The sequence below is a fragment of the Coregonus lavaretus genome, assembly GCF_964263955.1.
Source record: "Coregonus lavaretus genome assembly, chromosome: 4".
NCBI classification, from domain to species: domain Eukaryota; kingdom Metazoa; phylum Chordata; class Actinopteri; order Salmoniformes; family Salmonidae; genus Coregonus; species Coregonus lavaretus.
This window is the reverse complement of record NC_139991.1, coordinates 79,615,307-79,687,395: the sequence shown is the minus strand read 5'-3', so window position 1 is coordinate 79,687,395 and position 72,089 is coordinate 79,615,307.

The window sequence follows — 72,089 nt, the reverse complement described above, 5'->3', positions numbered from 1 at the left end:
ACTTTATATTTGACAAATTAGCCTCCTTGGCTAATCTTAAGAAACATAAGAGCAAACCAAAAATAATAGATCATGAAAAATGGTTTGATAATGATTGCAAAAATCTAAGAAAGTCATTGAGAAATATATCTAATCATAAACACAGAGACCCAGACAACAAAAATATACGTCTTCAATATGGGGAAACACTGAAGCAATACAAACACACCCTAAGAACAAAAAAGGAACAGCACATTAGAAATCAGCTAGATGTGATTGAGGAATCCATAGAATCAAACCACTTCTGGGAGAATTGGAATAAATTAAACAAATCTCATAATGAGGAATTGGCTATCCAAAATGGGGATATGTGGAGAAATCACTTTGCAAACCTCTACAGCAATATAACAAAGAGCCCAGAACAACAAGATATACAGGAAAAATTACAAATCCTTGAATCAGCAGTCAAAGACTATCAGAATCCTGTGGATACCCCAATTACAGAACAAGAATTATTGGAAAAACTTTGCACTCTCCAACCCAAAAAGGCCTGTGGTGCTGATGGTATTTTAAATGAAATGATCAAATATACAGACCACAAATTCAAATTGGCTATACTCAAACTCTTCAACATTATCCTAACTGCAGGTATTTTCCCCGATATTTGGAACCAAGGATTGATCACACCAATTTATAAAAATGGAGACAAATTTGACCCAAATAATTACAGAGGAATTTGCGTTAACAGCAACTTGGGGAAAATTCTCTGCAGTATCATAAACAGCAGACTACATCATTTCCTTGATGAACACAATGTCCTAAGCAGAAGCCAGATTGGATTTGTAAAAAATTATCATACAACAGACCACATTTACACCCTCCAGACTCTAATTGACAAACAAGTAAATCAAAACAAAGGCAAAATCTACTCGTGTTTTGTAGACTTCAAGAAAGCATTTGATTCAATTTGGCATGAAGGTCTTTTTTACAAACTAATAGAAAGTGGTATTGGAGGGAAAACATATGATGTTATTAAATCAATGTACACTAAAAACAAATGTGCGATTAAAATCGGCAACAAGCAAACAGACTTCTTCTCTCAGGGACGTGGAGTGAAACAGGGCTGCCCAATAAGTCCAACACTATTTAACATCTACATTAACGAATTGGCAAAAACATTAGAAGAATCGTCAGCACCTGGTCTCACCCTACACAACACTGAAATCAAGTGTCTGCTGTACGCAGATGACCTGGTGCTACTGTCTCCCACTAAGGAGGGGTTACAGCAGCATCTAGATAATCTGCACAGATTCTGTCAGACCTGGGCCCTGACTGTTAATCTAAAAAAACGAATATAATGATATTCCAAAAAAGGTCAGGAAATCAGGCTGACAAATATAAATTCTATTTGGACACAGTTCTATTAGAACACACCAAAAATTACACGTATCTAGGACTAAATATCAGCAACACAGGTAGTTTTCACATGGCTGTGAATGAGCTGAGAGACAAAGCAAGAAGAGCATTCTATGCCATTAAAAGGAATATTAAAATCGAAATTCCAATTAGAATCTGGCTCAAAATTTTCCAATCAGTTATAGAACCAATTGCTCTATATGGCAGCGAAGTATGGGGCCCGCTCTCTAATACTGAATTTACCAAATGGGACAAACATCCAATCGAAATACTGCATGCAGAGTTTTGCAAGACTGTATTGCAAGTGCAAAGAAAAACTCCAAATAACGCATGTAGAGCAGAATTGGGCCAATACCCCCTCCTTATTCGAATAGAAAAAAGAGCCATCAAATTTTACAACCATCTAAAAACAAGTGACCCCAAAACATTCCATCACACAGCTCTACTATGTCAAGAGATGAAACAAGAGAAGAGTCCCCTCAGCCAGCTGGTTCTGAGGCTCAGTTCACTAACCAAAACCAACCTCATAGAGCCTCAGGATAGCACTCAGAAAATCTGGCCCAACCAAATCATCACAAAGCAAAAAGAAAAATATATCACCTATTGGAAAGACACCACAAAAAATCAAAGTAAACTTCAATGCTATTTGGCTCTAAACAGACAGTACATGGTGGCAGACTATCTGACCACTGTGACTGATAGAAAACTGAGAAAAACACTGACTAGGTACAGACTCAGTGAGCACAGTCTGGCTATAGAGACCGGTCGTCACAGGCAAACCTGGCTGCCCAGAGAGGACAGGCTGTGCTCACTCTGCCCCCGGGGAGAGGTAGAGACAGAGCTGCATTTCCTATTACACTGTGACAAATACTCAGACCTAAGAGAATCTTTCTTTCCCAAAATTATCATTCAGTACAACGAATTTGAAACTATAAAAGAGGAAGAAAAAATCAAATATTTATTGGGTGAAAAGCCAAAATGTGCAATTTTGGCAGCCAAATATGTGTCCTCCTGCCACAACCTGAGGGACAGCCAGTGAAAATTGTAATGTAATGTCAATAATATTTCCTGTTTTGTTTTGGCTTTCATACCATGTAATGTGTCATCTCAGTCAGGTTGAGACTGGTCGACTACTATTGCTTTAATGTATTGTTATTCTCATTAATATTGTTGTTGTAGTTGCTGTTAATGGTAATCCCATTTCCACTACTACTATTATTATTGCTGTTGGTCCCACCATTTTTGTTATATGTATACTTTGACAATGTAAGTAATTTTACTTGCCATGTCAATAAAGTCTGTTGAATTGAATTGAATTGAATTGAGAGAGAGGGAAAGATAGAGAGAGAGAGAGAGAGAGAGAGAGAGAGAGAGAGAGAGAGAGAGAGAGAGAGAGAGAGAGAGAGAGAGAGAGAGAGAGGTAATAAAGAGAAGGAAACAGCCCCCCATAGTGTAAATAATGTCAGTGTGTTAGTAAATAGTGGGTTAGAGACTCAGTGCACCGGACCCCTGAACTAAATCTTTACCAACATACATGAAACATTTTGTAATAATATGACCAATAATATATACCATGCAGATTGAAGCTGGACTCGCTGGTTCCCAATGGACAGTTTAGATCCATTTTGAGGGCGATAATATGTGATAGTTGTCTTTTTTTATTGTTAATCCTGTTGCATTGTGTTGGTGTTGTTATTTTGCTTGATGTTGTATTGAATGTATTCTTGCTCCCTAGAAAATGAGGCCCTGATCTCAGTGGTGACCCCCATTTCTAAATAAAAGTTAAATAAAATAAAGATAACAAGCCTGCTATACCCCTCTATACAACAAGCTACTATACCCCTCTATACAACAAGCTACTATACCTCTCTATACAACAAGCTACTATACCCCTCTATATAACAAGCTACTATACCCCTCTATACAACAAGCTACAATACCCCTCTATACAACAAGCTACAATACCCCTCTATACAACGAGCTACTATACCCCTCTACACAACAAGCTACAATACCCCTCTATACAACAAGCTACAATACCCCTCTATACAACAAGCTACTATACCCCTCTATACAACAAGCTACTATACCCCTCTATACAACAAGCTACAATACCCCTCTATACAACAAGCTACTATACCCTTCTATACAACAAGCTACAATACCCCTCTATACAACAAGCTACTATACCCCTCTATACAACAAGCTACAAAACCCCTCTATACAACAAGCTACTATACCCCTCTATACAACAAGCTACTATACACCTCTATACAACAAGCTACTATACCCCTCTATACAACAAGCTACTATACCCCTCTATACAACAAGCTACTATACCCCTCTATACAACAAGCTACTATACCCCTCTATACAACAAGCTACTATACCCCTCTATACAACAAGCTACTATACCCCTCTATACAACAAGCTACTATACCCCTCTATACAACAAGCTACTATACCCCTCTATACAACAAGCTACTATACCCCTCTATACAACAAGCTACAATACCCCTCTATACAACAAGCTACTATACCCCTCTATACAACAAGCTACTATACCCCTCTATACAACAAGCTACTATACCCCTCTATACAACAAGCTACAATACCCCTCTACACAACAAGCTACTATACCCTTCTATACAACAAGCTACTATACCCCTCTACACAACAAGCTACTATACCCTTCTATACAACAAGCTACTATACCCCTCTATACAACAAGCTACTATACCCTTCTATACAACAAGCTACTATACCCTTCTATACAACAAGCTACTATACCCCTCTATACAACAAGCTACTATACCCCTCTATACAACAAGCTACTATACCCCTCTATACAACAAGCTACTATACCCTTCTAGTTTTGTGTAGAACTAGGGATTCCTCTCCTTCCTGTCAATGCTCCCTTCCCTGTACATGCTCTAGATAGCCGTCCGTTGGGATCGGGGTTGATTAGGGAGGTCACAGCGCCACTTAGGATGAGGACGCAGGAGGGTCATGAGGAGACTATACAGCTATATCTTATTGACTCTCCTGCGTATCCGGTGGTGCTGGGGCTTCCCTGGTTGATTACCCATAATCCCTCTATTTCGTGGCAACAGAGGGCTCTTAAGGAGTGGTCTGCCCAGTGTATGGGGCGATGTCTGGGTGTTTCCGTGGGGGCGACCTCGGTGGAGAGTCCAAACCAAGTGCCCGCAATGCATGTTCCCCCCGAGTATGAGGATTTAGCACTCGTGTTTAGCAAGGTGAGGGCGACGCGATTGCCACCTCATAGACAGGGGGATTGTGCGATAGACCTCCAGGCAGGAGCGGCGCTTTCGCGGAGCCATGTGTATCCTTTGTCTCAAGAGGAAAAGAGGGCTATGGAGACATACATAGCCGAGTCTCTGAGACAGGGATACATACGGTCCTCCACTTCCCCTGCGTCCTCGAGCTTCTTTTTTGTGAAGAAAAAGGATGGAGGTTTGCGCCCGTGTATTGATTACCGTAGTCTCAATCAGATTACTGTGAAATACAGTTATCCACTCCCTCTGATTGCGACTATGACGGAGTCATTACACGGAGCGCGGTTCTTCACAAAATTGGACCTCAGGAGCGCCTACAACTTGGTGCGCATTAGGGAGAGCGATGAATGGAAGACAGCATTTAGTACCACCTCGGGTCATTACGAGTATCTCGTCATGCCATACGGGTTGATGAATGCTCCTTCAGTCTTCCAATCCTTTGTGGATGAGATTTTCCGGGACATGCAGGGGCAAGGAGTGGTCGTGTACATAGACGACATTCTGGTGTACACTTCTACCCGAGCCGAGCATGTAGCCCTGGTGTGCCGAGTGTTGAGGAGGCTGTTGGAGCACGACCTGTATGTCAAGGCAGAGAAATGTCTGTTCTTCCAGGAGTCTGTCTCCTTTTTGGGTTATCAGTTGTCCGCGTCAGGGGTGAAGATGGAGGTTGACCGTGTGTCGGCCGTGCGTAATTGGCAAACCCCAACCACGGTTAAACAGGTGCAGCAGTTCTTGGGCTTTGGGAATTACTACCGGAGGTTTATCCGGGGTTTTGGACAGGTGGCAGCTCCCATAACGTCCCTTCTGAAGGGGGGTCCGGTGCGCTTGCAGTGGTCAGCTGAGGCGGACAGGGCTTTTGGGAGACTGAAGGACCTGTTTACTTCGGCTCCGGTGCTGGCGCATCCGGATCCCGCTTTACCATTCCAGGTGGAGGTGGAGACGTCAGAGGCCGGTATAGGGGCCGTTCTATCGCAACGGTCCGGCACGCCACCTAAACTCCGCCCCTGTGCTTTTTACTCTAAGAAGCTCAGCCCGGCGGAGAGAAATTATGACGTGGGGGACAGGGAGCTGTTAGCCGTGGTACAGGCCCTAAAGGTGTGGAGGCATTGGCTTGAGGGGGCTCAACACCCTTTCCTCATTTTGACTGACCACCGTAACCTGGAGTACATCCGGGCAGCTAGGAGACTGAATCCTCGCCAGGCTCGGTGGAACATGTTTCTAGCCCGGTTCGCATTTAAGATCACGTACATCCCAGGGTCCCAGAACGCTAAGGCAGACGCCCTGTCCCGGCGGTATGACACAGAGGAGAGGTCCGTTGAGCCCACTCCCATACTACCGAAGTCTTGTCTGGTGGCACCGGTGGTGTGGGAGGTCGATGCTGAAATCGAGCGGGCGTTGCGTGCCGATCCTAGCCCTCCACAGTGTCCTGTGGGTCGGACGTACGTTCCGCTCGAGGTTCGGGATCGACTTATTTATTGGGCTCACACGTCACCCTCCTCTGGACATCCAGGTATTGGCCGGACAGTGCACTGCCTTAGCACTAAGTACTGGTGGCCAACGTTAGCCAGGGATGTGAGGGTTTATGTCTCCTCCTGCTCGGTGTGTGCCCAGTGTAAGGCGCCCAGACACCTGCCCAGGGGAAAGTTACAACCCCTGCCCGTTCCACAACGACCCTGGTCTCACCTCTCGGTGGATTTTGTTACAGACCTTCCCCCCTCACAGGGGAATACCACCATCCTGGTCGTTGTGGATCGGTTCTCGAAGGCCTGTCGTCTCCTTCCCATGCCGGGTCTCCCTACTGCCCTACAGACCGCTGAGGCACTATTCACCCACGTCTTCCGGCATTACGGGGTACCCGAGGATATAGTGTCTGATCGAGGTCCCCAGTTTACCTCCCGAGTCTGGAGAGCGTTCATGGAGTGCTTGGGGGTCTCGGTGAGCCTTACCTCGGGGTACCAACCGGAGAGCAATGGGCAGGTCGAACGTGTGAACCAGGATGTGGGTAGGTTTCTGAGGTCGTATTGCCAGGGCCGGCCGGAGGAGTGGGCGAGGTATGTCCCTGGGCAGAGATAGCACAGAACTGTCTCCGCCACTCCTCCACCAACCTAACCCCTTTCCAATGTGTGTTAGGGTACCAGCCGGCTCTGGCACCATGGCATCAGAGCCAGATCGAGGCCCCTGCGGTGGATGAGTGGGTGCGGCGCTCGGAGGAGACGTGGAACGCTGCACACGTCCATCTGCAGCGGGCCATCCGTCGACACAAGGCGAGCGCCGATCTCCACCGCAGTGAGGGGCCAGTGTACGCACCTGGAGATCGAGTCTGGCTCTCGACCAGAAACCTACCCCTCCGCCTGCACTGCCGGAAGCTGGGTCGGCGGTTTGTGGGGCCTTTTAAAGTCCTGAGGAGGTTGAACGAGGTGTGTTACAGGTTACAACTGCCTATTGATTATCATGTTAACCCCTCGTTCCATGTGTCTCTTCTCAGGCCGGTGGTAGCTGGTCCACTCCAGGACTGTGAGATAGGAGAGACTCCTCCGCCCCCACTGGACATCGAGGGGGCTCCGGCGTACACAGTTCGGTCCATCTTGGATTCGAGACATCGGATGGGGGGTCTCCAATATCTCGTGGAGTGGGAGGGGTACGGTCCGGAGGAACGGTGCTGGGTGCCGAGGAGGGACATCTTAGACCTGTCTCTTCTGACTGAGTTCCACCGTGGTCACCCCACGCGCCCTGCTCCGCGTCCTCCTGGTCGTCCCCGAGGCCGGGGTCGGCGCACGGCTGGAGCCGCGCGTCAAGGGGGGGGTACTGTCACGGTTTCGGCCGAGGCTGCTCCTCCTCCTTGTTCCGGCAGGCTTCGGCGGTCGTCGTCCCCGGAGTACTAGCTGCCACCGTTGTATGTTTTCGATGTTTGTTTGGTTTTGTCTTATTGGTACACCTGTTTCCGTTTAGTGTTTATTATGTGTCCTATAAGTTCTCGTTGTTTTAGTCGTGTTGTGTGTAATTGTTCACCGGTCAGAAGGTGCAGGGTTAGTTTCCTCCATTGTTTAGGAGAGAGTTTCCGCACTTGTTGTGCGCGCTATTTTGGTGATTAGAGTTTTACGCGTTGTGTGCGTAATTTCATTTTTTGCCTTCCGGGCTCTTATTGAGGCCCGTTTGTTTTTTTCGTGACATTACTAAAGCCTGTTGGACGAAGCCTCTGTGTCCTGCGCCTGATTCCTGCACCACATCCACATTTCACACTGACATGCTGTTTGTTGCTACTTGGTTATCTGCAAAACTTTGGTTTTTTTACTTTTAATACATTTACCAATGTCAGTTTTTTCCTCTACTTTGTTCATTCAACTTTTTGACCCCGGACGCTTTACCTGGACATGGTTCTACAGGACCATTTATCTGGACATGGTTCTACAGGAGGCTTTATCTGGACATGGTTCTACAGGAGGCTTTATCTGGACATGGTTCTACAGGACCCTTTATCTGGACATGGTTCTACAGGAGGCTTTATCTGGACATGGTTCTACAGGACCCTATATCTGGACATGGTTCTACAGGAGGCTTTATCTGGACATGGTTCTACAGGATGCTTTATCTGGACATGGTTCTACAGGACGCTTTATATGGACATGGTTCTACAGGAGGCTTTATCTGGACATGGTTCAACAGGACCCTTTATCTGGACATGGTTCTACAGGAGGCTTTATCTGGACATGGTTCTACAGGATGCTTTATCTGGACATGGTTCTACACAACGCTTTATATGGACATGGTTCTACAGGAGGCTTTATCTGGACATGGTTCTACAGGACCCTTTATCTGGACATGGTTCTACAGGACCCTTTATCTGGACATGGTTCTACAGGACCCTTTATCTGGACATGGTTCTACAGGACCTCCACCAGCCGAAAAAGCGAAGTAGTAACATTAATGACGAGAACCGGTTGAAAGTTTCTGTCGGCTGAATGAACGAAACCGGTTGAGCATGCCAACAGCCTTTCTTTCCAGAAGCCTTGAGAAAATTGTCCGGCTGCGTGGACTATGCGAGGGGATTTATACTATCTGTACTTATTGGTGGCACAGATGCTGTTTCATCCTTTCCTACACTTAAATTGCCCTTGCCTAACGATTGCATCTGAAGCTGTACTTGCAACACGGCTATCTTCACCATAAGGCGATAGTTATCCTGTATATTCTGAGTACAGCGACTGCAATTAGATGCATAGTGTTAAGCAACGAGTCGGAGTCAGAGGCTGAGCCTCTCAGGTCTCTCCTCCACCCGTTACGGGGTCTGAGCCGCCGAAGCCTCCCACCATTATCTGACTAATTGAAAACTCATGTCATTGGCGACTCTATTACCAGCAATATTAGACTTAAAAATAATCATCCAGTGATCATTCACTGTTTACCAGGGGACAGGGCTACCGACATAAAGGCTAATCTGAAGATGGTGCTGGCTGAGGCTAAAATTGGCGAGTGTAGCGAGTATAGGGATATTGTTATCCACGTTGGCACCAACGATGTTAGGATGAAAAAGTCAGGTCACCAAACGCAACATAGCTTCATTGTGTAAATTAGCTAGAAAGATGTGTCGGCATTGAGTAATTGTCTCTGGCCCCCTCCCAGTTAGGGCGAGTGATGAGCTCCACAGCAGAGTCTCACAACTCAATCGCTGGTTGAAAACTGTTTTCTGTCCATCCCAAAAGATAGAATTTGTAGATAATTGGCCCTCTTTCTGGGACTCACCCAGAAACAGGACCAAGCCTGGCCTGCTGAGGACTGACGGACTCCATCCTAGCTGGAGGGGTGTTACAGGACCAAGCCTGGCCTGCTGAGGGGTGACGGACTCCATCCTAGCTGGAGGGGTGCTCTCATCTTATCTACCAACATAGACAGGGCTCTAACTCCTCTAGCTCCACAATGAGACAGGGTGCAGGCCAGGCAGCAGGCTGTTAGCCAGCCCAATGAGATAGGGTGCAGGCCAGGCAGCAGGCTGTTAGCCTCCCCAATGAGACAGGGTGCAGGCCAGGCAGCAGGCTGTTAGCCAGCCTGACAGCTTAGTGGAGTCTGCCACTAGCACAGCCAGTGTAGTCAGCTCAGATATCCTCATTGAGACCTTGTCTGTGCCTCGATCTAGGTTGAGCAAAACAAAACATGGCGGTATTCACCTTAGCAATCTCACTGGAATAAAGACCTCCTCCATTCCTGTCATTATTGAAAGAGATTGTGATATTTCACATCTCAAAATAGGGTTACTTAATGTTAGATCCCTCACTTCCAAGGCAGTCATAGTCAATGTACTAATCACTGATCATAATCTTGATGTGATTGGCCTGACTGAAACATGGCTTAAGCCTGATGAATTTACTGTGTTAAATGAGGCCTCTCCTCCTGGTTACACTAGTGACTATATCCCCCGCACATCCCGCAAAGGCGAAGGTGTTGCTAACATTTATGACAGCAAAATTACTGCGTTTTATTCTTTTGAGGTTCTAGTCATGAAATCTATGCAGCCGACTCAATCCCTTTTTATAGCTACTGTTTACAGGCCTCCTGGGCCGTATAAAGCGTTCCTCACTGACTTCCCTGAATTCCTATCGGACCTTGTAGTCATGGCAGATAATATTCATATTTTGGTGCCTTTAATAATCACATGGAAAAGTCCACAGACTCAGTGGGTTTTGTCCAACATGTCTCCGGACCTACTCATTGCCACAGTCATACCCTAGATCTAGTTTTGTCCCGTGGAATAAATATTGTGGATCTAAATGTTTTTACTCAATCCTGGACTGTCGGACCACCATTTCTTTACGTTTGCAATCACAACAAATAAACTGCTCAGACCCCAACCAAGGGTCATCAAAAGCCTTGCTATAAATTCTTGGACAACCCAAAGAACCCTAGATACCCTTCCAGACTCCCTCCACCTACCCAAGGACGTCGGAGTACAACAATCGGTTAACCACCTAACTGAGGATCTTAATTTAACCTTGCGCTATACCCTAGATGCAGTCACACCCCTAAAAACAAAAAACTTTCGTAACAAGAAATTTGCTCCCTGGTATACAGAAAATACCAGAGCCCTGAAGCAAGCTTCCAGAAAATTGGAACGGAAATGGCGCTGAAGCAAACTGTCTTCCGACTAGCTTGGAAAGACAGTACCGTGCAATATCGAAGAGCCCTCACTCATGATCATTAGAAAGCAAATTATGGACTCCACATTGAATCTGCGTATTTCTCCAATGCTCAGTTGTCCTGAGTCTGCACAGAACTGCCAGGACCTAGGATCAATGGAGACACTCACGTTTTTTTATCCTGTATCTCGACACATTCATGAACATAGTCATGGCCTCTAAACCTTCAAGCTGCATACTGGACCCTATTCCAACTAAACTACTGAAAGAGCTACTTCCTGTGCTTGGCCCTCCTATGATGAACATAATAAATGGCTCCCTATCCACCTGATGTGTACCAAACTCACTAAAAGTGGCAGTAATAAAGCCTCTCTTGAAAAAGCCAAACCTTGACCTGGAAAATGTAAAAAACTATCGGCCTACATCGAATCTCCCATTCCTCCCACTGCCTTCCTGAAGACAAAATAATGTATACGAAATGCTTCAGTCTGGTATTAGAGCCTATAATAGCACTGAGACTGCACTCGTGAAGGTGGTAAGTTACCTTTTAATGGCGTCAGACCAAGGCTCTGCATCTGTCCTCGTGCTCCTAGACCTTAGTGCTGCTTTTGACACCATCGATCACCACATTCTTTTGGAGAGATTAGAAACCCTAATTGGTCTACACGGACAAGTTCTTGCCGGAAAGATATCAGTTCGTCTCTGTGGATGGTTTGTCCTCTGACAAATCAATTGTACGTTTCGGCGTTCCTCAGGGTTCCGTTTTAGGACCACTATTGTTTTCACTATATATTCTACCTGTTGGTGATATCATTCGGAAACACAATGTCAACTTTCCCTGCTATGCGGACGACACACAGCTGTACATTTTGATGAAACATGGTGAAGCCCCAAAATTGCCTACACGGAAGCCTGTGTTTCAGACAGCACATTTTTTATTTTAAACTCGGACAAAACAGAGATGATATATTGAAACAAATATAGCTGTTGTTGGATCTGACAATTAATCTTGATGGTTGTACAGTCGTTTCAAATAAAACTGTGAAGGATCCTCGACATTACTCTGGACCCTGATCTCTCTTTTGACGAACATATCAATAATATTTCAAGGACATTTTTCTTCTATCTTCGTAACATTGCAAAAATCTGAAACCTTTTGTCCAAAGATTATGCAGAAAAGTTAATCCATGCTTTTGTCACTTCTAGATTAGACTACTGCAATGCTCTATCCTCCAGCTACCTGGATAAAGCACTAAAAAACTTCAGTTAGTACTAAACATGGCTGCTAGAATCCTGACTAGAACCCAAAAATTTGATCATATTATTCCAGTGCTAGCCTCTCTACACTGGCTTCCTGTTAAGGCTAGGGCTGATTTCAAGGTTTTACTGCTAACCTACAAAGCATTACATGGACTTGCTCCTACCTATCTATCCTGCCGTACATACCTACACGTATGCTACGGTCACAAGACGCAGGCCTACTTATTGTCACTAGAATTTCTAAGCAAACAGCTGGAGGCAGGACTTTCTCCTATAGAGCTCAATTTTTATGGAATGGTCTGCCTATTCATGTGAGAGACGTAGACTCGGTCTCAACCTTGAAGTCTTTACTGAAGACTCATCTCTTCAGTAGGTCCTATGATTGAGTGTAGTCTGGCCTAGGGGGTGTGAAGGTGAACGGCAAGGCACTGGAGCGACGAACTGCCCTTGCTGTCTCTGCCTGGCCTGCTTCCCTCTCTCCACTGGGATTCTTTGCCTCTTACGGGGGCTGAGTCACTGGCTTACTAGTGCTCTTCCATGCCGTCCCCTAGGAGAGGTGCATCACTTGAGTGGGTTGAGTCACAGACGTGATCTTCCTGTCCGGTTTTGCGTCTCCTCGGGCTCGTGTGGTGGAGGAGATCTTTGTGGGCTATACTCAGCCTTGTCTCAGGGTAGTAAGCTGGTGGTCTGTTGATATCCCTCTAGTGGTGTGGGGGCTGTGCTTTGGCAAAGTGGGTGGGGTTATATCCTGCCTGGTTGGCCCTGTCTGGGGGTATCGTCGGACGGAGCCACAGTGTCCCCCGACCCACCTCTGTCTCAGTCTCCAATATCTATGCTGCAGTAGTCTATGTGCCGGGGGGCTAGGGTCAGTCTGTTATATCTGGTGTAATTCTCCTGTCTTATCTGTTGTCCTGTGTGAATTTGAGTATGCTTCCTCTAATTCTCTCTCCCTCTCTCCCTCCCATCCCGGAGGACCTGAGCCCTAGGACCATGCCTCAGGACTACCTGGCCTGATGACTCCTTGCTGTCTCCAGTCCACCTGGTCGTGCTGCTGCTCCAGTTTCAACTGTTCTGCCTACGGCTAGGGAACCCTGACCTGTTCACCGGACGTGCTACTTTGTCCCGGACCTGCTATTTTCTACTCTCTCTCTCTACCGCACCTGCTGTATCGACCTCTGAATGCTCGGCTATGAAAAGCCAACTGACATTTACTCCTGAGGTACTGACCTGTTGCACCCTCTACAACCACTGTGATTATTATTTGACGCTGCTGGTCATCTATGAACGTTTGAACATCTTGAAGAACAATCTGGCCTTAAATGGCCATGTACTCTTATCATCTCCACCCGGCACAGCCAGAAGAGGACTGGCCACCCCTCAGAGCCTGGTTCCTCTCTAGGTTTCTTCCTAGGTTCCTGCCTTTCTAGGGAGTTTTTCCTAGCCACCGTGCTTCTACATTTTTTGATGTTTGAGGTTTTAGGATGGGTTTCTGTATGGCACTTTGTGACATCTGCTGATGTAAAAAGGGCTTTATAAATATATTTGATTGATTGATGTTTATTTTTACAGTAATTATTATTCAACATGTCCTCACCTGGGAATTGAACTCACAACCTCTTGGTTCACAGTACTCTAATCTTCCTGTTATGCCACCATGTCCGTGTCAGGTGTCATTAATCTGACTATTCTCTCATCATTGATTTTATCTACTTATTTCAGCAATTTAAGGGCTTTCTGTATAGTTCTCTAATTTTGGTGGGGCATATTAACCTGCTTTAAAAACCCTAAGGTTGATGTCTACTCCTTGTGCAGAAATCTCATTAACATTAAAAACAAATCCCTATCAAAATCTGTCAGTTAAAGCTAGAGATCTTAATCATTGGTCTTAATCCACCGAATCCGCCGATATCGCATTGTGAAAGGTGGCAAAGCTAGAGCGATGTTTGTCAGACCATGAGAAGTCCCGAAAATCGGTCTTCTCACAAAATCGTCTGTAGCGTCCGAACGGTTTGACAAAACTATGATAACTTCTCTCACAAACGCAGAGACTCGTCTGAAGTCGGTGCAGCTGATCTGCCAACTTCTGTCTGTAGCTTCTGAACAGTTTGGGCTACACACTAATATGACCCACAGGCCTCACAAGACTCGACGGAAGGTTCCCGATACCAGTCAAAAACATTTATGGAGGTATATATGGAGACTGTTTAGCGTCAGAAATAATGGGTTAAATACATGTTAACTATATATATATATATATATATATATATATATATATATATATATATATACAGTGGGGGAAAAAAGTATTTAGTCAGCCACCAATTGTGCAAGTTCTCCCACTTAAAAAGATGAGAGAGGCCTGTAATTTTCATCATAGGTACACGTCAACTATGACAGACAAAATGAGAATTTTTTTTTCCAGAAAATCACATTGTAGGATTTTTAATGAATTTATTTGCAAATTATGGTGGAAAATAAGTATTTGGTCAATAACAAAAGTTTCTCAATACTTTGTTATATACCCTTTGTTGGCAATGACACAGGTCAAACGTTTTCTGTAAGTCTTCACACACTTTTGCTGGTATTTTGGCCCATTCCTCCATGCAGATCTCCTCTAGAGCAGTGATGTTTTGGGGCAGTCGCTGGGCAACATGGACTTTCAACTCCCCCCAAAGATTTTCTATGGGGTTGAGATCTGGAGACTGGCTAGGCCACTCCAGGACCTTGAAATGCTTCTTACGAAGCCACTCCTTCGTTGCCCGGGCGGTGTGTTTGGGATCATTGTCATGCTGAAAGACCCAGCCACGTTTCATCTTCAATGCCCTTGCTGATGGAAGGAGGTTTTCACTCAAAATCTCACGATACATGGCCCCATTCATTCTTTCCTTTACACGGATCAGTCGTCCTGGTCCCTTTGCAGAAAAACAGCCCCAAAGCATGATGTTTCCACCCCCATGCTTCACAGTAGGTATGGTGTTCTTTGGATGCAACTCAGCATTCTTTGTCCTCCAAACACGACGAGTTGAGTTTTTACCAAAAAGTTCTATTTTGGTTTCATCTGACCATATGACATTCTCCCAATCCTCTTCTGGATCATCCAAATGCACTCTAGCAAACTTCAGACGGGCCTGGACATGCACTGGCTTAAGCAGGGGGACACGTCTGGCACTGCAGGATTTGAGTCCCTGGCGGCGTAGTGTGTTACTGATGGTAGGCTTTGTTACTTTGGTCCCAGCTCTCTGCAGGTCATTCACTAGGTCCCCCCGTGTTGTTCTGGGATTTTTGCTCACCGTTCTTGTGATCATTTTGACCCCACGGGGGGAGATCTTGCGTGGAGCCCCAGATCGAGGGAGATTATCAGTGGTCTTGTATGTCTTCCATTTCCTAATAATTGCTTCCACAGTTGATTTCTTCAAACCAAGCTGCTTACCTATTGCAGATTCAGTCTTCCCAGCCTGGTGCAGGTCTACAATTTTGTTTCTGGTGTCCTTTGACAGCTCTTTGGTCTTGGCCATAGTGGAGTTTGGAGTGTGACTGTTTGAGGTTGTGGACAGGTGTCTTTTATACTGATAACAAGTTCAAACAGGTGCCATTAATACAGGTAACGAGTGGAGGACAGAGGAGCCTCTTAAAGAAGAAGTTACAGGTCTGTGAGAGCCAGAAATCTTGCTTGTTTGTAGGTGACCAAATACTTATTTTCCACCATAATTTGCAAATAAATTCATAAAAAATCCTACAATGTGATTTTCTGGATATTTTTTTCTCAATTTGTCTGTCATAGTTGACGTGTACGTATGATGAAAATTACAGGCCTCTCTCATCTTTTTAAGTGGGAGAACTTGCACAATTGGTGGCTGACTAAATACTTTTTTTCCCCACTGTATATATATATATATATATATGTATATACAGTGGGGAAAAAAAGTATTTAGTCAGCAACCAATTGTGCAAGTTCTCCCACTTAAAAAGATGAGAGAGGCCTGTAATTTTCATCATAGGTACACGTCAACTATGACAGACAAATTGAGAATTTTTTTTCCAGAAAATCCCATTGTAGGATTTTTAATGAATTTATTTGCAAATTATGGTGGAAAATAAGTATTTGGTCACCTACAAACAAGCAAGATTTCTGGCTCTCACAGACCTGTAACTTCTTCTTTAAGAGGCTCCTCTGTCCTCCACTCGTTACCTGTATTAATGGCACCTGTTTGAACTTGTTATCAGTATAAAAGACACCTGTCCACAACCTCAAACAGTCACACTCCAAACTCCACTATGGCCAAGACCAAAGAGCTGTCAAAGGACACCAGAAACAAAATTGTAGACCTGCACCAGGCTGGAAAGACTGAATCTGCAATAGGTAAGCAGCCTGGTTTGAGGAAATCAACTGTGGAAGCAATTATTAGGAAATGGAAGACATGCAAGACCACTGATAATCTCCCTCAATCTGGGGCTCCACGCAAGATCTCACCCCGTGGGGTCAAAATGATCACAAGAACGGTGAGCAAAAATCCCAGAACCACACGGGGGGACCTAGTGAATGACCTGCAGAGAGCTGGGACCAAAGTAACAAAGCCTACCATCAGTAACACACTACGCCGCCAGGGACTCAAATCCTGCAGTGCCAGACGTGTCCCCCTGCTTAAGCCAGTACATGTCCAGGCCCTTCTGAAGTTTTCTAGAGTGCATTTGGATGATCCAGAAGAGGATTGGGAGAATGTCATATGGTCAGATGAAACCAAAATAGAACTTTTTGGTAAAAACTCAACTCGTCGTGTTTGGAGGACAAAGAATGCTGTGTTGCATCCAAAGAACACCATACCTACTGTGAAGCATGGGGGTGGAAACATCATGCTTTGGGGCTGTTTTTCTGCAAAGGTACCAGGACGACTGATCCGTGTAAAGGAAAGAATGAATGGGGCCATGTATCGTGAGATTTTGAGTGAAAACCTCCTTCCATCAGCAAGGGCATTGAAGATGAAACGTGGCTGGGTCTTTCAGCATGACAATGATCCCAAACACACCGCCCGGGCAACGAAGGAGTGGCTTCGTAAGAAGCATTTCAAGGTCCTGGAGTGGCCTAGTGTCACGGTTTACTAAGCCAGAACCCAGAAGCAGACCAGGACAAGGTGAGTTGAAACGAAGGTGAGTATTTATTTAACAGATTCAAAAAACGATGCAGAATAATCCAGGGGACAGAGCGAGCGGCGGAGATGAGTTGGTGGAGGTGCAGTGGCAGATCCAATAATGGCTCGGCAGCCGCCGACAACCAGGCAGGGGTTGGGTGAAGGTTCCGGGAGATTGACTGCAGATAGAAACAAAACGGAGGTAAGTACACGGCAAGCCAACAAGGCGCAAAACAACAAAAACTAACGCTAGAAACTCCAAGGCTAATACACTGACAAACATACTGTTCATGGCTAACGATCCGGCAGGGAATGGACGTCAGGTCAGAGCTTATGAAGGGTGATGATCAGGACCAGGTGTGCAGACCGCTGATGAGATGCAGGTGCGGTTAATCGGGAGATCTCCCGCCTAGCAACGTCGCCCGGCAACCAGGCCGGGAGCGTTCAAGAACCCTCAGGAAACTGGAGATTCCGAGCAGAAAAATGGCAACACAGGTAGGAACCGACTCAGGATGCAGGGTTCATGACAGTACCCCCCCTCCGACGAACACCACCGGGCGGACTACCCGGAGCGCCAGGATGGAGGCGGTAGAAGTCACGAAGGAGGTCAGCATCAAGGATCTGGCGCAGAGGAATCCAACTCCTCTCTTCAGGACCATACCCCTCCCAGTCCACGAGATACTGGAAACCCCGGCCCCGCCGTCTGGAATCCATAATGCGGCGCACCGTGTAGGCAGGACCACCTCCGATCATCCGAGGGGGAGGAGGAGGAGGCGGAGGGGGTAACAGAGGACTGAGGAGAACAGGCTTGAGGCAGGAGACATGAAAGGTGGGATGGACTCTGAGCGTTCTAGGTAACTTGAGTCGAACCGCAACAGTATTGATCACTTTCTCCACCACAAACGGACCAATGAACTTCGGTGACAGTTTCTTAGACTCAGTCCGCAGAGGAAGATCCCGTGTGGCCAACCAGATCCTATCTCCGATGGTATAGGTGGGGGCGGGAATCCGGCGATGATTCGCCTGGAGCTGATACCGGTCAGAAACTCTAAGGAGGGCCTTTCTGGCCCGATGCCAGGTCCGGTGGCAACGACGAATGTGGGCCTGAACAGAGGGCACTGAGAGATCCTTCTCCTGAGAAGGAAACAAGGGAGGTTGGTAGCCATACAGGCACTGGAAGGGAGACATCCCAGTGGCAGATGTAGGGAGAGTATTGTGGGCATACTCAACCCAAGGCAACTGAGAGACCCAGGAGGTGGGGTTGGAGGAGACAAGGCAGCGTAGCGTGGATTCCATCTTCTGGTTGGCTCTCTCCGCCTGACCATTAGATTGGGGGTGAAAACCAGATGTGAGACTGACTGTAGCTCCAATGGCAAAACAGAAAGACTTCCAGACAGCAGAGGTGAACTGAGGACCACGGTCGGAAACTATGTCACTGGGCAACCCGTGGACCCTGAAAACCTCCCTAACCAGGATCTCGGAAATGGGCACAAAGTGGGCGAACTTGCTGAATCTGTCCACGATAGTCAGAATGACCATGTTCCCCTCAGAAGAGGGCAACCCAGTGACAAAGTCCAGGGCCAGATGCGACCATGGTCGCCGGGGAATAGGGAGGGGGTGAAGTAGTCCAGAGCTGGGCCGGTTGGCACTCTTATTCTGCGCACACACTGGACAGGCAGCAACAAACCTCCGAGTATCTTCTCCCATGGCAGGCCACCAAAATCGTCTGTGAAGTAACGCCATCGTCCGAGCCACACCAGGGTGACAAGCCATCTTGCTGGCGTGGGACCATTGGAGGACAGCAGAACGAACCGACTCAGGCACAAACAACCGACCGGGTGGACCGTTACCGGGACCGGGCTGCGTCCGAAGGGCCACCATAACCTCCTCCTCAATCCTCCACATAACTGCTCCCACGACACAGTTCCGGGGAAGAATCGTCTCGTTCTAGGCCCCACTCTCCTCCGTCTTGGAGAACATCCGGGACAAGGCGTCCGCCTTGCCGTTCTTAGACCCAGGTCGGAACGTCAGGGAAAAATTAAAGCGTCCGAAAAACGTCTGTGTTGAGAGTTGAGACGTCTAGCCGATTGCACGTAAGCAAGATTCTTGTGGTCGGTCCAGACAATAAACGGTTGCTCCGCCCCCTCCAACCAGTGGCGCCACTCCTCCAAGGCAAGCTTCACCGCGAGAAGCTCCCGGTTACCCACATCGTAGTTCCTCTCCGCAGACGAAAGACGACGAGAGTAGTAGGCGCAGGGATGGAGTTTCCCGTCAGTGGAGCATCGCTGGGACAGGATGGCGCCAACCCCCACATCAGACGCATCCACTTCAACGACGAACTGACGGGCCGTGTCAGGTTGAGAGAGAATCGGTGCGTTGGTGAATCGCCTCTTCAAATCTAGGAACGCTCGGTCCGCCTCAGGATTCCAACTGAAGGTCCTGGTACTGGAAGTCAGAGCAGTTAAAGGAGCGGCCACACGGCTGTAATCCCGGATGAATCTGCAATAGAAATTCGCAAACCCCAGAAACCTCTGGAGCTGCAATCTCGTACCGGGCTGGGCCCAATCCAGAACCGCCCTAACCTTCTCCTGGTCCATCCTAATCTCTCCCCTGGAGATGATGTACCCGAGGAAGGATGTAGTGTGGGCGTGAAATTCGCACTTCTCGGCCTTAACGAACAGGCGATTCTCCAACAATCGCTGCAGAACCTGCCTGACATGCTGGACGTGGCTGGAAGGTTCCTTCGAGAAGATAAGAATGTCATCCAGGTAAACAAACACAAAGAGACCGATCATATCTCTCAGTATGTCATTCACCATACTCTGGAACACTGCTGGAGCATTGGTCAGTCCAAACGGCATCACCTGATACTCGAAGTGACCCATCGGTGTATTGAAACCCGTCAACCACTCGTCCCCCTCTCTGATCCGGACCAGGTGATACGCATTGCGTAGGTCTAGCTTGGTGAACACAGTAGCACCCTGTAAGGAGTCGAAGGCAGAGCTCATCAAGGGCAGGGGATACTTGTTCTTGACCGTGATATCATTCAACCCCCGATAATCAATACACGGTCGAAGAGAGCCATCCTTCTTACCCACAAAGAAGAATCCTGCCCCCAGGGGTGATGACGAGGGACGAATGAGACCAGCAGCTAGGGACTCCTTTATGTAGGTCTCCAAAGCCTCACGTTCAGGTTGGGAGATGCTGTATAACCGTCCCTTGGGATAGGCAGCTCCAGGGAACAGGTTTATGGCACAATCATATGGTCAGTGGGGAGGGAGTGACAGAGCCCTCTGCTTACTGAACACTTCCCCCAAATCGTGATATGTCTCGGGAACCAGGGACAAATCTGGGGGATTAGCCTCAATCACCTGACTGGGAACAGAATGGGAACAGGCAGTCTTGAGGCAGTTAGCATGACAATCAAGGCTCCAACTAGTTACCTTGCCAGTCACCCAATCGAACGTGGGATTGTGTTCTTTCAGCCAGGGGTATCCAAGGACCAGAGGAACATGGGAAGAAGGCAGAATGAAGAATGAGATAACCTCAGAATGATTCCCTGACAACAGCATCTTAACCGGTTCAGTCCTCATCGTGATACGTGCCAGACTACTGCCGTTCAGAGTGGTAGCTTCAATGGCTTCCGGTAATCGCTCCTTGGAAAGCCCCAGCTGTTCCACCACTTCGGCATGAATAAAGCTTCCATCGGCACCTGAATCGACGAAAGCGTTAATCGCTAAACTCTGATTCCTGTTCATGAGGGTAGCCGGGAAACGGGGTCTGACAGAGGTATTGAGAGGTTGAAACTGGCTCGCTAAAAGTCCTCCCAACTTTAGCGAGCTGAGCAGTTTGACGACCGCCGGGAACAAGTGGAGATGTAATGTCCCGAACTACCACAGTAGAGGCAGCAGTTGGTCTTACGTCTATGTTGGCGCTCCTCCTTGGTTAACCCGTGCCGCCCCACTTGCATGGGTTCAGAATCTGGAGGCAGGACCTCTCCACTCATCCTGTGTGGTGGACAATGATCGACGTATTCTGGTCCACCCCCTGACCCGACTGGGAACTGAGAAGCTGATTGATTGGACGGGCCCCATTGCTTCTCCCTCCTTCTCTCTCGAACTCTGTTATCCACCCGAATAGACAAGGCTACCAAGCTGTCCAGGTCACTAGGCTCCGGATAGGAGATCAACTCATCCTTGAGTTGCTCCGACAACCCCTGGTAAAAGGCCGCTTGCAGAGACTCCTCATTCCACCCACTCTCCACAGCCAATGTCCTGAACTCGATAACGAAGTCGGCAACGCTGCGAGTTCCTTGGCGAAGCGAAAACAGGCGCTTAGCTGCGTCCATACCTCGGACGGGATGGTCAAACAGCTTCCTCATCTCGGCCGTGAACTCCTGGTATGAAGCCATGCAGGTGTCCTGTCGTTCCCATACGGCTGAAGCCCACTCCAGAGCTCGACCACGCAGCAACTCAATGACAAAGGCTATCCTAGCCTTGTCTGTGGCATAAGAGTGGGGCTGTAGATCGAACACTAATCCACACTGGATAAAAAAAGAACGGCATCTTCCCAACTCCCCCTAATACTTATCAGGCGTCGGAACCTTGGGCTCACGGAAGGACACAGCTCCAGAAGCGGCAGGCGAGATGGGTGAAACCGGTAGTGGATTCTCCACCGGCAAACTGAGCTGAGCCTGGATCTTCGTCAGACTGGTAGATAAGTTCCGAACGGACAATGCTATCTCCTGTAGTGCCGTGCTATGTTGTCCCAACATCTTCTCCTTATGGGTAATGGCATGGCGAACAGAGTCCAGGTCCGCTGGGTTCATTTCTGGCCGGATCGTTCTGTCACGGTTTACTAAGCCAGAACCCAGAAGCAGACCAGGACAAGGTGAGTTGAAACGAAGGTGAGTATTTATTTAACAGATTCAAAAAACGATGCAGAATAATCCAGGGGACAGAGCGGGCGGCGGAGATGAGTTGGTGGAGGTGCAGTGGCAGATCCAATAATGGCTCGGCAGCCGCCGACAACCAGGCAGGGGTTGGGTGAAGGTTCCGGGAGATTGACTGCCGATAGAAACAAAACGGAGGTAAGTACACGGCAAGCCAACAAGGTGCAAAACAACAAAACTAACGCTAGAAACTCCAAGGCTGATACACTGACAAACATACTGTTCATGGCTAACGATCCGGCAGGGAATGGACGTCAGGTCAGAGCTTATGAAGGGTGATGATCAGGACCAGGTGTGCAGACCGCTGATGAGATGCAGGTGCGGTTAATCGGGAGATCTCCCGCCTAGCAACGTCGCCCGGCAACCAGGCCAGGAGCGTTCAAGAACCCTCAGGAAACTGGAGATTCCGAGCAGAAAAATGGCAACACAGGCAGGAACCGACTCAGGATGCAGGGTTCATGACACCTGGCCAGTCTCCAGATCTCAATCCCATAGAAAATCTTTGGAGGGAGTTGAAAGTCCGTGTTGCCCAGCGACAGCCCCAAAACATCACTGCTCTAGAGGAGATCTGCATGGAGGAATGGGCCAAAATACCAGCAACAGTGTGTGAAAACCTTGTGAAGACTTACAGAAAACGTTTGACCTGTGTCATTACCAACAAAGGGTATATAACAAAGTATTGAGAAACTTTTGTTATTGACCAAATACTTATTTTCCACCATAATTTGCAAATAAATTCATTAAAAATCCTACAATGTGATTTTCTGGATTTATTTTTCTCATTTTGTCTGTCATAGTTGACGTGTACCTATGATGAAAATTACAGGCCTCTCTCATCTTTTTAAGTGGGAGAACATGCACAATTGGTGGCTGACTAAATACTTTTTTCCCCCACTGTGTATATATATATATATATACAATGTTATTTAGTTATTTATAGGGGACAATACACATTAATCATCATCAATATTACAATAATGCAACATCCATGTAAATGTACTGGGTTTAGCCAAAAGCTAATTTCACCAGTAGTTCCAGGGCAGGTAAAGGCAATTACACAACGACAGTACAAATACACACTGAAACAATACAAAATACACACTGAAACAATACAAAATACACACTAAAACAATACAAAATACACACTGAAACAATACAAAATACACACTAAAACAATACAAAATACACACTGAAACAATACAAAATACACACTAAAACAATACAAAATACACACTAAAACAATACAAAATACACACTAAAACAATACAAAATACACACTGAAACAATACAAAATACACACTGAAACAATACAAAATACACACTAAAACAATACAAAATACACACTGAAACAATACAAAATACACACTGAAACAGTACAAAATACACACTGAAACAATACAAAATACACACTGAAACAATACAAAATACACACTGAAACAATACAAAATACACACTGAAACTATACAAAATACACTGAAACAGTACAAAATACACACTGAAACAATACAAAATACACACTGAAACAATACAAAATACACACTGAAACAATACAAAATACACACTGAAACAATACAAAATACACACTAAAACAATACAAAATACACACTGAAACAATACAAAATACACACTGAAACAATACAAAATACACACTGAAACAATACAAAATACACACTGAAACTATACAAAATACACTGAAACAATACAAAATACACACTGAAAAAATACAAAATACACACTAAAACAATACAAAATACACACTGAAACAGTACAAAATACACACTGAATCAATACAAAATACACACTGAAACAATACAAAATACACACTGAAACAATACAAAACACACAGATACAATACAAAATACACACTGAATCAATACAAAATACACACTAAAACAATACAAAATACACACTAAAACAATACAAAATACACACAACCACAGTACAAATACACACTGAATCAATACAAAATACACACTGAAACAATACAAAATACACACTGAAACAATACAAAACACACAGATACAATACAAAATACACACTGAATCAATACAAAATATACACTAAAACAATACAAAATACACACTGAAACAATACAAAAAACACACTGAATCAATACAAAATACACACTGAAACAATACAAAATACACACTGAAACAATACAAAATACACACTGAAACAATACAAAATACACACTGAAACAATACAAATTACACACTGAAAAAATACAAATACACACTAAAATAATACAAAATACACACTGAAACAATACAAAATACACACTAAAACAATACAAAATACACACTGAAACATTACAAAATACACACTGAAACAATACAAAATACACACTGAAACAATACAAAATACACACTAAAACAATACAAAATACACACTGAAACAATACAAAATACACACTAAAACAATACAAAATACACACTGAACAATACAAAATACACACTGAAACAATACAAAATACACACTGAAACAATACAAAATACACACTAAAACAATACAAAATACACACTGAAACAATACAAAATACACACTGAAACAATACAAAATACACACAACCACAGTACAAATACACACTGAAACAATACAAAATACACACTGAAACAATACAAAATACACACTAAAACAATACAAAATACACACTGAAACAATACAAAATACACACTAAAACAATAAAAAATACAAACTAAAACAATACAAAATACACACTAAAACAATACAAAATACACACTAAAACAATACAAAATACACACTAAAACAATACAAAATACACTCTAAAACAATACAAAATACACTCTAAAACAATACAAAATACACTAAAACAATACAAATTACACACTAAAACAATACAAAATACAAATACATTACATCCAATAATATATCATTCTAACAACAACAACACTATCATCAAGTGTCGTCTTACATATGAGGAACCACAGATAACTCATGTGCACAGGTTTGGATAGATTTGAGCCATGTTTTCAATTTAAATGTAAAAGTACAATAATCAGTGCAGCTTCTCAAGTCCATGGGCATTACATTCCAGTATATCGTAGCTCTAACAGAGAAGGCTGATTGACCGAATTTACTGGGTCGAAAAGGGACAACACAATCCCCTCTAGTTACTGCCCTTGTTATCCTGCAGGTGCTTTCCTTGAGCATGATATGCCGGCATAGGGGTGGAGGGGCCATGCAGGATCTTAAAGACAAGGCTTGCATCTACATACTGCTTAAAGCTTTCCAGACTGAATACATTATGTTTGTGAATGATGTTAACGTTAGGTAGTTAGTAGCTACTGTACTCGAAATGTAGCTAGCTTGTTGCCACCTGGATAGCTAACTAAACAATAGCTGGATCGACCTAGCTGTAATGTTTGGAGACACTTTCTCTCCGTTAGGACAGACGCGAACTGGCTAAATCGATTCAGTAGCTAGCTTTACACTTAACTAGCTAACAGCAGCTACTAAGGGTAAGTTATAACCTACATTTATTTTATTTGTACATACTGGTAACCAGAGTCATTCAAAAGGAATTCAAGACATGGGTGACTAGTTAACGTTTGCTTGGCTCTCTCTGTGTGTTTCATACCGTGGGAGGAGGGGTTGGTTTGTTGACAGAGAGCAATGGCTAGCTAATATGCTAACTATTCTAGCTAGCTAACTAACTGGCTGAATAAGTTGACGACGTACTCACTCAAACTGTCAAAACTAACCCCAAAACTTTACACAACATTAGACACGGACACGAATGATCTGTTTAGCGTGTTAACACACTATTGGTAGTTTGTTGTAACCGAGTATTGGTGCTAAACCGTGTTATTGGAAGCTAGCATGCTAGTTAGCTATGGTGTCATAGGATACGGTGCCCTGGGCGGTTGTCACGGAAGAATACTGTACCATGTTAGCTAGCTGAATAAACTAAGTTAGAGTCTATTCCTAGAAAAAAATTGAACCGCTGTAGTTTACAACAATTATAATTTCTAAAGTGGAAGTTGGGAGAGTTATATTTGAGTGTTTCAGTGAAACGTAAGTGAGGGAGGCCCCGCTCTCTCGCTTTCACAGATGTATAGTTAATTTCATTCCGATATCCTTTGGATTATTGTAGCCTTTTCTGTAGCCTGTCAACTATGTGTCTGTCTATCCCTGTTCTCTCCTCTCTGCACAGGCTATACAAACGCGATCACACCGCGTGGCAGCTGCCACTCTAACCTGGTGGTCCCTGCACGCACCCCACACCTGGAGTTCCAGGTCTCAGGCAGCCTCTGGAACTGCCGTTCTGCTGCCAACAAAGCTGACTTCATCCCAGCCTATGCTAATCTCCAGTCCCTCGACTTCTTGGCGCTGACGGAAACATGGATTACCACAGAAAACACTGCTACTCCTACTGCTCTTTCCTAGTCTGATCATGTGTTCTCGCATACCCCGAGAGCATCTGGTCAGCGCGGCGGTGGCACAGGAATCCTCATCTCTCCCAAGTGGACATTCGCTCTTTTTCCCCTGACCCATATGTCTATCTCCTCATTTGAATTCCATGCTGTCACAGTCACTAGCCCATTCAAGCTTAACATCCTTGTCATTTATTGCCCTTCAGGTTCCCTTGGAGAGTTCATCAATGAGCTTGACGCCTTGATAAGTTCCTTTCCTGAGGATGGCTCACCCCTCACAGTTCTGGGGGACTTTAACCTCCCTACGTCTGTCTTTGACTCATTTCTCTCTGCCTCCTTCTTTCCACTCCTTTCCTCTATTGACCTCACCCTCTCACCGTCCCCCCCTACTCACAAGGCAGGCAATACGCTTGACTTCATCTTTACTAGATGCTGTTCTTCTACTAATCTCACTGCAACTCCCCTCCAAGTCTCCGACCACTACTTTGTATCCTTTTCTCTCTCGCTCTCCTCCAACACTACTCACTCTGCCCCTACTCAAATGGTAATGTGCCGTCGCAATCTTAGCTCTCTCTCTCTCCCGCTACTCTCTCCTCTTCCATCCTATAATCTCTTCCCTCTGCTAAATCCTTCTCCCTCTGATCTCCTGATTCTGCCTCCTCAACCCTCCACTCCTCCCTTTCTGCATCTTTTGACTCTCTATGTCCCATATCCTCCCGGCCGGCTCGGTCCTCCCCTCCTGCTCCGTGGCTTGACGACTCATTGCGAGCTCACAGAAGAGGGCTCCGGGCAGCCGATGTGAAATGAAGGAAAACTAGACTCTTTGCGGACCTGTCATCTTTTCACTCCCTCCTCTCTACATTCTCTTCCTCTGTTTTTGCTGCTAAAGCCACTTTCTACCACTCTAAATTTCAAGCCTCTGCCTCTAACCGTAGGAAGCTCTTTGCCACCTTCTCCTCCCTGCTAAATCCTCCTCCTCCTCCCCCTCCCTCCTCCCTATCTGTGGATGACGTCGTCAACCATTTTGAAAAGAAGGTTGACGACATCCGATCCTCATTTATTAAGTCAAATGACACCGCTGGTCCTGCTCACACTACCCTACCATATGCTTTGACTTCTTTCTCCCCTCTCTCTCCAGATGAAATCTTGCGACTTGTGACGGCCGGCCGCCCAACAACCTGCCCGCTTGTCCCTATCCCCTCCTCTCTTCTCCAGACCATTTCCAGAGACTTTCTCCCTTACCTCACCTCGCTCATCAACTCATCATTGACCGCTGGCCATGTCCCTTCCATCTTCAAGACAGCGAGAGTTGCACCCCTCCTCAAAAAACCTACACTCGATCCCTCCGATATCAACAACTACAGACCAGTATCCCTTCTTTCTTTTCTCTCGAAAATTCTTGAGTGTGCCGTCTCTAGCCAACTCTCCTGCTATCTCTCTCAGACTGCTCTTCTCTGTGTCACGGAGGCTATCTGCACTGCTAAAGCTAACTCTCTCTCCTCTGCTCTTTTCCTTCTAGACCTATCCGCTGCTTTTGATACTGTGAACCATCAGATCCTCCTCTCCGCCCTCTCCGAGTTGGGCATCTCCGGCGCGGCTCACTCTTGGATTGTGTCCTACCTGACAGGTCGCTCCTACCAGGTGGCGTGGCGAGAATCTGTCTCCGCACCACGTGCTGTCACCACTGGTGTCCCCCAGGGCTCAGTTCTAGGCCCTCTCCTATTCTCTCTATACACCAAGTCACTTGGCTCTGTCATATCCTCACATGGTCTCTCCTATCATTGCTACACAGATGACACACAATTAATTTTCTCCTTTCCCCCTTCTGATAACCAGGTGGCGAATCGCATCTCTGCATGTCTGGCAGACATATCAGTGTGGATGTCGGATCACCACCTCAAGCTGAACCTCGGCAAGACAGAGCTGCTCTTCCTCCCGGGGAAGGACTGCCCGCTCCATGATCTTGCCATCACGGTTGACAACTCCATTGTGTCCTCCTCCCAGAGTGCAAAGAAGCTTGGAGTGACCCTGGACAACACCCTGTCGTTCTCCACTAACATCAAAACGGTGACCCGATCCTGCAGGTTCATGCTCTACAACATTCGCAGAGTATGACCCTACCTTACACAGAAAGCGGCACAGGTCCTAATCCAGACACTTGTCATCTCCCGTCTGGATTACTGCAACTTGCTGTTGGCTGGGCTCCCTGCCTGTGCTATTAAACCCCTACAACTTATCCAGAACGCTGCAGCCCGTCTAGTGTTCAACCTTCCCAAGTTCTCTCACGTCACCCTGCGCCTCCGCACACTCCACTGGCTTCCAGTTGAAGCTCGCATCTGTTACAAGACCATGGTGCTTGCCTACAGAGCTGTGAGGGGAACGGCACCTCCGTAACTTCAGGCTCTGATCAGTCTCTACACCCAAACGAGGGCACTACGTTCATCCACCTCTGGCCTGCAAGCCCCCCTACCTCTACGGAAGCACAGTTCCCGCTCAGCCCAGTCAAAGCTATTCGCTGCTCTGCCACCCCTGTGGTGGAATAAGCTCCCCCACGATGCCAGGCCAGCAGAGTCACTGACCACCTTCCGGAGACACTTGAATCCCTACCTCTTTAAGGATTACCTGGAATAGTATAAAAGTAATCATTCTACCCCCCCCCCCCCCTCCCCCACCCCCCACTGGCTATCATAAGTTGAATGCACTAATTTATAAGTCACTCTGGATAAGAGCATCTGCTAAATGATGTAAATGTAAATGTAATGTGACAATGGTGGTAACTGTTTGGTTTGTCAATAAAAATCTTAAGTATGTGTTTGTAGAGTGATTCAATTGGTTTCAGAATAGTAGCTCCTGCTGGTGACCAGCATGTGAGGCAGAGAAGATCACAGCATATATAGTTTGGTGGCCTACAGAGGAAGGTAAGGTCTTATAAACCTAAAGTTGGATAATCCAAACTTGACCGTGTTAACCACCTTCTTCACGTTTCTTAAATGTCAAGTCGGAGTCCAAAATGTCACCGAGATATCTGAAGTTAGACACAGCTTTCAGATTCGCCCCACTAACAAGAACAGCTCGTTGGGAAGAATCAATGGATTTCTTAGAGAAGTACATACAAACAGTCTTGTCGATATTTAAATGCAGGCAAGAATCAGTCATCCATTTAGAAACGTGTACCATAGCTTCAGTTAACTTGTTAACAACTTGTCTATTTTTTGAGTGTACAGTCGTGGTCAAAAGTTTTGAGAATTTCCACTACATTTCAGCCATGCCACAAAAGGACCAGCTGACATCATGTCAGTGGGGCGGCTGGTAGCTTAGTGATTAAGAGCGTTGTGCCAGTAACCGAAAGGTCGCTGGTTCTAATCCCCGAGCCAACTAGGTGAAAAATCTGTCGATTTGGCCTTGAAAAAGGCACTTAACCCTAATTGCTCCTGTAAGTCGCTCTGGATAAGAGCATTTGCTAAATGACTAAAATGTAATGTAAATTATCCCGTAAACACAGGTGAGAGTGTTGATGAGGACAAGGCTGGAGATCACTCTGTCATGCTGATTGAGTTACAGTGAGGGAAAAAAGTATTTGATCCCCTGCTGATTTTGTACGTTTGCACACTGACAAAGAAATGATCAGTCTATAATTTTAATGGTAGGTTTATTTGAACAGTGAGAGACAGAATACCAACAAAAAAATCCAGAAAAACACATGTCAAAAATGTTATAAATTGATTTGCATTTTAATGAGGGAAATAAGTATTTGACCCCCTCTCAATCAGAAAGATTTCTGGCTCCCAGGTATCTTTTATACAGGTAACGAGCTGAGATTAGGAGCACACTCTTAAAGGGAGTGCTCCTAATCTCAGTTTGTTACCTGTATAAAAGACACCTGTCCACAGAAGCAATCAATCAATCAGATTCCAAACTCTCCAGCATGGCCAAGACCAAAGAGCTCTCCAAGGATGTCAGGGACAATATTGTAGACCTACACAAGTTTGGAATGGGCTACAAGACTATCGCCAAGCAGCTTGGTGAGAAGGTGACAACAGTTGGTGCGATTATTCGCAAATGGAAGAAAAAGCACTGTCAATCTCCCTCGGCCTGGGGCTCCATGCAAGATCTCACCTCGTGGAGTTGCAATGATCATGAGAACGGTGAGAAATCAGCCCAGAACTACACGGGAGGATCTTGTCAATGATCTCAAGGCAGCTGGGACCATAGTCACCAAGAAAACAATTGGTAACACAATACGCCGTGAAGGACTGAAATCCTGCAGCGCCCGCAAGGTCCCCCTGCTCAAGAAAGCACATATACAGGCCCGTCTGACGTTTGCCAATTAACATCTCAATGATTCAGAAGAGAACTGGGTGAAAGTGTTGTGGTCAGATGAGACCAAAATCAAGCTCTTTGGCATCAACTCAACTCACTGTGTTTGGAGGAGGAGGAATGCTGCCTATAACCCCAAGAACACCATCCCCACCGTCAAACATGGAGGTGGAAACATTATTGGGGGTGTTTTTCTGCTAAGGGGACAGGACAACTTCACCGCATCAAAGGGACGATGGACGGGGCCATGTATCGTCAAATCTTGGGTGAGAACCTCCTTCCCTCAGCCAGGGCATTGAAAATGGGTCGTGGATGGGTATTCCAGCATGACAATGACCCAAAACACACGGCCAAGGCAACAAAGGAGTGGCTCAAGAAGAAGCACATTAAGGTCCTGGAGTGGCCTAGCCAGTCTCCAGACCTTAATCCCCTAGAAAATCTGTGGAGGGAGCTGAAGGTTCGAGTTGCCAAACGTCAGCCTGGAAACCTTAATGACTTGGAGAAGATCTGCAAAGAGGAGTGGAACAAAATCCCTCCTGAGATGTGTGCAAACCTGGTGGCCAACTACAAGAAACGTCTGACCTCTGTTATTGCCAACAAGGGTTTTGCCACCAAGTACTAAGTCATGTTTTGCAGAGGGGTCAAATACTTATTTCCCTCATTAAAATGCAAATCAATTTATAACATTTTTTACATGCGTTTTTCTGGATTTTTTTGTTGTTATTCTGTCTCTCACTGTTCAAATAAACCTACCATTAAAATTATAGAATGATCATGTCTTTGTCAGTGGGCAAACGTACAAAATCAGCAGGGGATAAAATACTTTTTTCCCTCACTGTAGAATAACAGACTGGAAGCTTTAAAAGGAGGGTGGCGCTTGAAATCATTGTTCTTCCTCTGTTAACCATGGTTACCTGCAAGGAAACATGTGCCGTAATCATTGCTTTGCACAAAAAGGGCTTCACAGGCAAGCAGGAAAAAAAGGGATTCAGCTGCGGGATCGGGGCACCACCAGTGCAGAGCTTGCTCCGGAATGGCAGCAGGCAGGTGTGAGTGCATCTGCATGCACAATGAGGCGAAGACTTTTGGAGGATGGCCTAGTGTCAAGAAGGGCAGCGAGGAAGCCACTTCTCTCCAGGAAAAACATCAGGGACAGACTGATATTCTGCAAAAGGTACAGGGATTGGACTGCTGAGGACTGGGATAAAGTCATTTTCTCTGATGAATCCCCTTTCCGATTGTTTGGGGCATCCGGAAAAAAGCTTGTCCGGAGAAGACAAGATCAGCGCTTCATCAGTCCTGTGTCATGCCAACAGTAAAGCATCCTGAGACCATTCATGTGTGGGGTTGCTTCTCAGCCAAGGGAGTGGGCTCACTCACAATTATGCCTAAGAACACAGCCATGAATAAAGAATGGTACCAACACATCCTCCGAGAGCAACTTCTCCCAACCATCCAAGAACAGTTTGGTGATGAACAATGCCTTTTCCAGCATGATGGAGCACCTTGCCATAAGGCAATAGTGATAATTAAGTGGCTCGGGGAACAAAATATCGAAATGTTGGGTCCATGGCCAGGAAACTCCCCAGACCTTAATCCCATTGAGAACTTGTGGTCAATCCTCAAGAGGCGGGTGGACAAACAAAAACCCACAAATTCTGAAAAACTCCAAGCATTGATTATGCAAGAATGGGCTGCCATCAGTCAGGATGTGGCCCAGAAGTTAATTGACAGCATGCCAGGGCGGATTGCAGAGGTCTTGAAAAAGAAGGGTCAACACTGCAAATATTGACTCTTTGCATTACCTTAATGTGATTGTCAATAAAAGCCTTTGACACTTATGGAATGCTTGTAATTATACTTCAGTATACAATAGTAACATCTGACAAAAATATCTAAAAACACTGAAGCAGCAAACGTATCATTTATATAGATGGTAAACAGAAGGGGGCCTAATATTGACACTTGTGGGACCTCAATGTTATAGTAAAGAAAGTTCCTGATCTTACTCATATCTCTCAGATATAGGACAGACACTTCAGAACAAACATCTACCAGGGTAGTGTGTTACTGATCTTTAACCCATTATATCTCTCAGATATAGGACAAACATCCTTTAGATTTTTTTCTTGTTCCATGTAGTGAATCTGTTGTTCAATGTGTTTGTATGGGCTAATAGCAATAAGGACTATCTGTTGTTCCATGTGTTTGTATGGGCTAATAGCAGTAAGGACTATCTGTTGTTCAATGTGTTTGTATGGGCTAATAGCAGTAAGGACTATCTGTTGTTCCATGTAGTGAATCTGTTGTTCAATGTGTTTGTATGGGCTACTAGCAGTAAGGACTATCTGTTGTTCCATGTAGTGAATCTGTTGTTCAATGTGTTTGTATGGGCTACTAGCAGTAAGGACTATCTGTTGTTCCATGTAGTGAATCTGTTATTCAATGTGTTTGTATGGGCTACTAGCAGTAAGGACTATCTGTTGTTCCATGTAGTGAATCTGTTGTTCAATGTGTTTGTATGGGCTACTAGCAGTAAGGACTATCTGTTGTTCCATGTAGTGAATCTGTTATTCAATGTGTTTGTATGGGCTAATAGCAGTAAGGACTATCTGTTGTTCCATGTAGTGAATCTGTTATTCAATGTGTTTGTATGGGCTACTAGCAGTAAGGACTATCTGTTGTTCCATGTAGTGAATCTGTTGTTCAATGTGTTTGTATGGGCTACTAGCAGTAAGGACTATCTGTTGTTCCATGTAGTGAATCTGTTATTCAATGTGTTTGTATGGGCTAATAGCAGTAAGGACTATCTGTTGTTCCATGTAGTGAATCTGTTATTCAATGTGTTTGTACGGGCTAATAGCAGTAAGGACTATCTGTTGTTCCATGTAGTGAATCTGTTATTCAATGTGTTTGTATGGGCTAATAGCAGTAAGGACTATCTGTTGTTCCATGTAGTGAATCTGTTATTCAATGTGTTTGTATGGGCTACTAGCAGTAAGGACTATCTGTTGTTCCATGTAGTGAATCTGTTGTTCAATGTGTTTGTATGGGCTAATAGCAATAAGGACTATCTGTTGTTCAATGTGTTTGTATGGGCTAATAGCAGTAAGGACTATCTGTTGTTCAATGTGTTTGTATGGGCTAATAGCAGTAAGGACTATCTGTTGTTCCATGTAGTGAATCTGTTGTTCAATGTGTTTGTATGGGCTACTAGCAGTAAGGACTATCTGTTGTTCCATGTAGTGAATCTGTTATTCAATGTGTTTGTATGGGCTACTAGCAGTAAGGACTATCTGTTGTTCCATGTAGTGAATCTGTTGTTCAATGTGTTTGTATGGGCTACTAGCAGTAAGGACTATCTGTTGTTCCATGTAGTGAATCTGTTGTTCAATGTGTTTGTATGGGCTACTAGCAGTAAGGACTATCTGTTGTTCCATGTAGTGAATCTGTTATTCAATGTGTTTGTATGGGCTACTAGCAGTAAGGACTATCTGTTGTTCCATGTAGTGAATCTGTTGTTCAATGTGTTTGTATGGGCTACTAGCAGTAAGGACTATCTGTTGTTCCATGTAGTGAATCTGTTATTCAATGTGTTTGTATGGGCTAATAGCAGTAAGGACTATCTGTTGTTCCATGTAGTGAATCTGTTATTCAATGTGTTTGTATGGGCTACTAGCAGTAAGGACTATCTGTTGTTCCATGTAGTGAATCTGTTATTCAACGTGTTTGTATGGGCTAATAGCAGTAAGGACTATCTGTTGTTCCATGTAGTGAATCTGTTATTCAATGTGTTTGTATGGGCTAATAGCAGTAAGGACTATCTGTTGTTCCATGTAGTGAATCTGTTATTCAATGTGTTTGTACGGGCTAATAGCAGTAAGGACTATCTGTTGTTCCATGTAGTGAATCTGTTATTCAATGTGTTTGTATGGGCTAATAGCAGTAAGGACTATCTGTTGTTCCATGTAGTGAATCTGTTATTCAATGTGTTTGTATGGGCTACTAGCAGTAAGGACTATCTGTTGTTCCATGTAGTGAATCTGTTGTTCAATGTGTTTGTATGGGCTAATAGCAATAAGGACTATCTGTTGTTCAATGTGTTTGTATGGGCTAATAGCAGTAAGGACTATCTGTTGTTCAATGTGTTTGTATGGGCTAATAGCAGTAAGGACTATCTGTTGTTCCATGTAGTGAATCTGTTGTTCAATGTGTTTGTATGGGCTACTAGCAGTAAGGACTATCTGTTGTTCCATGTAGTGAATCTGTTATTCAATGTGTTTGTATGGGCTACTAGCAGTAAGGACTATCTGTTGTTCCATGTAGTGAATCTGTTGTTCAATGTGTTTGTATGGGCTACTAGCAGTAAGGACTATCTGTTGTTCCATGTAGTGAATCTGTTGTTCAATGTGTTTGTATGGGCTACTAGCAGTAAGGACTATCTGTTGTTCCATGTAGTGAATCTGTTATTCAATGTGTTTGTATGGGCTACTAGCAGTAAGGACTATCTGTTGTTCCATGTAGTGAATCTGTTGTTCAATGTGTTTGTATGGGCTACTAGCAGTAAGGACTATCTGTTGTTCCATGTAGTGAATCTGTTATTCAATGTGTTTGTATGGGCTAATAGCAGTAAGGACTATCTGTTGTTCCATGTAGTGAATCTGTTATTCAATGTGTTTGTATGGGCTACTAGCAGTAAGGACTATCTGTTGTTCCATGTAGTGAATCTGTTATTCAACGTGTTTGTATGGGCTAATAGCAGTAAGGACTATCTGTTGTTCCATGTAGTGAATCTGTTATTCAATGTGTTTGTATGGGCTAATAGCAGTAAGGACTATCTGTTGATCCATGTAGTGAATCTGTTGTTCAATGTGTTTGTATGGGCTAATAGCAATAAGGACTATCTGTTGTTCAATGTGTTTGTATGGGCTAATAGCAGTAAGGACTATCTGTTGTTCAATGTGTTTGTATGGGCTACTAGCAGTAAGGACTATCTGTTGTTCCATGTAGTGAATCTGTTGTTCAATGTGTTTGTATGGGCTAATAGCAATAAGGACTATCTGTTGTTCAATGTGTTTGTATGGGCTACTAGCAGTAAGGACTATCTGTTGTTCCATGTAGTGAATCTGTTGTTCCATGTGTTTGTATGGGCTAATAGCAGTAAGGCCAAAAATAATGTTTCTTCATATACATATTTTTTTATATTTAAAATTCTACATAAAAAAGCAAAATGATCCTTGGTATGACCTTCTTAAAACAATTCCATATAGCTTAGTAGAACCCCCCCTGTTTCTGATCTTTAACCCACCATGGTACATTTTACATTTTAGTCATTTAGCAGACGCTCTTATCCAGAGCGACTTACAGTTAGTGAATACATATATATATTTAAAAAATATATACTGGCCCCCCGTGGGAATCGAACCCACAACCCTGGCGTTGCAAACGCCATGCTCTATCATCTGAGCTACATCCCTGCCGGCCATTCCCTCCCCTACCCTGGACCAATTGTGCGCCGCCCATGAGTCTCCCGGTCGCGGCCGGCTGCGACAGAGCCTGGATTCGAACCAGGATCTCTAGTGGCACAGTTAGCACTGCGATGCAGTGCCTTAGACCACTGCGCCACTCAGGAGTACACTGCACCACTCATGGTAGTGTGATTCTGATGTCTAACCCACCATGGTAGTTTGTTTCTGATGTCTAACCCACCATGGTAGTGTGATTCTGATGTCTAACCCACCATGGTAGTGTGGTGTGATTCTGATGTCTAACCCACCATGGTAGTGTGGTGTGATTCTGATGTCTAACCCACCATGGTAGTGTGATTCTGATGTCTAACCCACCATGGTAGTGTGATTCTGATGTCTAACCCACCATGGTAGTGTGGTGTGATTCTGATGTCTAACCCACCATGGTAGTGTGATTCTGATGTCTAACCCACCATGGTAGTGTGATTCTGATGTCTAACCCACCATGGTAGTGTGATTCTGATGTCTAACCCACCATGGTAGTGTGATTCTGATGTCTAACCCACCATGGTAGTGTGGTGTGATTCTGATGTCTAACCCACCATGGTAGTGTGATTCTGATGTCTAACCCACCATGGTAGTGTGATTCTGATGTCTAACCCACCATGGTAGTGTGGTGTGTTTCTGATGTCTAACCCACCATGGTAGTGTGATTCTGATGTCTAACCCACCATGGTGGTGTGATTCTGATGTCTAACCCACCATGGTTGTGTGATTCTGATGTCTAACCCACCATGGTAGTGTCGTGTGTTTCTGATGTCTAACCCACCATGGTAGTGTGATTCTGATGTCTAACCCACCATGGTAGTGTGATTCTGATGTCTAACCCACCATGGTAGTGTGATTCTGATGTCTAACCCACCATGGTAGTGTGTTTCTGATGTCTAACCCACCATGGTAGTGTGATTCTGATGTCTAACCCACCATGGTAGTGTGATTCTGATGTCTAACCCACCATGGTAGTGTGGTGTGATTCTGATGTCTAACCCACCATGGTAGTGTGATTCTGATGTCTAACCCACCATGGTAGTGTGATTCTGATGTCTAACCCACCATGGTAGTGTGATTCTGATGTCTAACCCACCATGGTGGTGTGATTCTGATGTCTAACCCACCATGGTTGTGTGATTCTGATGTCTAACCCACCATGGTAGTGTGGTGTGATTCTGATGTCTAACCCACCATGGTAGTGTGATTCTGATGTCTAACCCACCATGGTAGTGTGGTGTGATTCTGATGTCTAACCCACCATGGTAGTGTGATTCTGATGTCTAACCCACCATGGTAGTGTGATTCTGATGTCTAACCCACCATGGTAGTGTGATTCTGATGTCTAACCCACCATGGTAGTGTGATTCTGATGTCTAACCCACCATGGTAGTGTGATTCTGATGTCTAACCCACCATGGTAGTGTGGTGTGATTCTGATGTCTAACCCACCATGGTAGTGTGATTCTGATGTCTAACCCACCATGGTAGTGTGATTCTGATGTCTAACCCACCATGGTAGTGTGGTGTGTTTCTGATGTCTAACCCACCATGGTAGTGTGATTCTGATGTCTAACCCACCATGGTTGTGTGATTCTGATGTCTAAGGCACCATGGTAGTGTGATTCTGATGTCTAACCCACCATGGTAGTGTGATTCTGATGTCTAACCCACCATGGTAGTGTGATTCTGATGTCTAACCCACCATGGTAGTGTGGTGTGATTCTGATGTCTAACCCACCATGGTAGTGTGATTCTGATGTCTAACCCACCATGGTAGTGTGATTCTGATGTCTAACCCACCATGGTAGTGTGATTCTGATGTCTAACCCACCATGGTAGTGTGATTCTGATGTCTAACCCACCATGGTTGTGTGATTCTGATGTCTAACCCACCATGGTAGTGTGTTTCTGATGTCTAACCCACCATGGTAGTGTGATTCTGATGTCTAACCCACCATGGTTGTGTCGTGTGATTCTGATGTCTAACCCACCATGGTAGTGTGATTCTGATGTCTAACCCACCATGGTTGTGTGATTCTGATGTCTAACCCACCATGGTAGTGTGATTCTGATGTCTAACCCACCATGGTAGTGTGATTCTGATGTCTAACCCACCATGGTAGTGTGATTCTGATGTCTAACCCACCATGGTAGTGTGATTCTGATGTCTAACCCACCATGGTAGTGTGATTCTGATGTCTAACCCACCATGGTAGTGTGATTCTGATGTCTAACCCACCATGGTAGTGTGATTCTGATGTCTAACCCACCATGGTAGTGTGGTGTGATTCTGATGTCTAACCCACCATGGTAGTGTGGTGTGATTCTGATGTCTAACCCACCATGGTAGTGTGATTCTGATGTCTAACCCACCATGGTAGTGTGATTCTGATGTCTAACCCACCATGGTAGTGTGATTCTGATGTCTAACCCACCATGGTGGTGTGATTCTGATGTCTAACCCACCATGGTAGTGTCGTGTGTTTCTGATGTCTAACCCACCATGGTAGTGTGATTCTGATGTCTAACCCACCATGGTAGTGTGGTGTGTTTCTGATGTCTAACCCACCATGGTAGTGTGTTTCTGATGTCTAACCCACCATGGTAGTGTGATTCTGATGTCTAACCCACCATGGTAGTGTGATTCTGATGTCTAACCCACCATGGTAGTGTGATTCTGATGTCTAACCCACCATGGTAGTGTGATTCTGATGTCTAACCCACCATGGTTGTGTGATTCTGATGTCTAACCCACCATGGTAGTGTGATTCTGATGTCTAACCCACCATGGTAGTGTGATTCTGATGTCTAACCCACCATGGTAGTGTGATTCTGATGTCTAACCCACCATGGTTGTGTGATTCTGATGTCTAACCCACCATGGTAGTGTGATTCTGATGTCTAACCCACCATGGTTGTGTCGTGTGATTCTGATGTCTAAGCCACCATGGTAGTGTGATTCTGATGTCTAACCCACCATGGTAGTGTGATTCTGATGTCTAACCCACCATGGTAGTGTGGTGTGATTCTGATGTCTAACCCACCATGGTAGTGTGTTTCTGATGTCTAACCCACCATGGTAGTGTGATTCTGATGTCTAACCCACCATGGTAGTGTGATTCTGATGTCTAACCCACCATGGTAGTGTGATTCTGATGTCTAACCCACCATGGTAGTGTGATTCTGATGTCTAACCCACCATGGTAGTGTGATTCTGATGTCTAACCCACCATGGTAGTGTGATTCTGATGTCTAACCCACCATGGTAGTGTGATTCTGATGTCTAACCCACCATGGTAGTGTGATTCTGATGTCTAACCCACCATGGTAGTGTGGTGTGATTCTGATGTCTAACCCACCATGGTAGTGTGATTCTGATGTCTAACCCACCATGGTAGTGTGATTCTGATGTCTAACCCACCATGGTTGTGTGTTTCTGATGTCTAACCCACCATGGTAGTGTGATTCTGATGTCTAACCCACCATGGTAGTGTGATTCTGATGTCTAAGCCACCATGGTAGTGTGATTCTGATGTCTAACCCACCATGGTAGTGTGATTCTGATGTCTAACCCACCATGGTAGTGTGGTGTGATTCTGATGTCTAACCCACCATGGTTGTGTGATTCTGATGTCTAACCCACCATGGTAGTGTGGTGTGATTCTGATGTCTAACCCACCATGGTAGTGTGATTCTGATGTCTAACCCACCATGGTTGTGTGTTTCTGATGTCTAACCCACCATGGTAGTGTGATTCTGATGTCTAACCCACCATGGTAGTGTGATTCTGATGTCTAAGCCACCATGGTAGTGTGATTCTGATGTCTAACCCACCATGGTAGTGTGTTTCTGATGTCTAACCCACCATGGTAGTGTGATTCTGATGTCTAACCCACCATGGTAGTGTGGTGTGATTCTGATGTCTAAGGCACCATGGTTGTGTGGTGTGATTCTGATGTCTAACCCACCATGGTAGTGTGATTCTGATGTCTAACCCACCATGGTAGTGTGATTCTGATGTCTAACCCACCATGGTAGTGTGATTCTGATGTCTAACCCACCATGGTAGTGTGATTCTGATGTCTAACCCACCATGGTAGTGTGGTGTGATTCTGATGTCTAACCCACCATGGTAGTGTGATTCTGATGTCTAACCCACCATGGTAGTGTGATTCTGATGTCTAACCCACCATGGTAGTTTGTTTCTGATGTCTAACCCACCATGGTAGTGTGATTCTGATGTCTAACCCACCATGGTAGTGTGATTCTGATGTCTAACCCACCATGGTAGTGTGATTCTGATGTCTAACCCACCATGGTAGTGTGATTCTGATGTCTAACCCACCATGGTAGTGTGATTCTGATGTCTAACCCACCATGGTAGTGTGGTGTGTTTCTGATGTCTAACCCACCATGGTAGTGTGATTCTGATGTCTAACCCACCATGGTAGTGTGATTCTGATGTCTAACCCACCATGGTAGTGTGGTGTGTTTCTGATGTCTAACCCACCATGGTAGTGTGATTCTGATGTCTAACCCACCATGGTAGTGTGATTCTGATGTCTAACCCACCATGGTAGTGTGGTGTGTTTCTGATGTCTAACCCACCATGGTAGTGTGATTCTGATGTCTAACCCACCATGGTAGTGTGATTCTGATGTCTAACCCACCATGGTAGTGTGATTCTGATGTCTAACCCACCATGGTAGTGTGATTCTGATGTCTAACCCACCATGGTAGTGTGTTTCTGATGTCTAACCCACCATGGTAGTGTGTTTCTGATGTCTAACCCACCATGGTAGTGTGATTCTGATGTCTAACCCACCATGGTAGTGTGTTTCTGATGTCTAACCCACCATGGTAGTGTGTTTCTGATGTCTAACCCACCATGGTAGTGTGATTCTGATGTCTAACCCACCATGGTAGTGTGATTCTGATGTCTAACCCACCATGGTAGTGTGATTCTGATGTCTAACCCACCATGGTAGTGTGGTGTGTTTCTGATGTCTAAGGCACCATGGTAGTGTGATTCTGATGTCTAACCCACCATGGTAGTGTGATTCTGATGTCTAACCCACCATGGTAGTGTGATTCTGATGTCTAACCCACCATGGTAGTGTGATTCTGATGTCTAACCCACCATGGTAGTGTGGTGTGTTTCTGATGTCTAACCCACCATGGTAGTGTGATTCTGATGTCTAACCCACCATGGTAGTGTGATTCTGATGTCTAACCCACCATGGTAGTGTGATTCTGATGTCTAACCCACCATGGTAGTGTGTTTCTGATGTCTAACCCACCATGGTAGTGTGATTCTGATGTCTAACCCACCATGGTAGTGTGATTCTGATGTCTAACCCACCATGGTAGTGTGATTCTGATGTCTAACCCACCATGGTAGTGTGATTCTGATGTCTAACCCACCATGGTAGTGTGATTCTGATGTCTAACCCACCATGGTAGTGTGGTGTGATTCTGATGTCTAACCCACCATGGTAGTGTGATTCTGATGTCTAACCCACCATGGTTGTGTGATTCTGATGTCTAACCCACCATGGTAGTGTGATTCTGATGTCTAACCCACCATGGTAGTGTGATTCTGATGTCTAACCCACCATGGTAGTGTGATTCTGATGTCTAACCCACCATGGTAGTGTGATTCTGATGTCTAACCCACCATGGTAGTGTGGTGTGATTCTGATGTCTAACCCACCATGGTAGTGTGATTCTGATGTCTAACCCACCATGGTAGTGTGATTCTGATGTCTAACCCACCATGGTAGTGTGGTGTGTTTCTGATGTCTAACCCACCATGGTAGTGTGGTGTGTTTCTGATGTCTAACCCACCATGGTAGTGTGATTCTGATGTCTAACCCACCATGGTAGTGTGGTGTGATTCTGATGTCTAAGGCACCATGGTTGTGTGGTGTGATTCTGATGTCTAACCCACCATGGTAGTGTGATTCTGATGTCTAACCCACCATGGTAGTGTGATTCTGATGTCTAACCCACCATGGTAGTGTGATTCTGATGTCTAACCCACCATGGTAGTGTGATTCTGATGTCTAACCCACCATGGTAGTGTGGTGTGATTCTGATGTCTAACCCACCATGGTAGTGTGATTCTGATGTCTAACCCACCATGGTAGTGTGATTCTGATGTCTAACCCACCATGGTAGTTTGTTTCTGATGTCTAACCCACCATGGTAGTGTGATTCTGATGTCTAACCCACCATGGTAGTGTGATTCTGATGTCTAACCCACCATGGTAGTGTGATTCTGATGTCTAACCCACCATGGTAGTGTGATTCTGATGTCTAACCCACCATGGTAGTGTGATTCTGATGTCTAACCCACCATGGTAGTGTGATTCTGATGTCTAACCCACCATGGTAGTGTGGTGTGATTCTGATGTCTAACCCACCATGGTTGTGTGATTCTGATGTCTAACCCACCATGGTAGTGTGATTCTGATGTCTAACCCACCATGGTTGTGTCGTGTGATTATGATGTCTAACCCACCATGGTTGTGTCGTGTGTTTCTGATGTCTAAGGCACCATGGTTGTGTGGTGTGATTCTGATGTCTAACCCACCATGGTAGTGTGATTCTGATGTCTAACCCACCATGGTAGTTTGTTTCTGATGTCTAACCCACCATGGTAGTGTGATTCTGATGTCTAACCCACCATGGTAGTGTGATTCTGATGTCTAACCCACCATGGTAGTGTGATTCTGATGTCTAACCCACCATGGTAGTGTGATTCTGATGTCTAACCCACCATGGTAGTGTGATTCTGATGTCTAACCCACCATGGTAGTGTGGTGTGATTCTGATGTCTAACCCACCATGGTAGTGTGATTCTGATGTCTAACCCACCATGGTTGTGTGTTTCTGATGTCTAACCCACCATGGTAGTGTGATTCTGATGTCTAACCCACCATGGTAGTGTGATTCTGATGTCTAACCCACCATGGTAGTGTGATTCTGATGTCTAACCCACCATGGTAGTGTGATTCTGATGTCTAACCCACCATGGTAGTGTGTTTCTGATGTCTAACCCACCATGGTAGTGTGGTGTGATTCTGATGTCTAACCCACCATGGTAGTGTGATTCTGATGTCTAACCCACCATGGTAGTGTGATTCTGATGTCTAACCCACCATGGTAGTGTGATTCTGATGTCTAACCCACCATGGTAGTGTGATTCTGATGTCTAACCCACCATGGTGGTGTGATTCTGATGTCTAACCCACCATGGTAGTGTGGTGTGATTCTGATGTCTAACCCACCATGGTAGTGTGTTTCTGATGTCTAACCCACCATGGTAGTGTGGTGTGTTTCTGATGTCTAACCCACCATGGTAGTGTGATTCTGATGTCTAACCCACCATGGTAGTGTGATTCTGATGTCTAACCCACCATGGTAGTGTGATTCTGATGTCTAACCCACCATGGTAGTGTGGTGTGATTCTGATGTCTAACCCACCATGGTAGTGTGATTCTGATGTCTAACCCACCATGGTAGTGTGATTCTGATGTCTAACCCACCATGGTAGTGTGATTCTGATGTCTAACCCACCATGGTAGTGTGATTCTGATGTCTAACCCACCATGGTTGTGTGATTCTGATGTCTAACCCACCATGGTAGTGTGTTTCTGATGTCTAACCCACCATGGTAGTGTGATTCTGATGTCTAACCCACCATGGTTGTGTCGTGTGATTCTGATGTCTAACCCACCATGGTAGTGTGATTCTGATGTCTAACCCACCATGGTTGTGTGATTCTGATGTCTAACCCACCATGGTAGTGTGATTCTGATGTCTAACCCACCATGGTAGTGTGATTCTGATGTCTAACCCACCATGGTAGTGTGATTCTGATGTCTAACCCACCATGGTAGTGTGATTCTGATGTCTAACCCACCATGGTAGTGTGATTCTGATGTCTAACCCACCATGGTAGTGTGATTCTGATGTCTAACCCACCATGGTAGTGTGATTCTGATGTCTAACCCACCATGGTAGTGTGGTGTGATTCTGATGTCTAACCCACCATGGTAGTGTGGTGTGATTCTGATGTCTAACCCACCATGGTAGTGTGATTCTGATGTCTAACCCACCATGGTAGTGTGATTCTGATGTCTAACCCACCATGGTAGTGTGATTCTGATGTCTAACCCACCATGGTGGTGTGATTCTGATGTCTAACCCACCATGGTAGTGTCGTGTGTTTCTGATGTCTAACCCACCATGGTAGTGTGATTCTGATGTCTAACCCACCATGGTAGTGTGGTGTGTTTCTGATGTCTAACCCACCATGGTAGTGTGTTTCTGATGTCTAACCCACCATGGTAGTGTGATTCTGATGTCTAACCCACCATGGTAGTGTGATTCTGATGTCTAACCCACCATGGTAGTGTGATTCTGATGTCTAACCCACCATGGTAGTGTGATTCTGATGTCTAACCCACCATGGTTGTGTGATTCTGATGTCTAACCCACCATGGTAGTGTGATTCTGATGTCTAACCCACCATGGTAGTGTGATTCTGATGTCTAACCCACCATGGTAGTGTGATTCTGATGTCTAACCCACCATGGTTGTGTGATTCTGATGTCTAACCCACCATGGTAGTGTGATTCTGATGTCTAACCCACCATGGTTGTGTCGTGTGATTCTGATGTCTAAGCCACCATGGTAGTGTGATTCTGATGTCTAACCCACCATGGTAGTGTGATTCTGATGTCTAACCCACCATGGTAGTGTGGTGTGATTCTGATGTCTAACCCACCATGGTAGTGTGTTTCTGATGTCTAACCCACCATGGTAGTGTGATTCTGATGTCTAACCCACCATGGTAGTGTGATTCTGATGTCTAACCCACCATGGTAGTGTGATTCTGATGTCTAACCCACCATGGTAGTGTGATTCTGATGTCTAACCCACCATGGTAGTGTGATTCTGATGTCTAACCCACCATGGTAGTGTGATTCTGATGTCTAACCCACCATGGTAGTGTGATTCTGATGTCTAACCCACCATGGTAGTGTGATTCTGATGTCTAACCCACCATGGTAGTGTGGTGTGATTCTGATGTCTAACCCACCATGGTAGTGTGATTCTGATGTCTAACCCACCATGGTAGTGTGATTCTGATGTCTAACCCACCATGGTTGTGTGTTTCTGATGTCTAACCCACCATGGTAGTGTGATTCTGATGTCTAACCCACCATGGTAGTGTGATTCTGATGTCTAAGCCACCATGGTAGTGTGATTCTGATGTCTAACCCACCATGGTAGTGTGATTCTGATGTCTAACCCACCATGGTAGTGTGGTGTGATTCTGATGTCTAACCCACCATGGTTGTGTGATTCTGATGTCTAACCCACCATGGTAGTGTGGTGTGATTCTGATGTCTAACCCACCATGGTAGTGTGATTCTGATGTCTAACCCACCATGGTTGTGTGTTTCTGATGTCTAACCCACCATGGTAGTGTGATTCTGATGTCTAACCCACCATGGTAGTGTGATTCTGATGTCTAAGCCACCATGGTAGTGTGATTCTGATGTCTAACCCACCATGGTAGTGTGATTCTGATGTCTAACCCACCATGGTAGTGTGGTGTGATTCTGATGTCTAACCCACCATGGTAGTGTGATTCTGATGTCTAAGGCACCATGGTAGTGTGATTCTGATGTCTAACCCACCATGGTAGTGTGATTCTGATGTCTAACCCACCATGGTAGTGTGATTCTGATGTCTAACCCACCATGGTAGTGTGGTGTGTTTCTGATGTCTAACCCACCATGGTAGTGTGATTCTGATGTCTAACCCACCATGGTAGTGTGATTCTGATGTCTAACCCACCATGGTAGTGTGGTGTGTTTCTGATGTCTAACCCACCATGGTAGTGTGATTCTGATGTCTAACCCACCATGGTAGTGTGATTCTGATGTCTAACCCACCATGGTAGTGTGGTGTGTTTCTGATGTCTAACCCACCATGGTAGTGTGATTCTGATGTCTAACCCACCATGGTAGTGTGATTCTGATGTCTAACCCACCATGGTAGTGTGTTTCTGATGTCTAACCCACCATGGTAGTGTGTTTCTGATGTCTAACCCACCATGGTAGTGTGATTCTGATGTCTAACCCACCATGGTAGTGTGATTCTGATGTCTAACCCACCATGGTAGTGTGATTCTGATGTCTAACCCACCATGGTAGTGTGGTGTGTTTCTGATGTCTAAGGCACCATGGTAGTGTGATTCTGATGTCTAACCCACCATGGTAGTGTGATTCTGATGTCTAACCCACCATGGTAGTGTGATTCTGATGTCTAACCCACCATGGTAGTGTGATTCTGATGTCTAACCCACCATGGTAGTGTGGTGTGTTTCTGATGTCTAACCCACCATGGTAGTGTGATTCTGATGTCTAACCCACCATGGTAGTGTGATTCTGATGTCTAACCCACCATGGTAGTGTGATTCTGATGTCTAACCCACCATGGTAGTGTGTTTCTGATGTCTAACCCACCATGGTAGTGTGATTCTGATGTCTAACCCACCATGGTAGTGTGATTCTGATGTCTAACCCACCATGGTAGTGTGATTCTGATGTCTAACCCACCATGGTAGTGTGATTCTGATGTCTAACCCACCATGGTAGTGTGATTCTGATGTCTAACCCACCATGGTAGTGTGGTGTGATTCTGATGTCTAACCCACCATGGTAGTGTGATTCTGATGTCTAACCCACCATGGTTGTGTGATTCTGATGTCTAACCCACCATGGTAGTGTGATTCTGATGTCTAACCCACCATGGTAGTGTGATTCTGATGTCTAACCCACCATGGTAGTGTGATTCTGATGTCTAACCCACCATGGTAGTGTGATTCTGATGTCTAACCCACCATGGTAGTGTGGTGTGATTCTGATGTCTAACCCACCATGGTAGTGTGATTCTGATGTCTAACCCACCATGGTAGTGTGATTCTGATGTCTAACCCACCATGGTAGTGTGGTGTGTTTCTGATGTCTAACCCACCATGGTAGTGTGGTGTGTTTCTGATGTCTAACCCACCATGGTAGTGTGATTCTGATGTCTAACCCACCATGGTAGTGTGGTGTGATTCTGATGTCTAAGGCACCATGGTTGTGTGGTGTGATTCTGATGTCTAACCCACCATGGTAGTGTGATTCTGATGTCTAACCCACCATGGTAGTGTGATTCTGATGTCTAACCCACCATGGTAGTGTGATTCTGATGTCTAACCCACCATGGTAGTGTGATTCTGATGTCTAACCCACCATGGTAGTGTGGTGTGATTCTGATGTCTAACCCACCATGGTAGTGTGATTCTGATGTCTAACCCACCATGGTAGTGTGATTCTGATGTCTAACCCACCATGGTAGTTTGTTTCTGATGTCTAACCCACCATGGTAGTGTGATTCTGATGTCTAACCCACCATGGTAGTGTGATTCTGATGTCTAACCCACCATGGTAGTGTGATTCTGATGTCTAACCCACCATGGTAGTGTGATTCTGATGTCTAACCCACCATGGTAGTGTGATTCTGATGTCTAACCCACCATGGTAGTGTGATTCTGATGTCTAACCCACCATGGTAGTGTGGTGTGATTCTGATGTCTAACCCACCATGGTTGTGTGATTCTGATGTCTAACCCACCATGGTAGTGTGATTCTGATGTCTAACCCACCATGGTTGTGTCGTGTGATTATGATGTCTAACCCACCATGGTTGTGTCGTGTGTTTCTGATGTCTAAGGCACCATGGTTGTGTGGTGTGATTCTGATGTCTAACCCACCATGGTAGTGTGATTCTGATGTCTAACCCACCATGGTAGTTTGTTTCTGATGTCTAACCCACCATGGTAGTGTGATTCTGATGTCTAACCCACCATGGTAGTGTGATTCTGATGTCTAACCCACCATGGTAGTGTGATTCTGATGTCTAACCCACCATGGTAGTGTGATTCTGATGTCTAACCCACCATGGTAGTGTGATTCTGATGTCTAACCCACCATGGTAGTGTGGTGTGATTCTGATGTCTAACCCACCATGGTAGTGTGATTCTGATGTCTAACCCACCATGGTTGTGTGTTTCTGATGTCTAACCCACCATGGTAGTGTGATTCTGATGTCTAACCCACCATGGTAGTGTGATTCTGATGTCTAACCCACCATGGTAGTGTGATTCTGATGTCTAACCCACCATGGTAGTGTGATTCTGATGTCTAACCCACCATGGTAGTGTGTTTCTGATGTCTAACCCACCATGGTAGTGTGGTGTGATTCTGATGTCTAACCCACCATGGTAGTGTGATTCTGATGTCTAACCCACCATGGTAGTGTGATTCTGATGTCTAACCCACCATGGTAGTGTGATTCTGATGTCTAACCCACCATGGTAGTGTGATTCTGATGTCTAACCCACCATGGTGGTGTGATTCTGATGTCTAACCCACCATGGTAGTGTGGTGTGATTCTGATGTCTAACCCACCATGGTAGTGTGTTTCTGATGTCTAACCCACCATGGTAGTGTGGTGTGTTTCTGATGTCTAACCCACCATGGTAGTGTGATTCTGATGTCTAACCCACCATGGTAGTGTGATTCTGATGTCTAACCCACCATGGTAGTGTGATTCTGATGTCTAACCCACCATGGTAGTGTGGTGTGTTTCTGATGTCTAACCCACCATGGTAGTGTGATTCTGATGTCTAACCCACCATGGTAGTGTGATTCTGATGTCTAACCCACCATGGTTGTGTGATTCTGATGTCTAACCCACCATGGTAGTGTGATTCTGATGTCTAACCCACCATGGTAGTGTGATTCTGATGTCTAACCCACCATGGTAGTGTGGTGTGATTCTGATGTCTAACCCACCATGGTAGTGTGATTCTGATGTCTAACCCACCATGGTAGTGTGATTCTGATGTCTAACCCACCATGGTAGTGTGGTGTGATTCTGATGTCTAACCCACCATGGTTGTGTGATTCTGATGTCTAACCCACCATGGTAGTGTGATTCTGATGTCTAACCCACCATGGTAGTGTGATTCTGATGTCTAACCCACCATGGTGGTGTGATTCTGATGTCTAACCCACCATGGTTGTGTGATTCTGATGTCTAACCCACCATGGTAGTGTGATTCTGATGTCTAACCCACCATGGTGGTGTGATTCTGATGTCTAACCCACCATGGTTGTGTGATTCTGATGTCTAACCCACCATGGTAGTGTGATTCTGATGTCTAACCCACCATGGTAGTGTGATTCTGATGTCTAACCCACCATGGTAGTGTGATTCTGATGTCTAACCCACCATGGTAGTGTGATTCTGATGTCTAACCCACCATGGTAGTGTGATTCTGATGTCTAACCCACCATGGTTGTGTCGTGTGTTTCTGATGTCTAACCCACCATGGTAGTGTGATTCTGATGTCTAACCCACCATGGTAGTGTGATTCTGATGTCTAACCCACCATGGTAGTTTGTTTCTGATGTCTAACCCACCATGGTAGTGTGATTCTGATGTCTAACCCACCATGGTAGTGTGATTCTGATGTCTAACCCACCATGGTAGTGTGATTCTGATGTCTAACCCACCATGGTAGTGTGATTCTGATGTCTAACCCACCATGGTAGTGTGGTGTGATTCTGATGTCTAACCCACCATGGTAGTGTGATTCTGATGTCTAACCCACCATGGTAGTGTGATTCTGATGTCTAACCCACCATGGTAGTGTGGTGTGTTTCTGATGTCTAACCCACCATGGTAGTGTGGTGTGTTTCTGATGTCTAACCCACCATGGTAGTGTGATTCTGATGTCTAACCCACCATGGTAGTGTGGTGTGATTCTGATGTCTAAGGCACCATGGTTGTGTGGTGTGATTCTGATGTCTAACCCACCATGGTAGTGTGATTCTGATGTCTAACCCACCATGGTAGTGTGATTCTGATGTCTAACCCACCATGGTAGTGTGATTCTGATGTCTAACCCACCATGGTAGTGTGTTTCTGATGTCTAACCCACCATGGTAGTGTGATTCTGATGTCTAACCCACCATGGTAGTGTGATTCTGATGTCTAACCCACCATGGTAGTGTGGTGTGATTCTGATGTCTAACCCACCATGGTAGTGTGATTCTGATGTCTAACCCACCATGGTAGTGTGATTCTGATGTCTAACCCACCATGGTAGTTTGTTTCTGATGTCTAACCCACCATGGTAGTGTGATTCTGATGTCTAACCCACCATGGTAGTGTGATTCTGATGTCTAACCCACCATGGTAGTGTGATTCTGATGTCTAACCCACCATGGTAGTGTGATTCTGATGTCTAACCCACCATGGTAGTGTGATTCTGATGTCTAACCCACCATGGTAGTGTGATTCTGATGTCTAACCCACCATGGTAGTGTGGTGTGATTCTGATGTCTAACCCACCATGGTTGTGTGATTCTGATGTCTAACCCACCATGGTAGTGTGATTCTGATGTCTAACCCACCATGGTTGTGTCGTGTGATTATGATGTCTAACCCACCATGGTTGTGTCGTGTGTTTCTGATGTCTAAGGCACCATGGTTGTGTGGTGTGATTCTGATGTCTAACCCACCATGGTAGTGTGATTCTGATGTCTAACCCACCATGGTAGTTTGTTTCTGATGTCTAACCCACCATGGTAGTGTGATTCTGATGTCTAACCCACCATGGTAGTGTGATTCTGATGTCTAACCCACCATGGTAGTGTGATTCTGATGTCTAACCCACCATGGTAGTGTGATTCTGATGTCTAACCCACCATGGTAGTGTGATTCTGATGTCTAACCCACCATGGTAGTGTGGTGTGATTCTGATGTCTAACCCACCATGGTAGTGTGATTCTGATGTCTAACCCACCATGGTAGTGTGATTCTGATGTCTAACCCACCATGGTAGTGTGATTCTGATGTCTAACCCACCATGGTAGTGTGATTCTGATGTCTAACCCACCATGGTAGTGTGTTTCTGATGTCTAACCCACCATGGTAGTGTGGTGTGATTCTGATGTCTAACCCACCATGGTAGTGTGATTCTGATGTCTAACCCACCATGGTAGTGTGATTCTGATGTCTAACCCACCATGGTAGTGTGATTCTGATGTCTAACCCACCATGGTAGTGTGATTCTGATGTCTAACCCACCATGGTGGTGTGATTCTGATGTCTAACCCACCATGGTAGTGTGGTGTGATTCTGATGTCTAACCCACCATGGTAGTGTGTTTCTGATGTCTAACCCACCATGGTAGTGTGATTCTGATGTCTAACCCACCATGGTAGTGTGGTGTGTTTCTGATGTCTAACCCACCATGGTAGTGTGATTCTGATGTCTAACCCACCATGGTAGTGTGATTCTGATGTCTAACCCACCATGGTAGTGTGATTCTGATGTCTAACCCACCATGGTAGTGTGGTGTGTTTCTGATGTCTAACCCACCATGGTAGTGTGATTCTGATGTCTAACCCACCATGGTAGTGTGATTCTGATGTCTAACCCACCATGGTTGTGTGATTCTGATGTCTAACCCACCATGGTAGTGTGATTCTGATGTCTAACCCACCATGGTAGTGTGATTCTGATGTCTAACCCACCATGGTAGTGTGGTGTGATTCTGATGTCTAACCCACCATGGTAGTGTGATTCTGATGTCTAACCCACCATGGTAGTGTGATTCTGATGTCTAACCCACCATGGTAGTGTGGTGTGATTCTGATGTCTAACCCACCATGGTTGTGTGATTCTGATGTCTAACCCACCATGGTAGTGTGATTCTGATGTCTAACCCACCATGGTAGTGTGATTCTGATGTCTAACCCACCATGGTGGTGTGATTCTGATGTCTAACCCACCATGGTTGTGTGATTCTGATGTCTAACCCACCATGGTAGTGTGATTCTGATGTCTAACCCACCATGGTGGTGTGATTCTGATGTCTAACCCACCATGGTTGTGTGATTCTGATGTCTAACCCACCATGGTAGTGTGATTCTGATGTCTAACCCACCATGGTAGTGTGATTCTGATGTCTAACCCACCATGGTAGTGTGATTCTGATGTCTAACCCACCATGGTAGTGTGATTCTGATGTCTAACCCACCATGGTAGTGTGATTCTGATGTCTAACCCACCATGGTTGTGTCGTGTGTTTCTGATGTCTAACCCACCATGGTAGTGTGATTCTGATGTCTAACCCACCATGGTAGTGTGATTCTGATGTCTAACCCACCATGGTAGTTTGTTTCTGATGTCTAACCCACCATGGTAGTGTGATTCTGATGTCTAACCCACCATGGTAGTGTGATTCTGATGTCTAACCCACCATGGTAGTGTGATTCTGATGTCTAACCCACCATGGTTGTGTGATTCTGATGTCTAACCCACCATGGTAGTGTGATTCTGATGTCTAACCCACCATGGTAGTGTGATTCTGATGTCTAACCCACCATGGTAGTGTGATTCTGATGTCTAACCCACCATGGTAGTGTGGTGTGATTCTGATGTCTAACCCACCATGGTAGTGTGATTCTGATGTCTAACCCACCATGGTAGTGTGATTCTGATGTCTAACCCACCATGGTAGTGTGATTCTGATGTCTAACCCACCATGGTAGTGTGGTGTGATTCTGATGTCTAACCCACCATGGTAGTGTGGTGTGATTCTGATGTCTATCCCACCATGGTTGTGTGATTCTGATGTCTAACCCACCATGGTAGTGTGATTCTGATGTCTAACCCACCATGGTAGTGTGTTTCTGATGTCTAACCCACCATGGTAGTGTGATTCTGATGTCTAACCCACCATGGTTGTGTGATTCTGATGTCTAACCCACCATGGTAGTGTGATTCTGATGTCTAACCCACCATGGTAGTTTGTTTCTGATGTCTAACCCACCATGGTAGTGTGATTCTGATGTCTAACCCACCATGGTAGTTTGTTTCTGATGTCTAACCCACCATGGTAGTGTGATTCTGATGTCTAACCCACCATGGTAGTGTGATTCTGATGTCTAACCCACCATGGTAGTGTGATTCTGATGTCTAACCCACCATGGTAGTGTGGTGTGATTCTGATGTCTAACCCACCATGGTTGTGTGATTCTGATGTCTAACCCACCATGGTAGTGTGATTCTGATGTCTAACCCACCATGGTTGTGTCGTGTGATTCTGATGTCTAACCCACCATGGTTGTGTCGTGTGTTTCTGATGTCTAACCCACCATGGTAGTGTGATTCTGATGTCTAACCCACCATGGTAGTGTGGTGTGATTCTGATGTCTAACCCACCATGGTAGTGTGATTCTGATGTCTAACCCACCATGGTAGTGTGATTCTGATGTCTAACCCACCATGGTAGTGTGATTCTGATGTCTAACCCACCATGGTAGTGTGGTGTGATTCTGATGTCTAACCCACCATGGTAGTGTGATTCTGATGTCTAACCCACCATGGTTGTGTGATTCTGATGTCTAACCCACCATGGTAGTGTGTTTCTGATGTCTAACCCACCATGGTAGTGTGATTCTGATGTCTAACCCACCATGGTAGTGTGATTCTGATGTCTAACCCACCATGGTAGTGTGATTCTGATGTCTAACCCACCATGGTAGTGTGGTGTGATTCTGATGTCTAACCCACCATGGTTGTGTGATTCTGATGTCTAACCCACCATGGTAGTGTGATTCTGATGTCTAACCCACCATGGTAGTGTGGTGTGATTCTGATGTCTAACCCACCATGGTAGTGTGATTCTGATGTCTAACCCACCATGGTAGTGTGGTGTGATTCTGATGTCTAACCCACCATGGTAGTGTGATTCTGATGTCTAACCCACCATGGTAGTGTGGTGTGATTCTGATGTCTAACCCACCATGGTTGTGTGATTCTGATGTCTAACCCACCATGGTAGTGTGATTCTGATGTCTAACCCACCATGGTAGTGTGGTGTGATTCTGATGTCTAACCCACCATGGTTGTGTGATTCTGATGTCTAACCCACCATGGTAGTGTGATTCTGATGTCTAACCCACCATGGTAGTGTCGTGTGTTTCTGATGTCTAACCCACCATGGTAGTGTGGTGTGATTCTGATGTCTAACCCACCATGGTAGTGTGTTTCTGATGTCTAACCCACCATGGTAGTGTGATTCTGATGTCTAACCCACCATGGTAGTGTGGTGTGATTCTGATGTCTAACCCACCATGGTTGTGTGATTCTGATGTCTAACCCACCATGGTAGTGTGATTCTGATGTCTAACCCACCATGGTAGTGTGATTCTGATGTCTAACCCACCATGGTTGTGTCGTGTGTTTCTGATGTCTAACCCACCATGGTAGTGTGATTCTGATGTCTAACCCACCATGGTAGTGTGGTGTGATTCTGATGTCTAACCCACCATGGTAGTGTGATTCTGATGTCTAACCCACCATGGTAGTGTGATTCTGATGTCTAACCCACCATGGTAGTGTGGTGTGATTCTGATGTCTAACCCACCATGGTAGTTTGTTTCTGATGTCTAACCCACCATGGTAGTGTGATTCTGATGTCTAACCCACCATGGTAGTGTGATTCTGATGTCTAACCCACCATGGTTGTGTGATTCTGATGTCTAACCCACCATGGTAGTGTGATTCTGATGTCTAACCCACCATGGTAGTGTGATTCTGATGTCTAACCCACCATGGTAGTGTGATTCTGATGTCTAACCCACCATGGTAGTGTGATTCTGATGTCTAACCCACCATGGTAGTGTGATTCTGATGTCTAACCCACCATGGTAGTGTGATTCTGATGTCTAACCCACCATGGTAGTGTGGTGTGATTCTGATGTCTAACCCACCATGGTAGTTTGTTTCTGATGTCTAACCCACCATGGTAGTGTGATTCTGATGTCTAACCCACCATGGTAGTGTGATTCTGATGTCTAACCCACCATGGTTGTGTGATTCTGATGTCTAACCCACCATGGTAGTGTGATTCTGATGTCTAACCCACCATGGTAGTGTGATTCTGATGTCTAACCCACCATGGTAGTGTGATTCTGATGTCTAACCCACCATGGTAGTGTGATTCTGATGTCTAACCCACCATGGTAGTGTGATTCTGATGTCTAACCCACCATGGTTGTGTGATTCTGATGTCTAACCCACCATGGTAGTGTGATTCTGATGTCTAACCCACCATGGTAGTGTGATTCTGATGTCTAACCCACCATGGTAGTGTGATTCTGATGTCTAACCCACCATGGTAGTGTGATTCTGATGTCTAACCCACCATGGTAGTGTGATTCTGATGTCTAACCCACCATGGTAGTGTGATTCTGATGTCTAACCCACCATGGTAGTGTGATTCTGATGTCTAACCCACCATGGTAGTGTGATTCTGATGTCTAACCCACCATGGTAGTGTGATTCTGATGTCTAACCCACCATGGTAGTGTGATTCTGATGTCTAACCCACCATGGTAGTGTGATTCTGATGTCTAACCCACCATGGTAGTGTGGTGTGATTCTGATGTCTAACCCACCATGGTAGTGTGGTGTGATTCTGATGTCTAACCCACCATGGTTGTGTGATTCTGATGTCTAACCCACCATGGTAGTGTGATTCTGATGTCTAACCCACCATGGTAGTGTGATTCTGATGTCTAACCCACCATGGTGGTGTGATTCTGATGTCTAACCCACCATGGTAGTGTGGTGTGATTCTGATGTCTAACCCACCATGGTAGTGTGATTCTGATGTCTAACCCACCATGGTAGTGTGGTGTGATTCTGATGTCTAACCCACCATGGTAGTGTGATTCTGATGTCTAACCCACCATGGTAGTGTGGTGTGATTCTGATGTCTAACCCACCATGGTAGTGTGATTCTGATGTCTAACCCACCATGGTTGTGTGATTCTGATGTCTAACCCACCATGGTAGTGTGATTCTGATGTCTAACCCACCATGGTAGTGTGATTCTGATGTCTAACCCACCATGGTAGTGTGATTCTGATGTCTAACCCACCATGGTAGTGTGATTCTGATGTCTAACCCACCATGGTAGTGTGATTCTGATGTCTAACCCACCATGGTAGTGTGATTCTGATGTCTAACCCACCATGGTTGTGTGATTCTGATGTCTAACCCACCATGGTAGTGTGTTTCTGATGTCTAACCCACCATGGTAGTGTGATTCTGATGTCTAACCCACCATGGTAGTGTGATTCTGATGTCTAACCCACCATGGTAGTGTGGTGTGATTCTGATGTCTAACCCACCATGGTTGTGTGATTCTGATGTCTAACCCACCATGGTAGTGTGATTCTGATGTCTAACCCACCATGGTAGTGTGATTCTGATGTCTAACCCACCATGGTTGTGTCGTGTGTTTCTGATGTCTAACCCACCATGGTAGTGTGATTCTGATGTCTAACCCACCATGGTAGTGTGGTGTGATTCTGATGTCTAACCCACCATGGTAGTGTGATTCTGATGTCTAACCCACCATGGTAGTGTGATTCTGATGTCTAACCCACCATGGTAGTGTGGTGTGATTCTGATGTCTAACCCACCATGGTAGTTTGTTTCTGATGTCTAACCCACCATGGTAGTGTGATTCTGATGTCTAACCCACCATGGTAGTGTGATTCTGATGTCTAACCCACCATGGTTGTGTGATTCTGATGTCTAACCCACCATGGTAGTGTGATTCTGATGTCTAACCCACCATGGTAGTGTGATTCTGATGTCTAACCCACCATGGTAGTTTGTTTCTGATGTCTAACCCACCATGGTAGTGTGATTCTGATGTCTAACCCACCATGGTAGTGTGATTCTGATGTCTAACCCACCATGGTAGTGTGATTCTGATGTCTAACCCACCATGGTAGTGTGATTCTGATGTCTAACCCACCATGGTTGTGTGATTCTGATGTCTAACCCACCATGGTAGTGTGATTCTGATGTCTAACCCACCATGGTAGTGTGATTCTGATGTCTAACCCACCATGGTAGTGTGATTCTGATGTCTAACCCACCATGGTAGTGTGATTCTGATGTCTAACCCACCATGGTAGTGTGATTCTGATGTCTAACCCACCATGGTAGTGTGATTCTGATGTCTAACCCACCATGGTAGTGTGATTCTGATGTCTAACCCACCATGGTAGTGTGATTCTGATGTCTAACCCACCATGGTAGTGTGATTCTGATGTCTAACCCACCATGGTAGTGTGATTCTGATGTCTAACCCACCATGGTAGTGTGATTCTGATGTCTAACCCACCATGGTAGTGTGATTCTGATGTCTAACCCACCATGGTAGTGTGATTCTGATGTCTAACCCACCATGGTAGTGTGATTCTGATGTCTAACCCACCATGGTAGTGTGTTTCTGATGTCTAACCCACCATGGTAGTGTGATTCTGATGTCTAACCCACCATGGTTGTGTGGTGTGATTCTGATGTCTAACCCACCATGGTAGTGTGATTCTGATGTCTAACCCACCATGGTAGTGTGGTGTGATTCTGATGTCTAACCCACCATGGTAGTGTGATTCTGATGTCTAACCCACCATGGTAGTGTGGTGTGATTCTGATGTCTAACCCACCATGGTAGTGTGGTGTGATTCTGATGTCTAACCCACCATGGTTGTGTGATTCTGATGTCTAACCCACCATGGTAGTGTGATTCTGATGTCTAACCCACCATGGTAGTGTGATTCTGATGTCTAACCCACCATGGTGGTGTGATTCTGATGTCTAACCCACCATGGTAGTGTGGTGTGATTCTGATGTCTAACCCACCATGGTAGTGTGATTCTGATGTCTAACCCACCATGGTAGTGTGGTGTGATTCTGATGTCTAACCCACCATGGTAGTGTGATTCTGATGTCTAACCCACCATGGTAGTGTGATTCTGATGTCTAACCCACCATGGTAGTGTGATTCTGATGTCTAACCCACCATGGTAGTGTGATTCTGATGTCTAACCCACCATGGTAGTGTGATTCTGATGTCTAACCCACCATGGTTGTGTGATTCTGATGTCTAACCCACCATGGTAGTGTGATTCTGATGTCTAACCCACCATGGTAGTGTGATTCTGATGTCTAACCCACCATGGTAGTGTGATTCTGATGTCTAACCCACCATGGTAGTGTGGTGTGTTTCTGATGTCTAACCCACCATGGTAGTGTGATTCTGATGTCTAACCCACCATGGTAGTGTGATTCTGATGTCTAACCCACCATGGTAGTGTGATTCTGATGTCTAACCCACCATGGTTGTGTGATTCTGATGTCTAACCCACCATGGTAGTGTGATTCTGATGTCTAACCCACCATGGTAGTGTGATTCTGATGTCTAACCCACCATGGTAGTGTGATTCTGATGTCTAACCCACCATGGTAGTGTGGTGTGATTCTGATGTCTAACCCACCATGGTAGTGTGATTCTGATGTCTAACCCACCATGGTAGTGTGGTGTGATTCTGATGTCTAACCCACCATGGTAGTGTGATTCTGATGTCTAACCCACCATGGTTGTGTGATTCTGATGTCTAACCCACCATGGTAGTGTGATTCTGATGTCTAACCCACCATGGTAGTGTGATTCTGATGTCTAACCCACCATGGTAGTGTGATTCTGATGTCTAACCCACCATGGTAGTGTGATTCTGATGTCTAACCCACCATGGTAGTGTGATTCTGATGTCTAACCCACCATGGTAGTGTGGTGTGATTCTGATGTCTAACCCACCATGGTAGTGTGGTGTGATTCTGATGTCTAAGGCACCATGGTAGTGTGATTCTGATGTCTAACCCACCATGGTAGTGTGATTCTGATGTCTAACCCACCATGGTAGTGTGGTGTGATTCTGATGTCGAACCCACCATGGTAGTGTGATTCTGATGTCTAACCCACCATGGTAGTGTGGTGTGATTCTGATGTCTAACCCACCATGGTAGTGTGATTCTGATGTCTAACCCACCATGGTAGTGTGATTCTGATGTCTAACCCACCATGGTAGTGTGATTCTGATATCTAACCCACCATGGTAGTGTGGTGTGATTCTGATGTCTAACCCACCATGGTAGTGTGATTCTGATGTCTAACCCACCATGGTAGTGTGGTGTGATTCTGATGTCTAACCCACCATGGTAGTGTGATTCTGATGTCTAACCCACCATGGTAGTGTGATTCTGATGTCTAACCCACCATGGTAGTGTGATTCTGATGTCTAACCCACCATGGTTGTGTGTTTCTGATGTCTAACCCACCATGGTTGTGTGATTCTGATGTCTAACCCACCATGGTAGTGTGATTCTGATGTCTAACCCACCATGGTAGTGTGATTCTGATGTCTAACCCACCATGGTAGTGTGATTCTGATGTCTAACCCACCATGGTAGTGTGATTCTGATGTCTAACCCACCATGGTAGTGTGATTCTGATGTCTAACCCACCATGGTTGTGTGATTCTGATGTCTAACCCACCATGGTAGTGTGATTCTGATGTCTAACCCACCATGGTAGTGTGATTCTGATGTCTAACCCACCATGGTAGTGTGATTCTGATGTCTAACCCACCATGGTAGTGTGATTCTGATGTCTAACCCACCATGGTAGTGTGATTCTGATGTCTAACCCACCATGGTAGTGTGATTCTGATGTCTAACCCACCATGGTAGTGTGATTCTGATGTCTAACCCACCATGGTAGTGTGATTCTGATGTCTAACCCACCATGGTAGTGTGATTCTGATGTCTAACCCACCATGGTAGTGTGATTCTGATGTCTAACCCACCATGGTAGTGTGATTCTGATGTCTAACCCACCATGGTAGTGTGGTGTGTTTCTGATGTCTAACCCACCATGGTAGTGTGATTCTGATGTCTAACCCACCATGGTAGTGTGATTCTGATGTCTAACCCACCATGGTAGTGTGGTGTGATTCTGATGTCTAACCCACCATGGTAGTGTGATTCTGATGTCTAACCCACCATGGTAGTGTGATTCTGATGTCTAACCCACCATGGTAGTGTGTTTCTGATGTCTAACCCACCATGGTAGTGTGATTCTGATGTCTAACCCACCATGGTAGTGTGATTCTGATGTCTAACCCACCATGGTAGTGTGGTGTGTTTCTGATGTCTAACCCACCATGGTTGTGTGATTCTGATGTCTAACCCACCATGGTAGTGTGATTCTGATGTCTAACCCACCATGGTAGTGTGGTGTGTTTCTGATGTCTAACCCACCATGGTTGTGTGATTCTGATGTCTAACCCACCATGGTAGTGTGATTCTGATGTCTAACCCACCATGGTAGTGTGATTCTGATGTCTAACCCACCATGGTAGTGTGGTGTGTTTCTGATGTCTAACCCACCATGGTAGTGTGATTCTGATGTCTAACCCACCATGGTAGTGTGATTCTGATGTCTAAGGCACCATGGTAGTGTGGTGTGTTTCTGATGTCTAACCCACCATGGTTGTGTCGTGTGTTTCTGATGTCTAACCCACCATGGTAGTGTGATTCTGATGTCTAACCCACCATGGTAGTGTGATTCTGATGTCTAAGGCACCATGGTAGTGTGGTGTGTTTCTGATGTCTAACCCACCATGGTTGTGTCGTGTGTTTCTGATGTCTAACCCACCATGGTAGTGTGATTCTGATGTCTAAGGCACCATGGTAGTGTGTTTCTGATGTCTAACCCACCATGGTAGTGTGATTCTGACGTCTAACCCACCATGGTAGTGTGGTGTGATTCTGATGTCTAACCCACCATGGTAGTGTGATTCTGATGTCTAACCCACCATGGTAGTGTGATTCTGATGTCTAACCCACCATGGTAGTGTGATTCTGATGTCTAACCCACCATGGTAGTGTGGTGTGATTCTGATGTCTAACCCACCATGGTAGTGTGGTGTGATTCTGATGTCTAACCCACCATGGTAGTGTGATTCTGATGTCTAACCCACCATGGTAGTGTGGTGTGATTCTGATGTCTAACCCACCATGGTAGTGTGATTCTGATGTCTAACCCACCATGGTAGTGTGATTCTGATGTCTAACCCACCATGGTAGTGTGATTCTGATGTCTAACCCACCATGGTAGTGTGATTCTGATGTCTAACCCACCATGGTAGTGTGATTCTGATGTCTAACCCACCATGGTAGTGTGATTCTGATGTCTAACCCACCATGGTAGTGTGATTCTGATGTCTAACCCACCATGGTAGTGTGATTCTGATGTCTAACCCACCATGGTAGTGTGATTCTGATGTCTAACCCACCATGGTAGTGTGATTCTGATGTCTAACCCACCATGGTAGTGTGTTTCTGATGTCTAACCCACCATGGTAGTGTGTTTCTGATGTCTAAGGCACCATGGTAGTGTGATTCTGATGTCTAACCCACCATGGTAGTGTGATTCTGATGTCTAACCCACCATGGTAGTGTGATTCTGATGTCTAACCCACCATGGTAGTGTGATTCTGATGTCTAACCCACCATGGTAGTGTGTTTCTGATGTCTAACCCACCATGGTAGTGTGGTGTGATTCTGATGTCTAACCCACCATGGTAGTGTGATTCTGATGTCTAACCCACCATGGTAGTGTGGTGTGATTCTGATGTCTAACCCACCATGGTAGTGTGGTGTGATTCTGATGTCTAACCCACCATGGTTGTGTGATTCTGATGTCTAACCCACCATGGTAGTGTGATTCTGATGTCTAACCCACCATGGTAGTGTGGTGTGATTCTGATGTCTAACCCACCATGGTAGTGTGGTGTGATTCTGATGTCTAACCCACCATGGTAGTGTGTTTCTGATGTCTAACCCACCATGGTAGTGTGGTGTGTTTCTGATGTCTAACCCACCATGGTAGTGTGATTCTGATGTCTAACCCACCATGGTAGTGTGATTCTGATGTCTAAGGCACCATGGTAGTGTGATTCTGATGTCTAACCCACCATGGTAGTGTGATTCTGATGTCTAAGGCACCATGGTAGTGTGGTGTGTTTCTGATGTCTAACCCACCATGGTAGTGTGATTCTGATGTCTAACCCACCATGGTTGTGTGATTCTGATGTCTAACCCACCATGGTAGTGTGATTCTGATGTCTAACCCACCATGGTAGTGTGATTCTGATGTCTAACCCACCATGGTAGTGTGGTGTGATTCTGATGTCTAACCCACCATGGTAGTGTCGTGTGATTCTGATGTCTAACCCACCATGGTAGTGTGATTCTGATGTCTAACCCACCATGGTAGTGTGGTGTGATTCTGATGTCTAACCCACCATGGTAGTGTGGTGTGATTCTGATGTCTAACCCACCATGGTAGTGTGATTCTGATGTCTAACCCACCATGGTAGTGTGATTCTGATGTCTAACCCACCATGGTAGTGTGGTGTGATTCTGATGTCTAACCCACCATGGTAGTGTGATTCTGATGTCTAACCCACCATGGTAGTGTGATTCTGATGTCTAACCCACCATGGTAGTGTGATTCTGATGTCTAACCCACCATGGTAGTGTGATTCTGATGTCTAACCCACCATGGTAGTGTGATTCTGATGTCTAACCCACCATGGTAGTGTGATTCTGATGTCTAACCCACCATGGTAGTGTGATTCTGATGTCTAACCCACCATGGTAGTGTGATTCTGATGTCTAACCCACCATGGTAGTGTGATTCTGATGTCTAACCCACCATGGTAGTGTGATTCTGATGTCTAACCCACCATGGTAGTGTGGTGTGTTTCTGCTGATGTCTAACCCACCATGGTAGTGTGATTCTGATGTCTAACCCACCATGGTAGTGTGATTCTGATGTCTAACCCACCATGGTAGTGTGGTATTCTGATGTCTAACCCACCATGGTAGTGTGATTCTGATGTCTAACCCACCATGGTAGTGTGATTCTGATGTCTAACCCACCATGGTAGTGTGTTTCTGATGTCTAACCCACCATGGTAGTGTGATTCTGATGTCTAACCCACCATGGTAGTGTGATTCTGATGTCTAACCCACCATGGTAGTGTGGTGTGTTTCTGATGTCTAACCCACCATGGTTGTGTGATTCTGATGTCTAACCCACCATGGTTGTGTGATTCTGATGTCTAACCCACCATGGTAGTGTGATTCTGATGTCTAACCCACCATGGTAGTGTGTTTCTGATGTCTAACCCACCATGGTAGTGTGATTCTGATGTCTAACCCACCATGGTAGTGTGATTCTGATGTCTAAGGCACCATGGTTGTGTGATTCTGATGTCTAACCCACCATGGTAGTGTGATTCTGATGTCTAACCCACCATGGTTGTGTGATTCTGATGTCTAACCCACCATGGTTGTGTGATTCTGATGTCTAACCCACCATGGTAGTGTGTTTCTGATGTCTAACCCACCATGGTAGTGTGATTCTGATGTCTAACCCACCATGGTAGTGTGATTCTGATGTCTAAGGCACCATGGTAGTGTGGTGTGTTTCTGATGTCTAACCCACCATGGTTGTGTCGTGTGTTTCTGATGTCTAACCCACCATGGTAGTGTGATTCTGATGTCTAACCCACCATGGTAGTGTGATTCTGATGTCTAAGGCACCATGGTAGTGTGGTGTGTTTCTGATGTCTAACCCACCATGGTTGTGTCGTGTGTTTCTGATGTCTAACCCACCATGGTAGTGTGATTCTGATGTCTAACCCACCATGGTAGTGTGGTGTGATTCTGATGTCTAACCCACCATGGTAGTGTGATTCTGATGTCTAACCCACCATGGTAGTGTGGTGTGATTCTGATGTCTAACCCACCATGGTAGTGTGATTCTGATGTCTAACCCACCATGGTAGTGTGATTCTGATGTCTAACCCACCATGGTAGTGTGATTCTGATGTCTAACCCACCATGGTAGTGTGTTTCTGATGTCTAACCCACCATGGTAGTGTGATTCTGATGTCTAACCCACCATGGTAGTGTGGTGTGTTTCTGATGTCTAACCCACCATGGTAGTGTGATTCTGATGTCTAACCCACCATGGTAGTGTGATTCTGATGTCTAAGGCACCATGGTAGTGTGTTTCTGATGTCTAACCCACCATGGTAGTGTGATTCTGACGTCTAACCCACCATGGTAGTGTGGTGTGATTCTGATGTCTAACCCACCATGGTAGTGTGATTCTGATGTCTAACCCACCATGGTAGTGTGGTGTGATTCTGATGTCTAACCCACCATGGTAGTGTGGTGTGATTCTGATGTCTAACCCACCATGGTAGTGTGATTCTGATGTCTAACCCACCATGGTAGTGTGATTCTGATGTCTAACCCACCATGGTAGTGTGATTCTGATGTCTAACCCACCATGGTAGTGTGATTCTGATGTCTAACCCACCATGGTTGTGTGATTCTGATGTCTAACCCACCATGGTAGTGTGTTTCTGATGTCTAACCCACCATGGTAGTGTGGTGTGATTCTGATGTCTAACCCACCATGGTAGTGTGATTCTGATGTCTAACCCACCATGGTAGTGTGATTCTGATGTCTAACCCACCATGGTAGTGTGATTCTGATGTCTAACCCACCATGGTAGTGTGGTGTGATTCTGATGTCTAACCCACCATGGTAGTGTGGTGTGATTCTGATGTCTAACCCACCATGGTTGTGTGATTCTGATGTCTAACCCACCATGGTAGTGTGATTCTGATGTCTAACCCACCATGGTAGTGTGGTGTGATTCTGATGTCTAACCCACCATGGTAGTGTGGTGTGATTCTGATGTCTAACCCACCATGGTAGTGTGGTGTGTTTCTGATGTCTAACCCACCATGGTAGTGTGATTCTGATGTCTAACCCACCATGGTTGTGTGATTCTGATGTCTAACCCACCATGGTAGTGTGATTCTGATGTCTAACCCACCATGGTAGTGTGATTCTGATGTCTAACCCACCATGGTAGTGTGGTGTGATTCTGATGTCTAACCCACCATGGTAGTGTGATTCTGATGTCTAACCCACCATGGTAGTGTGATTCTGATGTCTAACCCACCATGGTAGTGTGATTCTGATGTCTAACCCACCATGGTAGTGTGATTCTGATGTCTAACCCACCATGGTAGTGTGATTCTGATGTCTAACCCACCATGGTAGTGTGATTCTGATGTCTAACCCACCATGGTAGTGTGATTCTGATGTCTAACCCACCATGGTAGTGTGATTCTGATGTCTAACCCACCATGGTAGTGTGATTCTGATGTCTAACCCACCATGGTAGTGTGGTGTGATTCTGATGTCTAACCCACCATGGTAGTGTGATTCTGATGTCTAACCCACCATGGTAGTGTGATTCTGATGTCTAACCCACCATGGTAGTGTGATTCTGATGTCTAACCCACCATGGTAGTGTGATTCTGATGTCTAACCCACCATGGTAGTGTGATTCTGATGTCTAACCCACCATGGTAGTGTGATTCTGATGTCTAACCCACCATGGTAGTGTGATTCTGATGTCTAACCCACCATGGTAGTGTGATTCTGATGTCTAACCCACCATGGTAGTGTGATTCTGATGTCTAACCCACCATGGTAGTGTGGTGTGATTCTGATGTCTAACCCACCATGGTAGTGTGATTCTGATGTCTAACCCACCATGGTAGTGTGGTGTGATTCTGATGTCTAACCCACCATGGTAGTGTGTTTCTGATGTCTAACCCACCATGGTAGTGTGTTTCTGATGTCTAACCCACCATGGTAGTGTGGTGTGATTCTGATGTCTAACCCACCATGGTAGTGTGATTCTGATGTCTAAGGCACCATGGTAGTGTGGTGTGTTTCTGATGTCTAAGGCACCATGGTAGTGTGATTCTGATGTCTAACCCACCATGGTAGTGTGATTCTGATGTCTAACCCACCATGGTAGTGTGATTCTGATGTCTAAGGCACCATGGTAGTGTGGTGTGTTTCTGATGTCTAAGGCACCATGGTAGTGTGATTCTGATGTCTAAGGCACCATGGTAGTGTGGTGTGTTTCTGATGTCTAACCCACCATGGTAGTGTGATTCTGATGTCTAACCCACCATGGTAGTGTGATTCTGATGTCTAACCCACCATGGTTGTGTGATTCTGATGTCTAACCCACCATGGTAGTGTGATTCTGATGTCTAACCCACCATGGTAGTGTGATTCTGATGTCTAACCCACCATGGTAGTGTGATTCTGATGTCTAACCCACCATGGTAGTGTGGTGTGATTCTGATGTCTAACCCACCATGGTAGTGTGATTCTGATGTCTAACCCACCATGGTAGTGTGGTGTGATTCTGATGTCTAACCCACCATGGTAGTGTGATTCTGATGTCTAACCCACCATGGTAGTGTGATTCTGATGTCTAACCCACCATGGTAGTGTGATTCTGATGTCTAACCCACCATGGTAGTGTGATTCTGATGTCTAACCCACCATGGTAGTGTGGTGTGATTCTGATGTCTAACCCACCATGGTAGTGTGATTCTGATGTCTAACCCACCATGGTAGTGTGATTCTGATGTCTAACCCACCATGGTAGTGTGATTCTGATGTCTAACCCACCATGGTAGTGTGATTCTGATGTCTAACCCACCATGGTAGTGTGGTGTGATTCTGATGTCTAACCCACCATGGTAGTGTGGTGTGTTTCTGATGTCTAACCCACCATGGTAGTGTGTTTCTGATGTCTAACCCACCATGGTAGTGTGGTGTGTTTCTGATGTCTAACCCACCATGGTAGTGTGATTCTGATGTCTAACCCACCATGGTAGTGTGATTCTGATGTCTAACCCACCATGGTAGTGTGTTTCTGATGTCTAACCCACCATGGTAGTGTGATTCTGATGTCTAACCCACCATGGTAGTGTGATTCTGATGTCTAACCCACCATGGTAGTGTGATTCTGATGTCTAACCCACCATGGTAGTGTGTTTCTGATGTCTAACCCACCATGGTAGTGTGATTCTGATGTCTAACCCACCATGGTAGTGTGATTCTGATGTCTAACCCACCATGGTAGTGTGTTTCTGATGTCTAACCCACCATGGTAGTGTGTTTCTGATGTCTAACCCACCATGGTAGTGTGATTCTGATGTCTAACCCACCATGGTAGTGTGATTCTGATGTCTAACCCACCATGGTAGTGTGGTGTGATTCTGATGTCTAACCCACCATGGTAGTGTGATTCTGATGTCTAACCCACCATGGTGGTGTGATTCTGATGTCTAACCCACCATGGTAGTGTGATTCTGATGTCTAACCCACCATGGTAGTGTGATTCTGATGTCTAACCCACCATGGTAGTGTGATTCTGATGTCTAACCCACCATGGTAGTGTGGTGTGATTCTGATGTCTAACCCACCATGGTAGTGTGGTGTGATTCTGATGTCTAACCCACCATGGTAGTGTGATTCTGATGTCTAACCCACCATGGTAGTGTGATTCTGATGTCTAACCCACCATGGTAGTGTGATTCTGATGTCTAACCCACCATGGTAGTGTGATTCTGATGTCTAACCCACCATGGTAGTGTGGTGTGTTTCTGATGTCTAACCCACCATGGTAGTGTGATTCTGATGTCTAACCCACCATGGTAGTGTGATTCTGATGTCTAACCCACCATGGTAGTGTGGTGTGATTCTGATGTCTAACCCACCATGGTAGTGTGATTCTGATGTCTAACCCACCATGGTAGTGTGATTCTGATGTCTAACCCACCATGGTAGTGTGATTCTGATGTCTAACCCACCATGGTAGTGTGATTCTGATGTCTAACCCACCATGGTAGTGTGATTCTGATGTCTAACCCACCATGGTTGTGTGATTCTGATGTCTAACCCACCATGGTAGTGTGATTCTGATGTCTAACCCACCATGGTAGTGTGATTCTGATGTCTAACCCACCATGGTTGTGTGATTCTGATGTCTAACCCACCATGGTAGTGTGATTCTGATGTCTAACCCACCATGGTAGTGTGATTCTGATGTCTAACCCACCATGGTAGTGTGATTCTGATGTCTAACCCACCATGGTAGTGTGATTCTGATGTCTAACCCACCATGGTAGTGTGGTGTGATTCTGATGTCTAACCCACCATGGTAGTGTGATTCTGATGTCTAACCCACCATGGTAGTGTGTTTCTGATGTCTAACCCACCATGGTAGTGTGATTCTGATGTCTAACCCACCATGGTAGTGTGGTGTGATTCTGATGTCTAACCCACCATGGTAGTGTGGTGTGATTCTGATGTCTAACCCACCATGGTAGTGTGATTCTGATGTCTAACCCACCATGGTAGTGTGATTCTGATGTCTAACCCACCATGGTAGTGTGATTCTGATGTCTAACCCACCATGGTAGTGTGATTCTGATGTCTAACCCACCATGGTAGTGTGATTCTGATGTCTAACCCACCATGGTAGTGTTTTTGTGATTCTGATGTCTAACCCACCATGGTAGTGTGATTCTGATGTCTAACCCACCATGGTAGTGTGATTCTGATGTCTAACCCACCATGGTAGTGTGATTCTGATGTCTAACCCACCATGGTTGTGTCGTGTGATTCTGATGTCTAACCCACCATGGTAGTGTGATTCTGATGTCTAACCCACCATGGTAGTGTGATTCTGATGTCTAACCCACCATGGTAGTGTGATTCTGATGTCTAACCCACCATGGTAGTGTGGTGTGATTCTGATGTCTAACCCACCATGGTAGTGTGGTGTGTTTCTGATGTCTAACCCACCATGGTAGTGTCGTGTGTTTCTGATGTCTATTACACAACAACCATAGAGACTCCAGATGCTCTTCGACCAACTTTTGATGGTAAAAAATGAAACTAGGGAAAAAGGGAAAAGCTCTAAGGCCTAATTTCATGACATTGTCCCTCACCTAATTGCAAAATTCCTTCGTCTATTTTCCCCTCTCGTTATGGCGTTCTGGTGCTGGAAGCAAAAAGACAGAGTCTAATTTCATTTCAGTCTGTCTTAGGACAACCCTTTAGATGTTTAATTCAATCCCAATTTCATGTAATCAGGCAGAATGCTTCCCTAGAGGGAGGGTACATCTAGCACGACCAGCAACTAAAAATGTGCAAATGTAATTGGTCCACCTTTCCATCCCCTCTCTGTCTCTGCTCTCTCTTTCTCCTTCCACCACTGGCATTATTAACTAATATTGCTTTCTGAATGTTTTCATCTATTTCCCTTTCTTTTCTGATGGTGCTGCTGCTCACCTATCCCTCTATCACTCCATCTCTCCAAACCCCGTGATACAGCACCATTCCCCTCCTTCCTCAAGGCTACAGGGTTGTTATTGTAATTTCATATTTCTCTCTCTCTCTCTCTCTCTCTCTCTCTCTCTCTACAGCCGCTGGATATTGAGTACAAAATCCATTATCATTTGTGTATTTTAATTATGCAAATGATGCTGCTCAGCTGGCTGGCCCAACCTGCGGGGAAGCCCAACTTCATTCCGGGTGATTACAATTTATCCAGTCGAGTCCCTTTAATTGTAACAAGCTAATTACCTTGTTTCATTTAGTTTTAACAATGCCAACAGAGAAGCGGACAGTGATAGCACACTAACTCACCACTAGCTGACAGCCGGCACAGGAACAACTAGGCTACAGGGAGACAGCAGGCAGCAGCAACAACTGATCTGGAATCAGATCCTCTGTGGATAGAGCAGTGGAGGCTGCTGAGGGGAGGACGGCTCATAATAACGGCTGGAAAGGAGAAAATGGAATGGTATCAAACATATGGAAACCATTTCGTTTCAACCATTACAATGAAGCCTGTCCTCCCCAGCAACATCCTGTGGGTCAGAGCTGATGTAGGACGAACTGATCTGGCATCAGATCCTATGTGGTTAGAGATGATGTAGGACGAACCTATCTGGCATCAGATCCTATGTGGTTAGAGCTGATGTAGGACTAATTGATCTGGCATCAGATCCTATGTGGTTAGAGCTGATGTAGGATGAACTGATCTGGCATCAGATCCTATGTATTTAGAGCTGATGTAGGACGAACTGATCTGGCATCAGATCCTATGTGGTTAGAGATGATGTAGGACGAACCTATCTGGCATCAGATCCTATGTGGTTAGAGCTGATGTAGGACGAACTGATCTGGCATCAGATCCTATGTGGTTAGAGATGATGTAGGACAAACTGATCTGGCATCAGATCCTATGTGGTTAGAGCTGATGTAGGATGAACTGATCTGGCATCAGATCCTATGTATTTAGAGCTGATGTAGGACGAACTGATCTGGCATCAGATCCTATGTGGTTAGAGATGATGTAGGACGAACCTATCTGGCATCAGATCCTATGTGGTTAGAGCTGATGTAGGATGAACTGATCTGGCATCAGATCCTATGTGGTTAGAGATGATGTAGGACGAACTGATCTGGCATCAGATCCTATGTGGTTAGAGCTGATGTAGGAAGAACTGATCTGGCATCAGATCCTATGTGGTTAGAGCTGATGTAGGATGAACTGATCTGGCATCAGATCCTATGTGGTTAGAGCTGATGTAAGAACTTCTGGCTCTGATCTACCATCAGCTTCTCTGGGGCAGGAGACACATGCAATGTGTCTGACTGTGATGCTTTTGTTCCAATAGAACCTACAAGACTCTGGTCTGACATTTACATTAACATTTACATCTTATCTCTTATCCTGAGCGACTTACAAATTGGTGAATTCAACTTATGATAGCCAGTGGGACAAGCACTTAAAAAAAAAAAAAAACGTATTATATTATTATTTTTTATGGGGGGGGGGAATGGGGGGGGGGGGGTAGAAGGATTACTTTATACTATTCCAGGTATTCCTTAAAGAGGTAGTATTTCAAGTGTCTCCGGAAGGTGGTCAGTGGGGGAGCTTGTTCCACCATTGGGGTGCCAGAGCAGCAAATAGCTTTGACTGGGCTGAGCGGGAACTGTGCTTCCGTAGAGGTAGGGGAGCTAGCAGGCCAGAGGTGGATGAACGTAGTGCCCTCGTTTGGGTGTAGGGTCTGATCAGAGCCTGAAGGTAAGGAGGTGCCGTTCCCCTCACAGCTCCGTAGGCAAGCACCATGGTCTTGTAGTAGATGCGAGCCTCAACTGGAAGCCAGTGGAGTGTGCGGAGGAGTGGGGTGACATGAGAGACCTTGGGAAGGTCGAACACCAGACGGGCTGCAGCGTTCTGGATAAGTTGTAGGGGTTTAATGGCACAGGCAGGGAGCCCAGCCAACAGCGAGTTGCAGTAATCCAGACGGGAGATGACAAGTATCTGGATTAGGACCTGTGCCGCTTTCTGTGTAAGGTAGGGTCATACTCTGCGAATGTTGTAGAGCATGAACCTGCAGGATCGGGTCACCACTTTGATGTTAGCGGAGAACGACAGGGTGTTGTCCAGGGTCATGCCAAGGTTCTTTGTACTCTGGGAGGAGGACACAATGGAGTTGTCAACCGTGATGACGAGATCATGGAGCGGGCAGTCCTTCCCCGGGAGGAAGAGGAGCTCCGTCTTGCCGAGGTTCAGCTTGAGGTGGTGATCCAACATCCACACTGATATGTCTGCCAGACATGCAGAGATGCGATTCGCCACCTGGGGG